This window comes from Silene latifolia, chromosome 6 (genome assembly GCF_048544455.1).
Source record: "Silene latifolia isolate original U9 population chromosome 6, ASM4854445v1, whole genome shotgun sequence".
NCBI lineage: Eukaryota > Viridiplantae > Streptophyta > Magnoliopsida > Caryophyllales > Caryophyllaceae > Silene > Silene latifolia.
In genome coordinates this window covers 102654346-102726434 of record NC_133531.1, presented here as the reverse complement: position 1 = coordinate 102726434, position 72089 = coordinate 102654346, and the positions used below count along the sequence as shown (strand labels likewise).

The window sequence follows — 72089 nt, the reverse complement described above, 5'->3', positions numbered from 1 at the left end:
CATATGAATTCAATTTATCGCAAGATAATTTTTTTCATTCCTACATAAAAACTAATCTGTTAATAGTTTTCTTTAAGTTCTGTTTTTTTAAGAAATACAATGACTCTTCCAAGTATATTTTTCTTAGGATTTAATGGTCTAAGTTTTATAACTTTCTCAAATATTTTTTTTTACGTAAACATAAAATATTATGAGACACTAAATTTAATCATCTATACTAATCATAAATATTTCAATAAATATAATGAAAATTATACTCAATTTGAAGCATTTTTCGCAATAAACGTAATTATTTACATTTTAGGATTTTTATCAAAATAATTTTTTAATAAATTTAGAATCAAATCACCATATTTGTTATATGTAATTTTATAATACATTTATTAAACTCTAATTAATACTTTGCTGAGATTTATATAGTATTTATTATGTTTATATTTAATGTTCAGCTGTAATTATAGGATCTCGTGCGAACCTAAAGTTCGGTGCAAACTAATAAAAACAACTCTTTATTACGTCATTTTAGGCCAAGTTACAGCAACACACTTAATACTACATCACTATTCTTTTTCCCTGATTTCTCTATCTCACTGTCAGTTACCTCGCAACAACATTCATCTACCATGCCCTGCTGCTTCAGTTGAGACATAGGCGCCGGAGCTCCGGCAACCATCACCGATGTCTTTACCTCTTCCAGACGGCCATCACTCCAACCATATTTTTGTGGTTTTTTTATGTTTCATTCTGTTTTTCCTTTTTCAAATGTTAGATCTACTAAGAAATACAAATAAGTTCGAAAAACTAATCATATAATTGCATTCCTTGTGAAATTTTGATGATGGTTGAGTTGTCGACGATGGTCGTTTGATCGTCGACGCGATTTCGGCCAGATTACTACCGGCGATAGCTTGGGGTGCGGATGGAATGAGTTGTTATTGCTGAAGATGTTGGTGGTGCTGATTAGTGGTCGGTGTTGGTCGTCAGGATTGGCGGTGATCTGGAGTTGGTGTGTGGGGATTACCGGTGATGGGTTTCAGTTGCTTTCCGATTATAAACAACAACTTTGCTCGCAAGACGTCGGGATTGACGGTGATCTGGGGGTGGTGTTGGTGACGGCGGCAATGGTGGTGGCAGGTGGTGGTGGGCTTCGTGGATCCTAGTGGAGCGGTAGATACATGTAATACCGGCTCGGGTACATATGGTATAACTACGAGATACATGTGTATCTAGTATTTATACCATGTGTATCTGAGGGTAGTAGTATGTGTATCTGGAAGTACTAACTTGTGTATCCGAAAATATTATACTGTGTATATACTGTATGTGTTTGTGAACCATTGTGGATGAGGAAAGTATATACTGTATGTGGTTGTGAACCATTGTGGATGAGGAACAAAATCATATTCCTGTATATCATATTCTTGTTTCACAATACAACTAAGCAATGCAATGTAAACAAAGTATAGAACATTTTTGCTCAAAAAAAATGAAAAAGGAAGAAGTATGGAGCCTTTTAATTGCTTTTGACATGTACTGTGGGAACTAAAATAGTGAATTATATGCAACATTAGGAAAGTCAACGGGAAAATGACAATTGTTTTGTTAATGAATCGATTACGAAATACGTATTCATGTTCGTGATGAAATTAAGATGTATTGGTAATGTTTTGCTGCTTTGTTGCACGGGTATTTGTATATCGAGTTTGTGTTGAATAAGTGTAAGTTTAGTTTCGACGGTTTCGAGGTTTGTAAGTTTCTAGATACGTAAATTACTAGATACATACCTTTAAGGTGCTAGATAAACTCCTTTAAGTTACTAGATACATTTCTTTATGATGATAGATACGCTTCTTTAACTTACTAGATACATACCTTTAAGGTGATAGATGCGCTCCTTTAAATTACTAGATACATTTCTTTAAGTTGATAGATACACTTCTTTAAATTACTGGATACATTTTTTAATGATGCTAGATACGCTTCTTTAACGTAGTAGATACACACCTTTAAGGTGCTAGATACGTTCTTTTAATTATTAGATACGTTTCTTTAAATTACTAGATACAGTCCTTTAAGTTAATCGATACATTTCTTTAAATTGCTAGATACACTTCTTTAAATTACTAGATACATTTCTTTATGATGCTAGATATGTTTCTTTAACGCACCAGATACACACCTTTAAGGTGCTAGATACGCTCTTTTAAATTAGACGTAATAGATATTAACTGAGTTTAATATCTGAGTACAAAAGAATGAAAAATAGGGAATTGTACATTAACTCGGTCTCCCTGGATTCTGGGGTTCGTTGATATGCACCGGACCCGGTAATCATTAGTTCATTACCCATCTGAATTCTGAAGGAGAAGGCTCAAATTCATCTACAATTTTATTCATCGTTCTTTTATTTTCGAAATACCTGTTGATATATATTACACTGGTTAACTTTGCACAACCCAAAAAATGGCCGCGACATTACAGCAAATGGAGAAGCAAAAAAAAAGAAATTAAGTTGAGCATCTTGCATCAAGCCACTGAACAATATCACTAAAAACTCTGGAAATGGCTTCATCAGGTTCGCCTTCAAGAATAGAATGATAGCCTCCTTCATAGAGTTTTAGTGTTTTATCCTTGCTACAAGCTCGATCATATAGAAACTTGCTCACATTTGGATCATCATCTGATACTAATCTTCCAAATGTGACTAAATGTCAGTACTGTGAACAAAGCCGTGAAACACACATTCTACTCAGGGAACATCAGGTCCAGGACCACCCAGAACTGTTTAGGTATAATACTTACTACTGACTACTTTACTTGATTCATTTTTGTGTTTCGACTCGAGTATTAATCTAGCAACCGAATGAACGGTTTCGCTTTACATGACTCACACTAGTAGTATACTGTATACTGTTGTAGACTCAAATTCTGATATCTCTTCTAAGACAGCAGCAATGCAATCTTGTAAATAATTTTAGGTACCATCTGAATTCAAACCCGACTCCACAGTATTCCTATTTTACCCTCGTCCAACAACTGCCTAACCCCCTCTTACCAACATCCTGAATTTCCCATCTCCCTTTTACCTTCCACATTCACACCACCATGTCGGTCACAATTGGCGTCGCATCCTACACCTTATCTCTCACCTCTTCTTTCCTTTCTCGGATTCTACAACCCATCATCGCATCACCCGAGCTCACCATAGACCTCGCTGCCACAATACCGAAAACAACAACAACAAGAGGTGACAAACAATCCAAGTTACCACAACACCACCGTTGTTGCCAATTTTCACTAAAACCTTGACAAAATAATTTTAAGGTATAACAACAAGAATTGAATTTCTGGGTAGAAGTTAAAAATAAAAAAACAGAATCAATTATAAACAAAGAGGAATCAATTGATAATGCAAGGGCCGAAAAAAGTGAAGATGGAGATCAAGGGTGGTCCTCTGAATTCACTTATTAAAGGTATGCATACAAAAAAAACCACCATTAAATCGATCGATCAAATCCTTAATCGAACGATGACAACAGAAGCTTCATCCTTCACAAAGCTTTATCACCCTCCCTTTCTACCATTAAATCGATCGGACCACCTCAACAAAACCACCACTATCTCGATACGGACGATGATGAAGACTATGCAAGAAGGAAAAGAAGAGATGGATTAGAATGGCACCGGCAATGATGTTCACGGAGCTACGCCGGTGATAGCTACATCGGCGCTCTGGCGGTAATGGAAGTGGTGGTGGTGGTGTGGTTGGAGGGAGTTTGGTGTATAAGGAGAGAGAGATGGAAGTTTAATGCGTGGTGTGTGGCTAGGATTTAAAAGAGAAATGCAATGTAATATGATGGCCTTTAGAGTAGTTCGTACAGTTCGTATAGAACTTTAGTTCGTACCTGACCCCGACCCTATATATATATATATATATATATATAGTCAGGATCCGGTGAGAACCACTAACATAATTGAGAATCGTGATAACCCTTACTAAATCATCATCAAATCTTGTTACAAAAGTTTTGATGGATCATTTACCCTTAGTTTAGTTTATTCTAACACATTTTTAATATAGTTAAACAAAAATTTTTGATTTTATAAACATAATATAAACTTAATGTACAAAAATACAATTAGGTATACTAAAATGGCTATAGATGCACGAAAATCAATACTCGGTGCATGAAAATTGTTACATGCATGAAAATGATTACTAGGTGCATGAAAATATCAAGCTCTAGGTGCACGAAAACGAATTCTAGGTGCGTGAAAATTGTTAGATACATGAAAAATGAGTATTGGGTGCATCAAAATTAATAAAATGTTTCTCGTCACGGTCCGGTCAATAATTTATACTTTTTGGACAAAGAAATATGTTATCTAGACATAAAATTCTATGCTGAATCCAAATATGTCGTTATTTTTAAGAAAAAAATCAACAAGGTGGAGTTCTCACGGTTCTCACTATGTGGGTGGTTCTCATCGCATCCAAAAATATATATATATATATATATATATATATATATATATATATATATATATATATATATATATATATATATATATATATATATATATATATATATAGGTCCTGGGTCAAAGTGCGAACTAAAGTACGGTGCGTAACCGCATTTAACTACCCCAGATACACATGGTATTATTACTAGATACACATGGTATTACTAATAGATACATGAGTATCTAGTAGTTATAAGAGGTGTATCTAGTAGTTATAGGAAATGTATCTAGGGTGGTATTTTGTTTACTCACTGTCGCCACCATCACCACTGCCCCCACAACCACCACCGTAGCTGCCACCACCACAACCACCACCGATGAACACCATACCGCCACCACTCACAACCACAAATGACACATTCATCACTTCACTAATAGGATACATCACCAGACCACCACCACCACCACGAATGACCCCACATGACCGCTAACCCCTACGACCACCACCGACCCCACATCAACTTACTCCGACGAACTTTCCCTGCTCCACAATCTCCCTGCTCGTTCTCCTCCTGTTTCGTCACCTACCCCCATCAAACCTACCACCGCACCACCAGTTCTCGCCGGTGACAACCGATATCACGTCAAAGATTTCACCAGCAAACCGGACCACCATAGCTCGGTCATGCGCCTGAATAACCACCGCAAATCTCATATTTTTTTTTAAAAACGTTGTGATTAAGTCATAGATCTACAAAATACTAAGACGAATTTCAACAAATTAATCACACTAATGACATTGTTGAAAGATTTCGGATCAAATTGAGCTTATAATGACTGGAAATGCCCTTAATTGTAGTGGTGGTGCCAGTGCCGCAAGCATGTCGGCGACGAATGAGACGATGCACAGAGAAAGGAGTGCAAGAGGGAAAACGATTACATGAAGGGAAGAGAGAGAATTGGGAGGATCGTCGGCGAGGGATTAGGCCGGTCGTCTCTGCCGGCGTCAGGTGGCTGGCGTTTGTTGGTAGTATTGAGGTGAGATAGTGGATAAAGAAAGTCGGGTTTTGAGATTCATAGCAACGACAGTTGTCTTAGTTAATTTTGTTTCCTTCAACCGTTGATTTGTTTAATCCATCAGTAGTCAAATTAGTTCGTAAGTTCGTATGGGAGTGTTAGTTCGTACAGGATCCTATATATATATATATATATATATATATATATATATATATATATATATATATATATATATATAGGCCGAATCCGGTGAGGTAGTTAATTAATGAAAGGCGGCCTCACCAAATTCCTTCATTAATCCTTCATTTATGGACTAACTTCCTATTATTCATTGGGCTGAAAATTGAGGGGTCATTCCAAATCTTTTCATTTAGCCCAAAATACTTTCTCTCACTAAAATATTAAATCATACAATAGCCCAATTACACACTCTCTCTAAAATATACAAACAAAATTATTTTCCTGAAATTTTTCAACAAGCAAGCTCTCGTTCGTTCAACGGAAATTCTTCATCAAAGCTCATCAATTTGTTCATCGATTGTTCGTGGATTTCATCAAAACAACATTCAACAACGTTAATTCAAGTAATTTCAGAAGAAAAATCGATTAATTTCCAGGTAATTTCATAATTTTGATCAAAATTGAGTATATTCATACAATTCTGTCAATTCACTCATAAATTCATGATATCAGGTTCGAATTTGATCAAATTGAACGATTTTGTAAATAGAACGTTCGAATTTGACCAATATTTTGAGCGATTTCCTTTTTCTCGCGATTTCGTACTACTTACTAAATTGTTTTTGACGATTTTGCAGCTCTAATTGCTATGGAGATTGTAGATATCACAATGACTGATGATAATAGTGTTATTGAATCAGGTATATCGTTTTTTATGTAATTTTTGTAAAATCTCATGTTTTCTGATTGAATTTGCATTTGTCAAAATTTCTGCTCGATTATTATGGAATATATGGATCGATATTGTATTTTAGTTTTTTTGCAAGGTTTAGTTTATGAATTGAGTTGAATTTGTGAATCTTACGACCTAATTGAGTGACTGTAAGAGTTGGTTGAATTCTTACTGTAAGAGTTAATGAATTGAGTGGATTTTGCTGTTTGCTGAATCTCAGGCCTTATTTTGTGAATCTCAGACCTAGTTTAGTGAATCTTAGAGTTTGTTTTATGAAACTTGGTCATCATAAGTTGTTAGAATCACCTTTGCTTCTCTTTTACTTATTTTGTTAATCTTAGACCTTATTTTGTGAATCTCAGACCTTACTCAGTGAATCTTAGCAAATGATGATAGTGTGATAATTAAATAAAACTTAAAAATCTTCACCAAAAATTTTTTAAATTATTTGAACTAATAATCTGATACTTTATTTAGTGAATCTCGGACTTTATTTGGTGAATCTCAGCCTTTATTTAGTGAATCTTGGGCCTTATTTTGTGAATCTCTGTTGTTAAACGTTACGATGCAATTTTATTTATTTCTTTTTATGTGAAGCAGAGACCGTAGTTTGTGAAACTAGAAGGTTATTTTGTGAAACTTAACTAATATATACAACCTGGGTAAGATTAAAAACTGAACTAATAATCTGACCTAAAAAGTGAACTTGTGAATCTCAGTCCTTGTAGTTGTGAATCCTAGAGCTCTTTTTGTGAACCCTTTAGGAATGACCTATTCTACTCTCTTCCTTGCTCAGATAATATCCTCAGACTTTATTTGTGAATCACAGACCTTATTTAGTGAATCTTAAACCTTGTTTTGTGAATGTGAGATGTGACTTTGTGAACCTTTTATCTTCTTAGGTATTGATTCAAATGTCAACAACAACTCACAGTGTAGTGTGACGCCTTGTGTCGGTTGTGGTGAGGTTCCTTGCTCTAATGTTGGTTCTCGTCAGGATGGTGAGGGTTTCTCTTTGTCTTAACAACCCCTACAATGCCAACTATTTCCACACCTACTACTTTGGTAACTTACACACCAGGTGGCACTGACCAATGGATAAGTAGGATTGAAGAGAAGTTTACACCCGTGCTTGGCAAAACATTTGTGGACTTAGAGTCAGCAATGTTGTTCTATAAAATTTATGTTATTGCTTGTGGGTTTGAAGAAAGGAAGTCTTCAACTAAGAGGTTTAAAGATGGTATTATTCGAACAAAATGCATGGTTTGTCATCGTCAAGGTTTTAATAACAGGAAAAATCGTCCTCCCAAAGCTGATGCAAAAACAACAACTGTTGAAACTGGTGACAAAACAAAAACTGGTGCAATAAGTGCAAATAGAAAAACAAAAGCGCTAAAACCAAAGACGAAAAAGGGTGGAGTTGCAGGTGCAGGTGAAGCTGAGAGTTCCAATAAGAAAAGTGGTACAAGAATAACTAAAATTAAAAGGTGGGGTTGTGAAGCAATGATAAAATTCATGTTCCATGAAAAGATGTACAAGATTGAACAATTTCGTGAGGGTCACAATCACGGTGGTGGCTTTTTGTCAAAAATAGGGAATTTGAGAAACTTGCTCTTAATATAAATCAACTGAACGAATATCATAAGCAATTGATTATCCACAATTCGAGATTGAATGTCGGGGCTAGTTTAACATACAAATTATGCAAGGAACAAGCAGAGGGTTTCGAAAATGTTGGAGCTACCCTTACGCAGTTCAAGAATTTCCAAAGGGAAGTAAAGTGTCTACTTAATGGCAAGGATGGACATATGTTCATCTCTCGTTTAGAAACCCTCCAAGAAACAAAAGGGTTGGTATTTTCATATGAAACAGATCTTGTGGTGCTTTGACAAGAATTTTTTGGACAAATGCGGATTCCATCAGATGTTACGCATTGTTTGGTGATGCTATTTCATTCTATCCAACCTATGGAACGAACAAATATAACATGAAATTTGCATCTTTCACTGGCATTGACAATCACAAAAAGTCAATAACATTTGGATGCGTGCTTTTAGATCATGAAGATGATGACTCATTTATTTGGGCATTTCATAGTTCTGAAAGCAATGGGTGGCAAAGAACCCAATTACATCATCAATGACCAAGATGCCGGAATAATAAATGCGTTCAGTGTGTGTTTGAATATCTTACTTTTGTGAAACTGGTTATTTATTTGGTGAATCTAGGAACATTATTCGTGAATCTTGAAGTTTATTTTGTGAATCATAGAGCGTGTTTTGTGAAAGTTAGATCTTGATTTGTAAAACACAAAGCTAATATTCTTAAACTTGGTCATAAGTTGTTGAAATTGCCTATTTTGTTATTTCTCTTATCTTGTGAATCTGAGACCTTGTTTTGTGAATCTCAGACCTTATCTTGAGAATCTCAGACCTTATCTTTTGAATCTTAGACCTTGTTCAGTGAATCTTTGGGCTTGTTATGTGAAACTTGGTCGTGGTTTAAAATCATCTATTTTACTCTTAATTTTGTGAATCTCAGGCCTTATCTTGTGAATCTCAGACCTTGTTCAGTGAATCTTTGGGCTTATTATGTGAAACTTGGTCGTGGTTTAAAATCATTTATCAGTCTCTTAATTTTGTGAATCTCAGACCTTATCTTGTGAATATCAGACCTTGTTCAGTGAATCTTAGGGCTTGTTATGTGAAACTTGGTCGTGGTTTAAAATCATCTATTTTGCTCTTAATTTTGTGAATCTCAGACGTTATCTTGTGAATCTCAGACCTTGTTCAGTGAATCTCAGGGCTTGTTATGTAAAACTTGGTCGTGGTTTAAAATCATCTATTTTGCTCTTAATTTTGTGAATCTCAGACCTTATCTTGTGAATCTCAGACCTTGTTCAGTGAATCTTTGGGCTTGTTATGTGACACACAAAGCTAATATTCTTAAACTTGATCATAAGTTGTTGAAATTGCCTATATTGTTATTTCTCTTATCTTGTGAATCTGATACCTTGTTTAGTGAATCTTAGAGCTTGATTTGTGACCAAAGATCTCTGACAATAGATAATGTGGATTTTGTGACTTGCAGCCGTGTTCAAAAAAGCAAGACATCGCTTTTGCATGTGGCACATTATGAAGAAAGTAACAGACAAGGTTGGGAGCACAATTTGCAAAGAGGCTGATTTCTTAAGTCATCTGAACAATGTTGTCTGGAGCGAGGACTTGGAGCCTGAGGAATTTGAAGAGAATTGGGCTAAGGTCATTAGCGAGTTTTTGTTAGAAGAAAATAAATGGTTGACTGACAAGTTTGCGGAACGAGATCAGTGGATACCCGCTTATTTCAGGAATGTGCCGATGGGCAACATTTTAAAAACCACAAAAAGATCAGAGAGTTCGAATAGCTTCTTCAAGAGATTTGAAAATAAATATGGGACTCTTGTAGAATTTTGGATGAGATTTGAGAGTGCCATGGACCAACAAAGGCACAATCGAAAGCTTCTTGAAGCACAGAGCCACAACTCAATGCCTGAAACCCTATTCGGGTCAAACTGGGAGGCCCATGCAGTGAAAGTCTATACACATGAAGTGTTCTTTGACTTCCAAGAGGAGGTTAAATTTTCGGTAAATGCGTGTAGTGTTTGTGGATACACCCCACCAGATCTAGTAACTAACTTTGAAGTTTCAATTGTTGAGGACGCGAACAAGCGAAAGAGATATGCAGTTGAGTACAATAGGAGAAAAATGGATGTCCGTTGTGCATGTAAATTGTTTGAAAGGAAATGTATCTTATGCAACCACATCATTTGGATTTGCTCGGGAAAGTTTAAGGAAATTCCTGAGAAATACATTTTGCGTAGGTGGACTAAGAATGCACTCAGAAACCCAGTTTATGATTTGAATGGAAATCTACTGGAAAACAATGATCTTACTGGTAATAGTAAATTTGGAATGTCTCGGGTGTGGTCTGAGATTTACGCAACTGTTGGTATGCTCAAAAGAAAAGAAGAAGAGTCAGATATGAGAGAGTTTGCCAAGCTAATAAAAGAATTCCGAGAGAAGTTGGAGCCAAACCCAAAGCTTTTGACCAAAGAACAAGAATTGGAGGCCCTTCTCAACTGCAAGGCTCCAAAAGAAATCAAGATCTTACCACCTAAAGTCTCTAGAAACAAAGGTAGTGGTAAAAGGATGGTGAGCAGCAAAAATAAGGCAATTATGAAGGCAAAAAAACCGAAAAGGTTGTGTGCTAAGTGTAAACGCATGTCACACCACGATAAAAGAAATTGTCCAAATGAGTTTGCAGAGCATCCTCCTGAGAATCAAGTATGTATAATTCTACTCTTGTCTTTCCATTTTAGTATTGCTTGAAAACGCAACTACTATTGTCTACTAATTCTTTTTTTTTTCTAAAAAAAGTATCTAATAAAGGTTTGATTTTTCACATAGAGAGACACATCGGAAGAAGAGGAAGAAGAGGAAGAGGTCGAGAATGAAGAATGATGTAATGGAGTATTCTTAAGCAAAGAGAATAGAGATGACGATTGAAGAAGACAAGTTTTAAGCTCGTTTTATTTTTGTCAATGTTGTGAATCCTGTGAATCCTGGACCTTATTTTGTGAAACTGGAACGTAGAATTGTGAAACTTGGTTCTGAATCTAGCATCAAGCGTTTTTATCATTTCAGACCTTGTTCAGTGAATCTTAGGGCTTGTTCTATGAAACTTGGTCGTGGTTTAAAATCATCTATTTTGCTCTTAATTTTGTGAATCTCAGACCTTATCTTGTGAATCTCAGACCTTGTTCAGTGAATCTTACGGCTTGTTTTGTGAAACTTGGTTGTGGTTTAAAATCATCTACTTTACAACTATCAAATATCTTTACAAGAGTTGATGAAGGCAACAATCTTTACAGGATCCTCGATCCACTTTTGCTCAACTCAATGTCAATGTCAATGTCAATGTCAAATTAGCTCAAATTGCTCAACTCAATGTCAAATTAGCTACAGAAGTCACATAAATGACCCTGAAAAATTATTACGACTTTACAACTATCAAATATCTTTACAAGAGTTGATGAAGGCAACAATCTTTACACGAGCCTCGACCCACTTTTGCATATTATGACTTCACGGACAATTGTCTTCTTTAATTAAACACCTATACAACCAAAAACAAGTACAATCGACTTATTTACGAAATATTCGCCAAAGTTATGAAGAAATGAACTTCACATCATTTTTAAGACAATGAAGTGTACCTTTTTAGTATTTTTATCCCATCTAAGTAGTTCCAATATGATCGATTTTTGATATTGTGTCAATTTCTGCCAAGAGCGACATATATTAATGAAGTATATAGACAACCAACCTATCTTTATTTGGTGAATATCAAACCTTGTTTTGTGATTCTCAAACCTTGTTGATGAATCTCGAGCTTGTTGATGAATCTCGGACCTTGTTGATTTTAAACCACTTATAATGACCAAGTTTCACAAAAAAAGCTCTGAGATTCACTGAACAATGTCTGAGATTCACAAGATAAGCCTTTATTTTCGTGTACTAATGAACTTACCTCAAAATATTCACTTTTGGTCCATAAACTATCATCGTCCAAGGCACTCAACCACTTCAACAGAAAAGCTCCACAATCATAACTAGACAAAAAAAAACAGTAAATGGTTTAAAATCAACAAGCTCAAAATAATAACTATTGATCTGTTAACAAAAGGAAAAAGATACATGCTTACATACCTTGTTGTTTGTTGAGGGACTTTGAGATTGACAAATTCGTTCGTGTGCATGAACTCCAAAGATTTATATGACTCTCCCAAAATAGCTGAAACATGATGTACCTGAAAAACAAAAGGCAATAACAAGATCAAAATATATTTTGGAGTATACTTTTAAAAGAAAAGGCAATAACAATATTTTGGAAAAAAAATCATACAATCTCTTTGGCATGGTTGTTGTCAAGATCCACATTAACAGCCACGCATGAGTCAAGGATGAAATTTTTTCCCTGCTTTATATCACAGACACAAGCCCACCAATGCAGCGGCATCGTGTTACTATGGAAAGGGATAAAAACCTGAGATAGTAAATGTACAAGACAAACCAAGAGATTAATGCTATAATAAGGAAAATAAGGTCTAGGATTCACAAAATAAGGTCAAGGATTCATAAAACAAGTTCACAAACTAAGGTCAAGGAGTTCACAAAATAAGGTCCAGGATTCACAAAACAAGGTCCAGGATTCACGAATTAAGTTCCAGGATTCACAAATAAGTTCACAAAATAATCTCCAAGATTCACAAAATAAGGTCCAGGATTCACAAAATAAGGTCTAGGATTCACAAAATAAATTCACAAAATAAGGTCCAGGATTCACAAAATAAGTTCCAGGATTCACGAAATAAAGTCCAGGATTCACAAATAAGTTCACAAAATAAGTTCCAAGATTCACAAAATAAGCTCCAAGATTCACAAAACAAGTTCAAAAAATAAGCTCCAAGATTCACAAAATAAGGTCCAGGATTCACAAAATAAGGTCCAGGATTCACGAAATAAGTTCACAAAATAAGGTCCATGATTCACAAAACAAGTTCCAGGATTCACGAAATAAGGTCCAGGATTCACAAATAAGGTCCAGGATTCACAAATATCTGACCTTGTCGATATGGCTACCAGCAAGTGGAGTGTAACTGTCCTTTATGTGTGCACCCCAAATTTCGGGGTTGTTTTCTCGATGAAGACCCTATAAGTCACAAGAAGACAATTTTAGAAACAAAGCAACTTTAAGAACGCAAAATACTTGAATATCAACATATAACGGATTTGAGACTGACAAATATTGTTGTTGGCAAGTAGAGTAAATTTCTTCTACTGAGTGTGCACTTAATTCCAAATATATCAATGACCTACAAAATTAAATTTGTTAGGAAACATACACATCAAGTGACATGAACAAAATGAAAACATGGGGAGGAAAAGGAAAATAATACTCAGGGGTTACTTACCTCATCCATAATAAGGCCTTTCGGTCCAAGGCTATGCAAAGCTTCTCTTGTGACTTCCATCCGCGGAGTGGACACCATAACGTCACTTTATTATTGATAAAATTCAATTAGTAGATATATTTATTACAATAAAAAAATCAAAGCAAAAATATGACATTACTGTTTAGTTTTCTTTGATTTCTTTCGAACAAAATTCAGCAATTCATTGTCAGTGTATCGAGGCCATTCTAGTGCATCATTTTGTACTATTTCTCTGGATAGGTTCTCTTGATTGCAGGCCCTCAACTCCTTACTGGCAGATGGTTTATCGAGGTCAGAAACAATTGGTGTAGAAGGAGGATCATTGTTCCCTACCACAGGAGGAGGAGGAGGAGAAGTCGCAGAAGTAGCTAGAACAGTAACGGTGGAGTGAGTGGGCTCACTGTTCTCAGAACATGAAATAATTTGATCGCACGCCCTCAACTCCTTACTGGCAGATGGTGTAGAAGGAGGATCATGGTTCCCTACCACAGGAGGAGGAGGAGGAGGAGGAGGAGGAGTAGGAGTAGAAGGAGTAGCTAGAACAGTCACAGTGGGGTGAGTGGGCTCATTGATGGAAGGGACATCATCAATAGCACTGGAACTTGTTTGCATATCTCTTTCACTTGTTCTCCTCCTATTGTACTCAACCCACCGTTCTTGATTATGATGATCATCCGCTACCACTGTGGGCTCAGAATGGTCAGGTTGTTCATCATTGACGGGAGGGAAATCATCAGTAGCAGTATTATGAGAGGGAGATAAAAGATGAACAGGTTGTTCATCAGCTTGAATACAAGATGTTGAAGGTTCACCAAGTGGTATGATTTGGCATTCTGGTTTTGATGGTGAACGACGTGACTGTATTGGTTGCAAAGCTTCACCCATCAGGTCCAATGCCTCCAACAATTCAGCTAGATTATCCCCACTATTACCCTCCACACTCTCCTGTACATTACCCTCCTCATTATCGCTTCTTAAGATAACCTAAAACCATCTGCCATACTATCTACAGCTGCAACTAGTTTAGAAACTGTTGCTGAGGAAGCTAGTTTGCTCAGAGCTTGGCTAGCAAGAGATTTGTACTCCATGAAAGCTTGAGCCATGACCTTTGCGGAAACTGCAAGTTTATTAACAAACTCAGTAGTACTACCTGAATTATTAGGTAGAAGAGGATCAACATTTGCGGAAAGCGCAAGTTTATTAATAAACTCAGTAGGAGGATCAGAAGGTTCTTCATATTTAGAATGTTGTTGTTCACTTGTTCGCTTTGAAGACTGCCTAAACTCAATAGTAGGCAAAGGTGAACTCGGTGGCTTTGAAGACTGCCTAAACTCAATAGTAGGCAAAAGTGCATGTGCCTTATGCTGAGTGATGACCAGTGCAGGCTCAATAGAACCCTTGCCGAAAGTTTTATTGTCCGAATTTTTGTCATTCACTTCCTCCTTAATTCTCTGGGATATAGCTTCTTTAGTCCAAGTTGAGAGCGTTGGAAACTGCCGAGTAACAAGGCGTGCTTTGAAGACACATCGGTCTAGATAAATAAAAACCAAGACCATAATAGGTCCACCAAACCAATTTTCTTTCAGCTTTTTGGTCTTCCACTCCTTCTTTTGCCAAGACTCAACTTGGGCAGCCAATTTACGTTTGATAAAATTGCACCAGTTGAATTCGGAGATCAACTCAGTATTTACCAAACTTTTAAGAAGTCTCAAACTTGCCCGATTGCCTACAACACCGCCTAAAAGAGCATTGAAGATATAAATGATGAAAGCGCGTTTGAAATCATCTCCATCATCTCTTTGTGTAGAGAGCTTTTCCATAATGTGTTTGAGCTCAATGGAACTACCTTTGTATTGACTTCTGAACTCCTCCAAAAGAGACACATAAGAAGGGCACTTATCTCCAATTTTTGCTTATTCGACAATGTTTGGACCCATTGGCAATCCCAGGCACAGATGGATATCTTCTTCTAAAATAAGGAGTTTCCCATCACACAACGATCCTGTACAGGGGTCATAATTTGAAACTAGCCAGTATGCCAAGTGACCCGAACAACATCTATTTTAAGATGCAATAGAGAACCAAATCTCATTTCTTGTATAGCTTCAATCTGCTTATCTGATGGTGGATTCTCCTTATTGTTGAGAAAGTGGTAAAGCCCAGCAGGAGACATCCGAGTCCTCAACACAAAAATCTGTCTTTGTAAATTCTTGTCTTTTTTGTACGTAGCTCGGAGAGTGGTTCAAGAGCTTGATGAGGTGCTTGATGGTAGAATCGGTGGTTCAACAGGTCGCTTCATTTTTGCTTGCTTCCTATTATGCACCAAGTAAGGCAAAATAACATCAGAACTAAAATCCAAAATGTAAACATTTTAAGTAAGTTTGACAACAGCGAAGGTGATTTCATGCACTTATTAACAAGTATAACAATATTATCTTCCAGTTTCACAAAACAGGGTTTAAGATTCACACAATTAGGTCCTAGATTCACACAACTAGGTCCTAGATTCACGGAATGCAAATGAGATGTAGCTACTGAAAACTTAACCAACAATACATTTAAAAACTGGCAATATAGAAGGATAATATAATGAAAACAGATAAGGTGATTTCATGCACTTATTAACAAGTATAACAATATTATCTTCCAGTTTCACAAAACATTGTCTGAGATTCACACAATTAGGTCCTAGATTCACACAAGTAGGTCCTAGATTCACACAAATGAGATGTAGCTAACAAAAACTGGCAAAAACCCTAAACCCTAAACCCTCACTAACAAAAACATTTAAAAACTGGCAAAGAAGATGCATCCAAAGAACATGCATCCAAAGAACGATAAATTAATCACAAAACCATACGCAAGAGAATCGAAATATACTAAAAAAATCCTAAACCCTCACTAACAAAAACTGGCAAAAACCGTAAACCCTCAATAACAAAAACCTGCATAATAAAAACAATAATTTGACGAATTAAAGAAGTTGATTGAAAATTATGGTGAAAAATACGAAACAAAAGGAGGATGAATCGAAACTTGAGAAAGTAGATAGAAAATACCTAATTTGCGGATGATAGCGATAGTATAAACGGTAATGCTAATGGCATTTAAAAGCTCAATGATAATGGCGGATAATGGCGAAGACGGATGTGAAATTGGAGCACTGAATATGGAAGTTGAAAAGAGAAGCAGTTAGTGAATATGGAAGTTGAAGAGAGAGCACTGAATATGGAAGTTGAAGTGAAATTTGAAATTGCGAAATTTTGTGAAACTAGACCACGTGGATCTTTACTTAAGAATACATGACTCCTAATTTTGAGAATCTTGGAACTAATTACGTGAAACTGGAGCATGAAATTGTGAAACTAAGTCTTGAATAGTTGATCTTCACTTAAGATGTTTCTTTTACTCAATGTTGTGAATCCTGGAACTTATCTTGTGAAACTGGAACATAAAATTATGAAACCTAGACTTGAATCCAGCACTAAGTATTTTTTGTGATTTTGATCAAAATTTAGTCTTTAGTCGATGTCATCGTTTCCCAATTTAGCCTGAATCCAGCATCGTTTCCCAATGAAGTAAAGCCTTTAGTTGATGACATTAAACATGTAATTGTACATAATACAGAAAAAGATGCGAATCAAATGAGAAGGCGGCTTGCATTAAACATCTTTGTCTCTCAATAAAAGACCGTCATACGAAGTACACCCGTCTCATCTTATGGTCAAATCCAAGTTTCACAATTTCTTGTAGCATTACATTCTCGACTACTAAATACATTCTCGACTACTCAAATACAAGACTACAGACTAATCAATTCATGGTACCATTACAAACAAACAAGGTCATATGGCCGAATTTCACCATTTCGAATACTGAGTACATCAACACAAGATAGATATAGCAGGCCTGCTGAAGCAAGGGATGTCCGCCAGTGAACACATATCCATCGGAGAAAGATCATTTGCTTGCAAAAAGACAGTCATGTCATCAATGAAACACCTATACCATAAAAAACAAGTAACAATTAAGAGATATTCACCAAAGTTATGACCAAATGGACTTTGCATTAATTTTAAGTCAAGCAAGTGTACCGTTTTTGTATTTTTATCCCATTTAAGAAGTTCCAACATTATCTTCTTTCGATAGTCAGGCAATTTCTGCAAAAGTGATTTTCATACAGTATATTATATATTTAATATGTAGCAATGGCAAGGTAGGAGGCAAAACCCGTAAATCTATACCTCAAAATATTCACTGTTGGTCCATAAACTTTCATTGTCCAACGGATCCAACCATTTCAGCACAAACACTCCACAATCAAAACTACAAATAAATAAACATTTATGAGTAAAAGAAACATCCCAAGTGAAGATCAACTATTCAACCATTCATTTCAGCAATATGGGATTGGGTACTTGGTTTTGGTCAGAGAGGGACCATTCAAACTTGTACGATAAAAACACAAATATAGCCTAAAAAACGAAGATACATGGTTACATACCATGTTTTTCATTGAGGGACTTCAAGGTTGACACTTGGGTTCATGTACATCAACCGCAAAGGTTCAAATGAAGATGAACCACCACAAATAACAGATGAAACTTGGTACAACTGGAACATGAAAAAGCCAATAGAACCTAAAAATATGACAGGGTTATATTTTTAAGAAACTAAAGATAAATACTCCAAAATATTTTGGGAAAAAATCATACAATCTCGTGGGCTGTGTGGTTATCAGGATCCGCATGTAAATCGGTGCTCGAGTCGAGGATAAAATTTACTTTTTGCTTTAAATCGCAAATGCAAGCCCACCAATGACGACACTTATCGTTAAGCATAGGGATAAAAACCTGCAATAGACAAACCAATTAACAATAAACATGAAAGAAAATAAATAAAAAAGAACATAAATAGTAGAAGAGGGATCTTTCACCTTTTGGATATTGCTCCCATCAAATGGAATGTAATCAGACTTCGGGTATTGACCCCAAATAGCTGGGTTGCGTTCTTCATGAACGGTTTGCATGTGACAAAAGTAGGACCATTTTAATAAACCAGAGAGGAGCAACATTAAGAAAGCAAATACTTGAATATCAACATCTAAAGGATTTGAAGCTCACATATATTGTGGTTGGCAAGTAGAGGAGATGTGATCTACCGAGTGTGGACTTAACTCCAAACATATCAATCACCTACAAAATCAAATTTAACAAAACATAGGTAAAGGATTCACAAAATAGCTGGGTTGCGTTCTTCATGAACGGTTTGCATGTGACAAAAGTAGGACCATTTTAATAAACCAGAGAGGAGCAACATTAAGAAAGCAAATACTTGAATATCAACATCTAAAGGATTTGAGGCTCACATATATTGTGGTTGGCAAGTAGAGGAGATGTGATCTACCGAGTGTGGACTTAACTCCAAACATATCAATCACCTACAAAATCAAATTTAACAAAACATAGGTAAAGGATTCACAAAATAAGTTCCAGCATTCACCAAATAAGGTCCAGGATTCACAAAATAAGGTCCAAAATTCACAAAACAAGTTCCAGGATTCACAAAATAAGTTCACAAAATAAGTTCCAAGATTCACAAAACAAGTTCCAGGATTCACAAAATAAGTTCTAGGATTCACAAAAAAAAGTAAAATAAAACATGAAAAGAAAAAGGAAAGGAAAATGATACTTATCTGATCCATAACAAAGCCAAGTGGTCCAAGGGTCTCTAAGGCATGTCTTGTGACTTCCGTCCATGGAGTGGACACCATAGCGTCACTTAAATATTGAGGAAATGCAATTAGTCAATATCTCTCATAATATAACTTTTATATTTTAAAATCAAAGCAAAATCGTTACAATTTAGTTTGTGCCGATTTTGATCTGCAAACATAATCCAACAATTGCTGGTCACTGTAAGGAAGTGGTCGAGAGCCACTGCCACAATACGAACATATAACATTATTTAATCAACTAAAGTTGTAGATACCCGTATCCGTCGATATTGGAATTTATAGAGAACCCGACAAACACCCGATGATGATAGGACACATGTATTCTTTAGTTGTCATTGTCATTATTTGGAGCTCGTTTTACGAGGTAGAATGGGCGTCGTCGATGAAGTATTTTATTAATTTAAATGATATTTAAATTAACGTTTTTAGTGAATTCATTCTGTTAATTTAAATGATATTTGAATTAATGTTTTTAGTGGGTTCATTTTGTTATTTTAAATGATATTTAAAATTAATGTGTTTTTTGAGTGAATTCATTTTTATTTAGTTTAAATGATATTTAAATTAAAGCTTTATTTTGAATTTATTTTCTTAAGTTATTTTATTGAAAATAAAATAAATATTTGATTTGAAAAATCATTTTATAAGTATATTTGATTTGAAAAGTCATTTATTTCAATTTGTTAATTGGTTTGAAAAATCAATTTTAAAAGCGAAAAACTCGTTTTGCATCGTGTGTTTTGAGCTCGATTTTAGCTCGGTTTTTAAGCCCGTTTCCTTTGCAAATTGGCACGAATCTCGAGTACACTAACCCACCTATACCAATACCCATCAACCCATGTTCGAACCCCCATACCATGGCCCAAATTCTCGTTCAAAACCAACCACAAGCAGCCCGCACCCAAACCGCAAACAGTCCCCTGTTTTGCAGCTCAATTCGCGAGCCCAAACCCGCTCCAAACACTACCAAGACCCGTACCCATTAACCCGAACCCATACCCTAGTATCCTACCCATATTATCCTAGCTTAATCACCAAGAAAACCCCAAAAACGAACCCTAGAAACCCCCCCAAAAGCTGCTGGACAGCAGCTATGTTCAGCTAGCCCGATTTGCCCTTCCTCCCTTTTAACCTACTTTAACTCCCTATAAATACCACCCCTTCACCATACATTCATTCCTCTAAGTCCTCCATACATCCTACCATCACCCACAAGCTTTAAACCTCAGAAACAAACCCTAAACATCCTCCAAAAACCCTAAACAAAACCGACACACAAACTGAAACTGTTTGTGTGTCTCCTTCGAAAACCCTTTCGTTCCTCCATCAAATCACCATAAAAATTCGAGTTTCTTGTTCCTAATTAACCACATAACATCCATCTACACATTAGACAAAGATTTACGAGCCGAATTGACCTTGAGAGCACACGAGATCCCTCGAAAAACAGAGTGAAATAACACTCTGTTTTCGCGGTTTACTCTTGTCTGTCCAGTTCTGTTTGTGCTCGTTTTTCGTGCCCAATAACCCAAATCGAGCAGGGGTCGCTTTAAGATCCTTGTTCTCCTCTCTTTCTAGTTTCCAAAACATCTTTCGGATCGAATTTTCGTCGTGAAACGAGGGAGATATCACTGTTTTAAAACTGCTGTCCAGAAACTTTCCAAAACGCGTGTTGCTTTGTTACTTCGTCGACGACGGCCTCTCGAGATAAAATCTACCATTGATTACGACCCAAGACGGTGTCAACGATACATGTAGGTTGAGGGTGCATCAAATCCCCTTCTCTTCTCTCTTTTTATTTCGTTTTTTTATGCCTTTTTTTATTGTCTTTTTTTGTTTGTTTTTCGTTTTAATTATCGTTTGTTTTAAATTAACTACGAAACTAGTTAGTCCGAGTATGAGTTAAAGTACCACCATGAACACCCGCGTTGACTTGAGATGGGAAAAGAAACCGCTCCTTCTGTCGGTCGTACACCCCCGTCTCATTTACATATCCTCGTGTTCAAGGTAGGGCATAAATAAAACAAGTTATCTAACTTCGATCTTCGCTTTCGACCCTCTTACTGTTTCGGCCAAATCGATGGACCTTAGGACCCGTTGCATGTTAGTTTAACTTCTGATTGTTAACCTATGACGTAATTAGATGACTTTAAATCAATTTAATAATCTAATTAGACACTTTAGGTGGCTTCGACGTAAGTTATAAAATCAATCGACGGTTTCTGTAAATAATTGAATGCATCTCTCTCTTTCACCTAATTTCTCGCTAGTATAAGAGTGCGTGATTAGCACCTTCTTATTGACACTCGATGAGTTAAATTAATTAGCGAATTTGACCTAATTAGACCCTTTAGGCCGTGTAGAATGCACCCTCATGCGACAATCAATCAACATCGTTTTTAACTCGTTTTCTAACTTGTTTCCCATCCCTTTTCGCAATCATTCGATCTAACCAATGAATCTAACTTAGGAACTAGGTTGACGTTGGTTTGGGGGCCGTGAGTTGGCCGTGTGTCTTGCCTTTCTCGTTTCGTTTTCCGTTCCTTGTTTATCATTTGTTCTTTGTTTGTTTTGTAGCCTGTAATTTATCGTTGGTTTATCGAGTTGTAATCTTTCAAGTTTGTTTTCTTTTATCGAGTCAAATGATTTCTAAAACCTTAGTCTTGTTTGGTTAGACGGTTGTTCCCCAATGTTTGTAGAAGCGTAGTAAACCGCGTGTTGTCTAAAGCAACATGGCCCGGTTTATGCTAATGCATGCTTTGGTGCGTAGCCCTATGTCTAATTCGATGAGATTAAGTGAGAGCACGCAACACGAGGAGTGACCCAAGGCCGTGTGTCATGTAGGCCGTGAGTCACCTCCCCCTTGTGCACGGTTTTCAAGGCCAAACGGCCGTGTGTGTTGTCATGTATTGCGTCGTATGTAGCATTTGTATTTAGATCGAGTTGTATCCTTAATTTGTTGTTGTGTCGGCATGAAATGCCTGGTTTGTAATAGGTAGATCCCAACGGCTCCCCCATTCCCCCTAAGCCTTGTTTGTTTGCTTTACATGTTGTTAGATCAATCAACCCACATGCTAAATTACAACTTTGACAAAGTTATTTTAGTTGCATCTAAAACGACATAGAAATTGTTGTCACATGATAGGGTTAAAACAATGTTTGCATATCATACATCGTAGTAGCTATGACCTTGTTTGAAATCCGACACTTGACTTAGTAGAGGCCGTTATTGACGGGCGGGGTTGGGTGTCCTTATGGGCTTCCCAACACGTACCCTCACCCCTTACTCAAGATCTATGGTTTGTGGATCCGTCTAAATACCATTGGATTACGAGAGTCATTCAAATCGAGTGATATAGGGTACAAGTCTTTATCTTTAATCACTCGTAGTCGATTGGCTTTATGCTTTTCGATGAAAGGTGTAAAGTTGACTTGAACGGTTCCAAGTTCCCAAAAAACTTGGTGGCGACTCTAATATGTCTTAATTCGATTCGAAAGAACCTCGAGTCGATTATGTCAGGTGTGGATCCCGCGGACGCAGTTCCCGAGGGCCTTGTCCACAAAAGTACTAAAGGTTTTGCAAGAAAAATTTGATAATATTAAAAGAAGAAGGTTCTTACAGCGGTACACGACTCCATTCTAGTGCATCTTTTTTCACTCTATCTCTTAATACGTTCTTATCACATGTAATACTGTGATAGCACACCCTCAATGCAAAACGCTTCACCTGAGCTTCTTATAAATGGAAAAAGAGGAATAATAATGTGTTGCAAACTTATAAAAATTTATATTTATCAATATATAAATAGAGTTGAAAAAGTAATCTTACAGTATATATGGTTATTGGACAATCACTTTTGTTTCCTTTGTAATTCTCCAATATGTTCAATAAATAGATGCCATTATCTATTTCATCAGAAGGTAGGTTTGATTTTGGGATAAACACTTGGGCGTCCACAAAATACTTGTCGTCTTGGCAACTTTGGTTTAAGAAGCCGGATGAGCTTTTCTTTCTGTATGAACAAAAGAGAAATCAGTCTTTCTTAGCACATGTATAAACAAAACTTATTTTGTGAGGTACAACACACTATCTAGGAATCATGTAAGGTACTATACTGTCAAAACAGACACTAGCTACGAAATTACACCAGTTGAACCATACATCTTAGTTTGTCAAACTTGGAGTGAAATGGTAAAGGACCATAGGTTCACAAAATAAGATCTAGGATTCACAAAATAAAGGCCTACTTTCACAAAGTCCCCTATTTTGCCCTTTTCCTTTTTTGGTGAACCTCGGACCTTGTTTTGTGAATCTCAGACCTTGTTCAGTGAATCTTAGGGCTTATTTTGTGAAACTTGGTCAACATAAGTGGTTTAAAATCATCTATTTTGCTCTTAATTTTGTGAATCTCAGACCTTATCTTGTGAATCTCAGACCTTGTTCAGTGAATCATAGGGCTTGTTTTTGTGAAACTTGGTCAACATAAGTAGTTAAAGTGATAAGATTCACAAACCTTAAGTGTAGGCTTCACAAAATAAATTCATACATTCACAAAGTCATTTCCTAGTAGAATCACAATAACACACATTTTCCTAAGCAAAATGGAAACAATAGACGTACCACAGGTTGTATAAAACAAGAATAATCAACAGATCTGCCTTTCATAGGATGGATGATTTGCACTTTGCTTCTTTTAGTTCTGAGGTCGATACAAATCAAGAAAGGTGGACATGAGGCGGAGACTATTGGAGCGCAAACCTGAAAAAGGACAAAAAGTAAACTGAATTAAAAAGACAAAAATGCAGTGAATAAAAAAGACAAAAATGAACTTAAGTTTAAATATAAGCAGACCAAAATCAAAGACTTACTAGTTGAACTGCAGAAACATCAACATTGGAGAGACACTGGGAACAAAAAATAAGATCAGTATGAGTAACGATTAGAAGTCAACATCATGTAAAATAGACTTGGAGAATTGGATAAAGTAGAGGGTAATAAGACTAACACTTTCATTTCTATACGACACGAATAAACGAGAAGGGGAAGTCCGGGATTTGAATATCTCAATACTATTTAAGATCTCACAATACACATCTATGACATGAGATGATATCCGATCGCCTTCAGCCACACTCTTCAACTGGCTCCTTGTCAAAGTCTGACATTGACTTTGGAAAAGAATCTCCGTTTCATCATATGATTCGCCAAGTATAAAATATAATACTTGTTTCTCAGCTTGATTCAAATCCCTAAAAATATTAAGATTTCTTTGCAAATAGGGCGATCGGAAAACTTCAGCTGGAACTACAACCCTCCTCTTACCACGACCCGGAACATCTTCTTCAATTGGTAATGGAGAAAAGGGAAATGGGATTGCAGCAGTAGTTGGGGTTTTGCAAGGAACACTGGCAATCGACTTTGCCAAATGACGTGGCGATCGACGAATATAGACATTACTGACAGATCGTTTACTGACAAATGGGTTATCGATTGTTGAAACAAGTGGAGTATCTGGTAGGCAAATAACATCAAGAGTTGTCTTCCGTACCACAGTAGTAGGAGGAGTAGCTGTTATCTCGATAATTGTAGGCTCAGTAACGTCCTTGTCAGGAAGAACATCATCCATAGCAGTGTGAGAGGATGTGTTCCCTACCAAAGGAGTGGGCTCACTGAAAGGAGGGATGACATCCACAAGTAGGGATGACACAACAGCATATGTGTCAGGCTCAGGCTCAGATTGAGACAACAAATGGTCATCAGCTGCTAGGAGCCTAAATGATGGGTATTCTGCATTTGCTGGTGGTGAATGATGTGGCGCTATTGGTTGCAAAGCTTCACCCATCGCATCCAATCCTGCCAACAAATCAGCCTCAGTTCACCCATACAAATTATCCACATTCTCCCCAGCTTTCTCCACATTCTCCCTACCTTTCTCCAAATTCTCCCCACCTTTCTCCACATTCTCATGAATATCGTCAACCACTTTCTCAACGATATTCTCATCCACAATGTCCGACACCTTTTCCTCATTCTTCACATCCTTCACATTTTCAGCATCATCCTCTTGTTAAGTTAACTTAAAACCTTCTGCTATGCCGTCTACAGCTGCAACTAGTTTCTTCACTGTTGTTGTTGAAGGCAGTTTGGAGGGAGCTTGACTAGCAAGTGATTTGTAGTCCGCAAAAACTTGAGCCATTGCCTTTGTGGAAAGCGCAAGTTTATGGACAAACTCACCAGTGTCTTCATTCCCAGGTAGAGGTAATTTTTCAGCTTCAGCTTCAGATGCTTTATCTTGAATTGTTGACTTGGAAGACTGGCCGAGCTCAATCTTTTGAGAAGGAGGACACAACTGTGGAATATGGTGGTTGATGACCATTGGAGGCTCAATAGAACACCTGCCAAAAGTTTTCTTGTCCGAATTTTTGTCATTCACTTCCTCCTTAACTCTCTTGGATATAGCTTCTTTAGTCCAAGTTGAGAGCGTTGGAAACTGCCGAGTAACAAGGCGTGCTCTGAAGACACATCGGTCAAGATAAATGAAAACCAAGACCATAATAGGTCCACCAAACCAATTTTCTTTCAGCTTTTTGGTATGCCACTCCTCCTTTTGCCAAGATTCAACTTGGGCAGCAAATTTGCGTTTGATGAAATTGCACCAGTTGAATTTGGAGATCAACTCAGTGTTTACCAAACTTTTAAGAAGTTTCAAACTTGCCCGATTTCCTACAACACCGCCTAAAAGAGCATTGAAGATATAAATAATGAAAGTGCGTTTGAAATCATCTCCACCGTCTCTTTGTGTAGAGAGCTTTTGCATAATGTGTTTGACTTCAATGGAACTACCTTTGTATTGACTTCTGAACTCCTCCAAAACAGACACATAAGAAGGGCACTTATCTCCAATTTTTGCTTCTTCGATAATGTTTGGACCCATTGGCAATCCCAGGCACAGATGGATATCTTCCTCTAAAACAAGGAGTTTCCCATCACACAACGATCCTGTAAAGGGGTCATAATTTGAAACTAGCTAGTACGCCAAGTGACCCGGAACAACATCTGTTTTAAGATGCAATAGAGAACCAAATCCCATTTCTTGTATAGCTTCAATCTGCTTATCTGATGGTGGATTCTCCTTATTGTTGAGAAAATGGTAAAGCCCAGGAGGAGACATCTGAGTCCTCAATACAGGCAGTCTGTCTTTGTAAATTCTTGTCTTTTTTGTAGGTGGCTTAGAGAGTGGTTCAGTAGCTTCAGTAGGTGCTTCAGTAGAGTGGTTCAGTAGCTTCAGTACGTCCTCAACACGTCGCTTCATCCTGGCTTGGCTTGCTTCCTACAACTCAGTAAAGCATATTATTCACAAAGTAAGGGAAATAAGTTCACAAAATAAAGAAACTTGGTCAGTAAGGTTTAGATTCTCAGACCTTGTTTTGTGAATCTCAGACCTTGTTCAGTGAATCTAAGGGCTTGTTTTGTGAAACTTGGTCATTATAAATGGTTTAAATCATCTATTTTGCTTATACCTTTATTTGGTGAATTCACAGACCTTGTTTTGTGAATCTCAGACCTTATTCATTGAATCTAAGGGCTTGTTTTGTGAAACTTGGTCATTATAAGTGGTTAAAACTATATATTTTGCTCATACCTTTATTTGGTGAATTCACAAACCTTGTTTTATGAATCTCAGACCATATTCAGTGAATGTAAGGGCTTGTTTTGTAAAACTTGGTCATTATATGTGGTTAAAATCATCTATTTTGCTCATACCTTTATTTGGTGAATTCACAGACCTTGTTTTGTTAATCTCAGACCTAATTCAGTGAATCTAAAGGCTTGTTTTGTGAAACTTGGTCATTATAAGTGGTTAAAATCATTTATTTTGCTCATACCTTTATTTGGTGAATTCACAGACCTTGTTTTGTGAATCTCAGACCTTATTCAGTGAATGTAAGGGCTTGTTTTGTGAAACTTGGTCATTATAAGTGGTTAAAATCATCTATTTTGCTCATACCTTTATTTGGTGAATTCACAGACCTTGTTTTGTGAATCTCAGACCTTATTCAGTGAATGTAAGGGCTTGTTTTGTGAAACTTGGTCATTATAAGTGGTTAAAATCATCTATTTTGCTCATACCTTTATTTGGTGAATTCACAGACCTTGTTTTGTGAATCTCAGACCTTATTCAGTGAATCTAAGGGCTTGTTTTGTGAAACTTGGTCATTATAAGTGGTTAAAATCATCTATTTTGCTCATACCTTTATTTGGTGAATTCACAGACTTTATTTTGTGAATCTCAGACCTTATTCAGTGAATCTAAGTGCTTGTTTTGTGAAACTTGGTCATTATAAGTTGTTAAAGAACATTACATTATAACAATAAACTATGGTCAATTAACTGAATTTATGTGATAATAGGTAAGAAAATGGAAAACCGTACGAAGAAGCAGGAAAATTCACTAAACAAAGTCTCAGATTCACTAAATAAGGTCTAAGATTCACAAAATAAGTTCACAAAATAAGTTCCAGGATTCACATAATAAGTTGCAAGATTCACAAAAGAAGTTCCACAATTCACAAAATAAGGTCACAAAATAAGTTGGTAATTATAAGTACATGGAAGAATATGTAAGAAAACAAATAGAAAATTAAATAGAAAATCAGAAGTAAAGAACATTACATTATACATAGAAAAGTGATCCATGCAAATATTTAAAACAAAGTACAACATTACATGATAATTTATGTTATCCAAAATGTTAAACTAAGACGTACATAATTATACAGAAGGTTGACACTACTACGAAATTATACAAAATAACAAAAGGGCAAAGTTAAAACCTTAAAGTGCAAAGCCCTAGTTACACAGATAGTACATTACAAACAAGGGACAACTCTAGGCTATATATACAGCATCAAAGGTAAGTCAAGAAAAGATATATCTCTACGAGTGACTAGTAAGTCGGCAGCAATGCCAATAGCTATATCTCGTTCTTCACTCGGCGTAGCTAAAACATGCAATGACTCATTAACTGCACTGCGTGCAACATCATCAAGAGCATTGAGATGAGTACTCTGAGATGGAATTTTTGCTTAGTGATAATGCAGTAAGAATTTGGCAATCATGTCCTCCGTCATGAAACATTTGCATGTTTGAAAGACTATTCTAGGACCCCTACGAATAGTCCGAACACCATTCATATCATTTATGTCTACAGAAAGCCAATATGCCAAGGTGACCCAGGTGCGTTTTGTGTATCGAAATAGTTGAGCCCAATTTCGACATACGAGCGCCATATGTGCTTTATCTTCGTAATGATTAATTTTAGAGAAGATTTTTTCCATAAGATCTTGATTATTAAAAACAGAATGACATGCTTGATAGTGACGGCCAGGCACCATAACTTCCTTTAACGATGAAAAAGAGAAATCCATAGCTCTTTGTTTTTCAGTGACATAAAGTGCGCGAAATGACACTTGATCTTCATCAAGAAGATTAACAACACAACCATTGCACCAAGGTGTCATACTTGTTTATGAAACAAGTGAAATACAAATATTAGTTAAACAAAAGAAATGTGAAAATACAAAACACAAATTCCTATGTAGTTGGACTAACAAGCTGGGAAAATAAACAAAGGTGAAGGAGGGTCACAAAATTAGATCTAGGAAGCACAAAAGCCGGGAAAATAAAAAGGTTTAGATTCTCAGACCTTGTTTGGTGAATCTCAGACCTTGTTCAGTGAATCTAAAGGCTTATTTTGTGAAACTTGGTCATTATAAGTGGTTAAAATCATCTGTTTTGCTCATTTCTTTATTTGGTGAATTTAGACCACTGTTTTGTGAATCTCGGACCTTATTCAGTGAATCTAAGAGCTTGTTTTGTGAAACTTGGTCATTATAAGTGGTTAAAATCATCTATTTTGCTCTTTTCTTCTTAATTTGTTTCTCTGATTCTTTGTAATCGCAGACCTTATTCAATTAACACTCAAGCAACAACAGCAGAAGACAAAAAGTATCGAGTGTAATTTATGCAAACCTCTGTAATTTATGCAAACCTTTGAATAATCTCAGACCTTATTCAATGAGAACAACAACAGGAGAAAATGCAACACGCAGAGAAACAACAACAACAATGAGAAAATGCAACACGTGACCAAATTTCTTGGTTTGAAGATAATATAACAATAAGCTACTGGTTTCACAAATTTACCTCCTAGATTCACAAAATAAGTTCTAGGTTTCACAAAAGCAGGTAAACGAAATCTTAACAAACAGATGACAAACATTAAGTCCAAGTTTGAAGATAATATAACAATAAGCTACTGGTTTCACAAATTTACCTCCTAGATTCACAAAATAATCTACTGGTTTCACAAGTTTGAAATAGAAAGGAACATACGAAAAAGCGGAGAAATCGACTGCAATAGCATATATAAAGCATATATAAAGCAGTAAACTCTTGGAATCGACACTACTGTTTAAATAAGACAATAATCTTCAATTATCTTTGCATAATTTAAATAAAATGTTAAAATTAAACAAGTATAGATCAAACCTTGATTTAATGGCGGAAATACTCCTTATAATTGCTGAAAACCCGACGAAATTCCCAAATTCACATCTAAAATCGACCAGAAATCGGTTCTAACTTGAAACTAGAACCCCAATTCGATCAATAATTGATAAACGTGAATAGGAATAGAGGAATTGAAGGTTAATTGTAGAAATTGAGAAGAATTTATTGCTGCTACTCTATTTTACCCAAATTTTAGGGTTTGTCTGATGCATTTTTTTGGCTGGAATGGAAGATAAACGAGAACGGGGACGATTTTTGTTTATTAATAATGCCAAGCTTTTTTGATTTTTCTATTTGATCTTAGTCGTTGGTTTCCTTGATCCAATGGCTGAGATTTCCAAACTCACAACTCACCGTAAGAACCAAACTCACGAGATCCCGCCTATATATATATATATATATATATATATATATATATATATATATATATATATATATATATATATATATATATATATATATATATATATATATATATATATATATATATATATATATATATATATAAGATTTGTTTACATGACCAATTATTATATCGTTTTACATTTTATTGCATTAGATTACTGCTTTAGTATATTAGCCCAAACAACATATCAAAACCCCCCATTTGGTTACTTTACTTTTGCACACATTTAATTGACAAAAAGACCTTCCTTGTGGGATCGACCCCTACTTACACTTGCTACTAGTTTGAGTTTATAATGGATAAAAATACTAATTTGGAGACTCGCAACAAGTCTAGCCAAATATCCTTAAAGGCCACATATATAAGCACAATTAGGAAATAATATCTGTCCTATAAAGAAACAGATATGAGGCACCGGTTTTAGGAAATGAATAGGTGCACTTTCCTTATTCCACCTAGATTCTATTATGGTATGTGATATTATATATACAGGGTTATAGAATGATGGAAAAAGACGATGAATTTTTTCCATAAGAAATCACAAGGGAGAAAACATATTGTTCTTCCTATAGACCGTCTGACTCAAACACCCATAAAAGTAAGAGAGCGATAATAAGCCATCTCTTCCGTTCTAGCAGACGTGGGTTTCCGGGTTATGCTTGGGGGTCGAATAGAGGGGCAACAAGTGGAGCTGCCCGATCTCTCCTATAAATTATTTGTGGAATTTACGTTTCAAGAGGTAAATATTCTTTTCGATTTTTATTATGATTCATATTATCTTACGCAAGTGATCATAGGATAGATGTTAGGAAATTGTTTCATGAAATTTCACTTTCGCATCTATACTATCCTTCATGATGGTGATTATTGAGCAAAAGAAAAAAGAATAGAAGCAGCCGTCCTTGTATGGGGAAGCTCTCTTCTCTTCTCTTTTTATTATTTGTTTATTTTGTATTGCCAAATCAATTAATATACAAGATGAGTCAACTTTTACCCATATGAACACAATATGGTAGGAAACTTGTCCGTCGCTTCCTTGTGACGGATACTCTATGTCACAAAAAAGACTAATCCTCTTTATTATAAAAGAACAACCAGAGAGCTAATGTGTCAGCATGTGATTGAAAGTACCATTAATTATTTTGTTTAAAAAAAGTACGCATCCTTTTTATTCAAACTCCACCCCATCCTTTTTATTCAAACTTCAATGCTGATTATTAATCTCATTAAGATCACTAAATTAATTATCAATAATCTTTATACTAACTTTCTAATGATAAAGAAATTAACAAAATCCGGTTTTAATTTTTTTTTAACAAAATCCACAAAGTTAAAAGAATATAACAATAAAAATAATCTTAAAAAAAAGTGAAAATTTACTTAAAAAGATATAAAAGTGATGATTAAAGAGTGGAAATATGATTAAAAAACGAAAAAATACGACATAAAATAATTGTTTTAATGTTACCTTTGAAAAAATTGGGCAAATCTACAATTTTATTGTTAATACGGCGGTAATACACGATTCTATGGACCGATTGCATTAGAGCCAAATTTATGGAATCAAATGGGAAAATAGGTTCGATTGAGTGGGTGGTTGAAGGATGAAAAGAGTAACTATGGACTATAGACCAGATTTGTTGGGGGAGGGAAAATAGGGAGCTTCATTAGTGAAATATTAGGAGGAGGATTAGGGTAAAATCTCAAAAGGGATTATATGCAAACGCAAAAGTCAATGGGTTTGTATCAATCGGGCTTTTATTTTGCTTTGCTCTATTGTTTTCCAAATTCTTACTCCGTATTTGTCTGAAGTCTAAGACAAACCAAATACGGAGTAGTTAAATAAGACAAAAGTGAAATGAATATGAAAAAACATTATATTGGTCTCATGTACTCAAATGTGATGATATTTGATCCGCTTTAAAGCTAAGACGGATAATTCTGTAATAAGGGAGACTAATTTCTTCCTCTTACTTATTCAGACTGAACTAAACAAATAAATTTAAGAAGGAAGTGGAGTTTGAATCCCATACCTCTATGGTATCATACATTATTTAGGAATGACAATGATTCGGATTGGGTCAAGCCTCATACATAATTCATCGGTCTTTTAAAAATCTCACCCACCCATCTATCATCCATATTAATTTGTCATCTGTCACCCATCTATCTATAATACTTGGATAAAATGGGTAGATCGGATGATAAACGGGTGATTACAATTATACATTTTTTAAGCTAATAAAAAAATGATCCCTCCGACAAAGTGATGGTGAAACCCGTTGGATAGATATTTACGAGACCATGTTTATCTATCTAGCCCAAATTGTAATGAGCCCAAGTTGTACCTTTTCTGTCTCAATCTTTTTATTTGCTGTAATTAAAATACTTCTTACAAAGAATTAAAAAAGACAAACAACTAATTAAGACATAGTATAGGTATTTTCTACAATATAAATTATTCATATTTAATTTTGAATAGCTTAACATCAAACAAAAACATACAATATATTATGATTTTATTTCTAAATTGGTTTTTAAATATTTTAAGTACACATTTTGAGTAATTAATGTGATTTACAGGTTGATCTAACTTGAACTTAAGTTAGAAGATGGTTTTAGGTTTGATTAAGCTCGAGCCATGGGTCAAGATTAATCGGGTTTATTACCCTTATAAAATGGGAAGGTCCATATTTTTTCGTTTTGTAATAAGCCTAAACACACGTGACGGGTCAAATATGTATACAAACTTTTAGAAAGGGAGTAAAGATACTTATCTGCGACAATAACATGCGCATATGTGGTAAGATTCACGAGTTCATGTAACGGCCGAATATATAAGTCATATGACAATGATAATATCTTATTGAAGATCTTGCACTTAGAAAGAACTAAACAGAAAAATAAAATAGGTACAATATTTAAAAGAGCCTGGTTTAAAACTAGTTGAAATATACATAAAAAAAAACCTATCAATAATCCACAAACGAATATATTTACCAATAAAAATTCGTTCACTAAAAATACATACCTTGACCGAATCTCAACTACACTGAAAGTCTCAAACGCATCGTGGGTACCAGTTGTGTAGTGGGTACTGGGTCACTTAAATTAACAACAACAAAGTACATTGTTTATAGGCAACTTTATTTGAAATAAAAAAATACTTCCTCCGTTCAACTCCACTCTACCATTTTCTCTTTTCTACACTATTCACAGCTGAACATTTAATTTCGATTTTGTCTTGATACATTAGTGAAAATATATTCATGTGGGATCTTGTTTGATTCGTCTTTACGAATACATTAAAAATATCTAATTTTTATAGTTTTTGCAAATACATAGCTAACGATATTTACAGCGTAAAATACGCGTTGATAAATGTAAAAAAACAAAATGGTAAAGTGAAATTGAACGGAGGAAGTACATATTTACAAGTGAAAACAAAAAGATGTTTTTTAATGGACGTTGGACAGCTAAAATGTGAAAACCTTTCGGCGGGTCCAATGTCACTTTCCTCTAGTAACCAACTACGGAGTATATACTCCGTATATATCAATTGGTCTCCCTTGTGACGGGTTATCATTTGTGGCGGATATTTTATAAGATAAAATGATAATAAAATGGGTTAGTGGAGAAAGGGGACCACATAAATAGTGTTGCAGAGAAAGAAAAAGTGGGTACTTTGTAAGGTACTCCCTCCATTCAACTCCACTTTACATGTTTGCTTTATCACGTTTGCCAACGCGACTTTTACACGGTAAATATCTTTAGCTACGTATTTGTAAAAATTATAAAAGTTAGATATTTTTAAAGTACTCTTAAAGACGAATCAAATAAGATCTCACATGAATATATTTTAACTTATGTATCGAGAGAAAATTGAAGTTGAATGTCCGCTTGTGAATAGTGTGCAAAAGAGAAACCTGCAAAGTGAAGTTGAATGGAGGGAGTAAAATGGTATCCGTCACTCAAGAGTGACGGATATGTGTCGTCACAAACAAGAATTTGTGTGTGTGTATATATATATATATGACTAATTTTATGTTTACAATTAAACAAATAATGTCACCTAATCCAATAGGCATAGGCATAGGCATAGGCATGAGTAATATAAGAAAAAGAAGAGCAAAGATAATGAAGAAACAAAAGACAGATAAAAAAAAAATCTGTCTAAAAAAAAAAGACAGATAAAATGAGTGGAAGAGGGAAAGTGGTTTGCGTGACTGGAGCATCAGGTTACATTGCTTCATGGCTAGTCAAGCTTTTACTCATCCGTGGTTATACTGTTCATGCTGCTCTTCGTTTCGCTCGTAAGGAGTAAATCTCTCTCTCTTTTTATTTTTCCTTTAAATATTACAGAGTACGCATTCTTCTCATTTGAATCCAAACAATATCTTAACTCAAAAGTATTCTAAATATTGGTGTATCTTTTCAAAATAGTCTTATAACAAATAAAGGTGGTTAATAGTCCCGGCAAAATTGATCCAAATAACTTGACTCACACCCTAACAAATGGCTGGAAGTTGACTCGAAACGTAAAATAACCAAACCTGGCCGAATTCTAGCATTTGCAAAATAACCCGATCCAACCCACACCCGACATGGGACATAATTGATCCGTTTACCAATCTATGAAAAAGGGAAAGCAAAGCAAGAGAAGGGAATGAAAAGGACGGAAAATTGAGAAAAAGAGTTTTTTTCTATTTTTTTTCTTTTCCTATTTGTGTTATCTAAACAGCATGGGCGTCTAATACTCTGAGCATTCGTCTAATACTCTGAGCGATAACGGGCGGCGTAACCCGGGCCTCCAGTTTTGGTCACTGAATTTATAAGTTTTACGGATAAAATTCAATACAAACCTCAACATGTAGTACACTTATACATTCATATTTATGGCCTCATTTTTTTCTTTATGGTACACCGAACCTCCATTTACTTTCAGACACCCCTGCTAAAAACTCCTCATCCAAACAGATCCTTTGTGTCTAATAAATACCTCACTCAAACAGATATTTTAGCTTGAGTACATGTCATAATGTATTTCAAGCAGAAAAAATTACTCCCTCCGTCCCGATTAATTGTTGTCCTTTCATTTTGGTACAAAAACTAAGAAAAGAGGAGATGACCAATAACTAAATGACAAGTGGAACAAATTGAATGAGAATGATCAAATTACTCTTTAAGTTCATTCTTAAAATAGAAAGGACAACAAATGATTGAGACACCCCAATATGAAAAAGGACAACAAATGACCGGGACAGAGGGAGTATAAGTTTCGGTATATATATAATATACTACATATAAATCCAACATTAGGCAGCATTTTATCCATGTCATGCCCGTGTCGTCTATTAGACCACCCCAAGCAAGGTCAATTGGGGGGTCAATTGGTGAAAGATCACCTTAATCCACATTTAAGTAAAAGATTAGGATGACGCAAAGGTTGAAAAGGTGAGAAGAGGTCAATTGGTGACCTTCACTTGCTCAAATTGACCCAAGAATTGACCTTACATGTGTCAAATTGTAATTGGTTACAATATTTAAAATTCAATAAAAAAATTTAAACTAATATATTAACATTAAAAGTACAAAGAGTATGCGGTTTTTTTAATGTATGCGGCTTTTTTAATTATGTATGCGGTTTTTTTAATTATGTATACGGTTTTGTTAATGTATGCGGCTTTTTTTAATTGCTCAAATTATGTATGCGGTTTTTTTAATTATGTATGCGATTTTTTTATTGTCAATGAAATCGACTTTTCGATTATTAAATTTTAACTTTGTTATTTAATAATTTTTTTCCGAAGTGTACGTCATTAAATTAATGTTTAATATATTGGAGTACTTTTATTTTTTTAAAATTACAATAAAAACTTGTGTATAATTAGTTAGTAAATAATAATTGAAAAAAAGTAAGAGAGAGGTTTTAGTGGGGTAGAGTGTAGAAAATGATTGAAAATGTTATAAAGTGGAAAATGGTTGGATTAATTGACTCAGGTCGTGACCTTTTGCTTGGGAGGGTGAACATGTGTCAAGTTAATAAGGAGTGATTAAGAGTAAAATTCTAATTGACCCGATTAAGTCGAACTTTTGCTCGGGGATGGTCTTATATCCTTGTTCACTTGTTCGGTTGTATGTAAGAATGCTAATGACCAAGCATTATATAAGAGCATAATAAGAATTATGGAAAAGCTTAAATTTTATTAACAAGAGAATACAACCTATTTATAAATCACTTTCTTAATTTTAAAGGATGTCTACTTTTGGGCAAACAAACAGATGAGAAAACAAAAACAAGACATTTGATGGAATTAGAGGGTGCAAAAGAGAGACTTAACTTATTCAAAGCAGATTTATTGGAGGAGGGCTCCTTTGATGCAGCTATATTTGGGTGTGATGCTGTTTTCCACACTGCTTCTCCTGTTATTTTCAATATCCATGATCCCCAGGTTCGCTTTCTATTCATCCTTACGCTTTATCGGAATTTGTGTACTTTAATAAGTTTCGCATATAATCGTCTTTTTAAAATGACCTCTCACAATCTCTCCCCCACTTGCTCTCCAATCTACTCTCTCATCAGGGCCGTCCCTAAGATTTCGGTGGCCCTGTGCGAAATCTTATACTATTCATTTAGTATAACGAAGTACTCGTATCATTTTTCCCAAATCTATCACATTTCACATATGCGCTTTTCTTCGATTATTTGGCTTTCCTTTCTTATCGTTTTGTCATTCACTAAACTTAAATGGTAACTGCCATTTAAAGCAGTAGAAGCCGTATCATTATAGCTACAACAACTATATAGCTACTGTGTGCTTTATTCATTGATCAATCTTTCAGGCTGATGTTCTTGATCCGGCAATCAAGGGAACGCTTAATGTCTTGTCCTCTTGTTGCAAAGCACCTACTGTTAGAAGAGTAATTTTGACATCTTCAATTGCCGCAGTTAAAAATTCAGAAAGACTAAAAGGTCCAAATGTGGTGGTCGACGAAACCTGGTTCTCTGATCAAGACTTTTGTAAGAAAAGGGCGGTATGTCACCGGTCCGTTTTTCTTAAGACCATTGTTTTTTATCTGAAATAAGACGGGTAACATGTCATCATTTTACAATAAAATGTTATTATTTTTTTATAACATGTTACCATTATTGTTCACATCATTTTCAGGGTAAAAAAATGACACCTCTAGTCATAACATTTTGTGAATTAATTGGTTACATTTTCTTAAAAAATGGCAACATTTTATCCGTCTGACAAATAAGACCAAAAGTGTCCGTCTGAAACAAGAATTTGTGTATCGTCACACATTTAATTTACTTACTCCATCCCAGTCAATAGTTTACATTTTCTTTATTTCTCCCTCACAAAATAAGCATGTAAACTATTCACCGGTATATTATTATTGAGATTTTTGATGAGTCTAAGAGATAATGTGAGAGAAAGAAAAGAGTCTGAATTGAATCTTAAAAGATAAAATAATAATATTTTACTGTTAAAATATATATTAAGTCGGTGGATAAATATAGTTTAAGTGTTAGGTCCAAGCCTTATGAGTAGGGATGGCAGTGGGTCGGGGACCCGACCCAGACTCTGAGGGTCGGACCCTAACGGGTCGGGTATGGGTCTCATTTTTTCAGACCCAATGGGTATGGGTCGGGTATGGGTCTTAAGAAAATATTTGGTCAGGTTAGGGTCTAAGTTATGAGACCCATACCCGAACCCTTAGACCCTTTATTAAAGAAAAAAAATCAAAATTACAACTTTTCTGAATTCATAATGGCGATTTGTAGAAACCCAACTAAAGTCTCTTTCTCTTCCCTCATCCCATAAAGTGATAAAACCCAACCAAACTCTTCTGACAATACCACCACTCCACCACTGTCACAAGAAAACCACCACCACAGCACTGATACGCGACTGACAACCATCTCTCTAATAGTCGGCCGACGACCGACAACCACCATTAACGGCAGATTAATAAACTCATAATGTTAAAGTAGTATGATTTTTTTTTTTTTAATATTATAGACCCAATAGCTGTTAATCTTGTTACTAAAGTGGCTGAAACTCGGACCATGGTAGACCAGACCCTACCCTTACCCATAGGGTCCGGGTATGGGTCCTCAAATTTTAGACCCTTGCGGGTCTGGGTCGGGTACGGATCCAAAGGAAAAATCTCGGGTCGGGTCCGGGTCTAGGCGGACCCTACCCAGACCCTACCTATTGCCATCCCTACTTATGAGTTTATATAGCTTTATCATCTTTTTCTTTTACCTAGAAATGTCAGACATAGACTCACAAGTAGTTAACACGACTTCTATTAATACTAACTAGTAATAGGTGATAGATGAACCATCTCAACCAAAACCTTAAGGTGATGGTTGAGGCCCAACTATTATAAATATTCCTATTACGCTCCCTCACTCAAATGCCCGTTGGGCTTGAAGAGTGGTTAGTTGCCGTGTGCTGGGTTTCCACTTCGAGTTTTTGAGGAGTTTTTGAGGTTGCCAGGATTTGAACCCGTGACCTTCGGTCACACTGGCTCTGATACCATGATAGATGAACCAACTCAACCAAAACCTTAAGGTAATGGTTGAAGGCCCAACTATTATAAATATTCCTATTAATAGGTATCTTTGTTTTTGAAACTTTTGGGCTAACAGAAGTGGTATGCGCTCTCAAAGACATTGGCTGAAGAAGCTGCATGGAAGTTTGCAAAACAGAATAATATTGACTTGGTCTCAATAAATCCAGGAACAGTTCTAGGACCAATGTTGCAACCAATTCTTAATGAAAGTGTAGCTACAATATCCAATTATATCAATGGTAGTCCAACCTTGTCTATTTCTTACTACATTTTGGTTTTTTATCTTCAAATATTGAAACATAGAAAACTTGGAATATAACTGCAGGGGAAAAAAAATGTTCAAATGCAACTTTTTGTTGGGTTGATGTCAAAGATGTGGCGATTGCACATATACTTGCATTAGAGGTTCCAACAGCACAAGGGAGGTACTGCCTAGTCGAGAGCGTTACGCACTTCGCTCATATTATGGAGATATTGCGCGAACTATATCCTTCTCTTGCACTTCCCAATAATAAGTGAGTTATTGTTTATTTTAGTCATATTAATTCATGTTCACCTGCTGCTTAGCTAGTAAAGCCACGTTCAAATGAGTGAACTTAAAAAAAATGGTTGTGAGTCCTCATTCAAACCATTATATTTGAAGTTATGCGGGGTCTTTTTAATTTACGAACAAATTTTGAAAGGGTCGGATTCAACAAATTAACGCACTACACCATGTTCCATAGTGAAATATACCCTCCACCTTCACTCCATAACCCTTAACTTCCACTTATCTATCACTTTCATTGTATCTTAACCAGACATCACTCCCTACATCAGCACATCTCTGACGTAGTTGACACCGTGCAGTGCCAATGCTGACCATCCTAACCTTGCACAAATCCTATTTCCTTCTCTAACGTCGATTTACCATCACAAAAATCATTCGTGCTGTAATATCCGACCCTCAAACACTATTTCCGGGTAGGAATCTTCCGAATAAGTGAATAGTATAGTTATTTCCGAGTTAATTGACAATTACTCCTTTTTATAAACCACTTTTCTAAAATAACTCCCTTATGAAAACTTTTTAATAATTTACTCTCATAAAATGTTCTCAGGTCAAAAATTGCGCCCATTTGGACAATCCGGTGACATATTCCGTCAATATTTAAATTTTCTGTTTAAATACCTAATTTTATGACGAAACTGCCCTTCTTTATGTTTTTATATACTTCATCTTGTTTTTGTTGTTTGTTTGTTCTTGCTGTTTGTTTACTCTGGGCATTGATGTTCGGGATCAATTGAATGTACTCATTTGGAGGATTAGAGTACCAAAACTTATCATCTACAAGGTCGGAGGCATACAATTCCATAACAATTCGCTTAGCATTCTTCGGAATTCGAATCTGTCTCGAATGCTCAATCCTAAACCAGTACCCTTTATTTCCTTCACCTATCACTGGAACACTCAAATCCGCGGGTAGTTCATCACTTATCCCACGCAAACAATCAAATCAGGCCGCATCCGCTTCATTTGCTTGATTTGAACAAATCAGACCACCTGGAAAACGAGGTCAAGGGGGCAGTTTACCCGCATTTTTGGGCGCTTGTATCAGATTTTTCAATGAAAATGATCCCAAAACCTGCTATTTTGATTACTAAAGCGTGTCGGTTGAATAAACCCGGAAAAATCGGGGGGGAGGGTTAGAACGAAAAATAAAAATTGGGTTTTTCAATTGGAGAAGAAATTTGAAAACCCTTTATGTTTTGAAGTAGAAAGTTAAGGAAAATGAGGATTTTAAGAAGGAGAAAGAGTAATAAATGAGTGTCAGAGTAGAAGAAGAAGAAGAAGAAGAAGAAGAAGAAGAAGAAGAAGAAGAAGAAGAAGAAGAAGAAGAAGGATTAATTGATGAAATTGGGTGGAGCACAAATTTTGATCTGGGTTGCTTGGATAGTTGAAGAAGATGAAGAAGAAGGAGGATTGATGAAATGGTTGAATGAGAGGATGACATAATAAAAGGAGTAAATTATCAATTACACCCACGTCAAATGCACTTTTTTACATTTACTCCCACGTCAAATATTTTTTATAAATTACACCAAAGTTAATAGCTCAGTTTATAAATTGCACCCAACCCCATTTTCCGGCGAAAAAAATTATGAAATGACAATTTTGCCCCCGAGTCTATTAGTCTGATTTTGTGTGACTTTTGAGTTATTTCCTCCTCTCAACCTAATTTCCCCTCAAACCTAGACGGGTCCCACCTTTGAGCTTCATCTTTCTCCTCCATTACAACTTCATCTTCCTCCTCCTCCATTACATCAATAACCATGAAACCTTCCCCGATTTCAATCATTTTTTCCTTACCAAATAAATAAAAAATCCAAACACATATACTCCATACACAAATTAAAACCAATAAGCATTGATCCAACCTTAATTAATATCTCCTCCATTTTACTTCTAATTATTTCCCCTTAATAAAAGTACCCCTCTTTCCATTAATTCCCGTCTTTATTGAATCTGCACACCAAAAAACCGTAAAAATCAAAACTATCCTCCACTTTGTAGATTTGTAATCAATAGCAAGAATGGGTAGTGGCTATACTTTATTTTGTAGATTTGTTTTTTGTAGAACATGAGAATAATAATTGAAATCAATGGCAACCGTAAAAATCAAACTCCATTTTGTAGAACATGTGATTTAGAGGTATTTATTTGGCAAATGTATTGGTTTTTAATAATTTTGCTGTATATATGTGTGTTTGGTGGGACTTGTAGATGTTCACTGTGATTTAGTAATCAATGGCACATGAAAAAAGATGGGTACTGGATTTAATCGAAATCACAAGCTTTGATAAAGGTCGTTAATGGTGTTTTTGAGAGGTAAAGTAGAGTAAAGGAGAAGAAGGTGGGTTTACTTAGTATGGAGTATGAAAAAAAAATTATAAGAAAGGTAACCTATTTAATAAAAGAACAAGGGCAAAATCGTCATAAATTTAATGTTTTAAACAAAAAAAATTGAAATTTGACGGAAATGTGGTCGGAATCCGATATTGGGTGCAATTTATAAACTGAGCTATTAACTTGGGTGTAATTTATAAAAAAAATTGACGTGGGAGTAAATGTAAAAAAGTGCATTTGACGTGGGTGTAATTGATAATTTACTCTAATAAAAGACTAGAGAAAGATAAAAGAATACATAAGGAGCAATTTCGTCAGGAAAAAAAAAGAAATTTTTCACCTGAAAGTGCCAATGAGTGCAATTTTTGACCTGAGAATATTTTATGAGAGTAAGTTTTTAAAAAGTTTTCATAAGGGGGTTATTTTAGAAAAGTGGTTTATAAAAGGGAGTAATTTTTCATTTACTCTTAAATATAAATGAAAAGGAGGGGTTGTCGGAGTGCGGTGAAGATGGCGATGGTGAGAGGGTGATGGTGATGTCGTTGTTGGGTCTGACGGTGAGGATGAAGCTTCGTTTTTGCCTTAGTTTAAGGGTGGTGTTGGTAGTAAATTAGTTCCCAAGTGATCTTGCCCCCATCTCTCTCTGTGTGCGCGTGTATAGACCTAAATATTTGAGGATTGAGGTCCCTTTTGAAATAGCACAGGTTCTTTGATGAAATAACACAAAAACAAGTAAAAAACTAACAACATCCTAGTGAAAAAAAAAAAAAAAAAAAATCACACCCCATGCGGCTTTGCCTACCCTTCTCCTTTTTTGTGCTATTTATCAATGGATATGTGCTATTGTATTGAATAGAGTGTGTTATTTTAAGGGGTTCTCAATCCTAAAAAAGGTAGGGTTCTAAATCTTTAGATATTTAGAGGTTCTCACCATAATAAATCGGATGAGTTATTGAAATAAATCTAATGAATAATTGAAATAAACATGATATCCATTAATAATTATGATTAATATATATTTATTCTATATTTTTTTTATCACCTCTTATATACATCAAAATGTAACTGATACGTTATTGAGCTATACTTGGTAACTAATGAAAATAACATTTTATGTACCTATAATAATTTTTATATGTGTACTTATATTATACATTTAATTTACCTCCTATATATACATAAAATGTAGAATGATGACTTATTTTACCGTACTTGATAACTAATTAAAATAAACATGATACGTACCTATAATTGTTATTAAATCTACCTGATGATTATTTTAAAGGTGGTTGAGAAATAATTGAAATAAACATGAATAGTTTGATGCGTACCTATAATTGTTACTCCCTCTGTACCATACAAATAGTAACGTAGTAAAAACTGAGGTTTTTAAGAAAAGAGGGTAAAAGAAGGGGTAAAGAGGGAAGAAAATAGGTGGGGTATGTAATCGTGGGTTTAATTGTGAGTTGGTAGGTGGATATGTAGTGACATTTTATGTAAATATCAAATGAGTATAAGAATAATTTGGTAATGTTGTGGGCCAAATAAGGAATGTTACCATTAATGTGGTACGACCGTATTAGGTAAGTGTTATCAATGGTCTGATACGAAAAGAGTATAAGATATCTGTATATTATAAATCTAATATACTTCTTATATTTTATCCATACGCTACCGAAGTTGAGTTACCCTCGTTCATTGCCCACCACCAATGTCGTGGAACTAACACCACCATAAAACACCACAAATCCACCGCTTTCATGCACACACGCTTAATAATATAATTCTAGATACATAAATCTTGATTTAATCTCGGTATGTGTATCCGGAGTTCTAATTTACGTATAAATCATAATTTATGCACGCAACACCCAACTTGAACTATCATTCCTCACTTCCCACCACCATCCCCGAGAACGGAGAACCCCACCCCTACCCCCTACAACGAATACAACCACAAATCCACTACTTTTACACCCACCACATCAACCCTACATATACAATTATAAACCCTACCACTAATTAATCATGATAGCCACCGAGACCACGCTAGCAACATCCACGACCACCCTCAGGCACCCCTATCCACACTATGAAACCACCACCCCAATACCGCCATTGCACCTCCCACACAACCTTTTTCCACCTCATTTAATCACCATCGACGAACCTGACAACCACACCTTTCGCCATGAGAATAAAAGTAGTAGCAATTGGTATAAGCGGGAATGTAAGTGGGACCATAGGCTTTAGAATAATGAGTTACATTAGCGGGATTGTCACCGATTTGCCAGCTTAGAGACGTTTTAGGAGCCGCTGTATGGGTTCCTCAGCGAGCGAGTTCCATGCCTTCGGCAAGGTGAACAATGAGGGGAGGCGTGAAGAGGAGACAAAGTAAATATAACCAGCAAGGGTCGACTATGTTGGAGACCAACATGGCCGTTGGAGTAGGTGGTCGCCCACAGAGCGGGTGATTGTTGGTTGTCACCTAAGGTTATCAAGATTTTGCCATAAGGTAACAAAAGTCAGTGGTGCTAAAGTGGAAATAAGGGGAGGGAGACCAGGAGATGGGAGGGAGAGAAATTTTGGGTTTGATTTGGAATTAATTTAGGTCTTTTTTTTTTATCTTAGTCCAATGGTCGAGTTTTTAGAGTTCATGCCATAAGCTATACACATTTGGTTCCCTTAGATAAACAAATTGATTTGTGCATCTGGGGTATATGTGTATATACATAGTTTGTAAAGTTCGCACCGTAAATTACTTTGCACGTATATTTTCCATATCAATTATTCTATCTATTAGAATGATCAAAGTATCTTGATGTTGTATTAAACGTTATCCTTTAATTCGCCTATATAATGAATGTAATGGCTAAAATATGTACTCCCTTCTATTCACTATATTCTTCCGTATTTCCTTATTCGGATTATTCGGGTTTTCTTCCCTATTTCCTTTTTTGGGTTGATTTGTGTGGTCCAAATTAAATTGCATGTGGGGTAGTGTGTTTTGTGTGGTCCAAATTCACTTTCTTAATTCTTGTGTAAAAAGGAAAGGGGAAGAATCTATATATATATATATAAAAGAGAGTTTTTTCGAGCGATCTGAGAGCGTCCACATCATCAAAAATCAATTTAGGAAAGTATAGTTTTTGATGTAAAAAATAAAGTGGAAAATCTTTTAATTATTATAATATGTATATTTCCTAAATTATATTCAAGTGATATTTCCAATTTTTATATCAAACTTTTACATTTCATTTGGCAAAAAAATATTGTTAAAAAAATTATGAAAATAATATAATTAGCTTTGTGTTAAAAAATGCTATCATTAGAGTATAAATTTCATATTATTTGCACATGTTAAAGATGGTGTACTTTTTAATACGTAAAATTGTATAATTTTTAGTATGTTTTGTCCCACATTGGAAAATAAGTAGGTGTGGTGAATATACTACATATAAATAGTAGAATTGTCCCACATCGAAAGATTAGTACAAGGTGATGTGATTCTATGATTATAAATAGGATGCATATTTGGAACTTATGTATCCACCACAATTTTTTGAGTCTCATAAATATTGTTTTAAAGAGCTCTTAAGATTTTTTATGTTCTATCGTTATCTACGATATGATATAAAAATAAAGTGGAAATCGTTGGGAATTACTCGGGAAAGAGTTAAGAATATGAACAAGAAAATAAAAAAATAACTAAAGGTTGAACAAGAAAATCAAAAAATAAAAGGTTTTACTAATGGTAGTCTCCTGACACAATACAAAACTAAAGATTTTACTAATGGTTGTCTTCTGGAATACGTAATAGAGCTTTAATGAGTCGTTATATGTACGATGTAGAGATCCATATCTAATGATCGAGACTAAGTGGTTTTTACCTTCAAAGAAAAATAATATGTATATAATAGTGGTTTTTTAAGAAGAGACGTGTATTTCTTGGTATGTTATATCTTCACATTGAAAAATAATGTAGGCATTATGAACATACTACGTCTAAATAATTAAATTATGTATCTCACATTGAAATAATAGTATACGGTAGGGTGATTCTATAAATATAAATAGGAGGTATCCTTGAAACTTAGGTATTAATCCAAAAAATTTTGGATATAAAAGATATAGACTTTTTATTATGTTATATGTCTCACATTGAAAAATAATGTAGGTGTTGTGAATATATTATGTATAAATAATAGAAATGTCCCATATATATACATTTTCTATATTATATTAAAGTGATGTTTATTATTTTGATATAAAAACTTTATATTTCATTTGAAAAAAAATATCGTATGAAAATTATATAATTAGATTGTGACAAAAAAATGCTATCATTAGAGTGTATATTGTATTGTATTGTATTTTCTCATTATTAAATTGGGTTGATCTCAAAGTAGGTACAAAAAAAATTGTGTACTTAGTAGTTAGTATGTTATTTGTCCTACATTGAAAAGTAACGTAAGTGTGGTGAATATACTATGTATAAATATTAAAATTGTCCCACATCGGAAGATTACCGTAAGGCATGGTGATCTTATGATTATAAATAGAAGTCATAACCCAAAATCTTTTGATTCCCTTAAGTATTGTCAGAGATAACTCTTAAAAGAGTTTATACAATAATGATATTTGGAAAATAATGATTTCTAACCTAAGTTAATGTTTCTACAATAATGATTTCTAACCTAAGTTAATGTTTGGAAAATATTTTAGTTATTATAATATATACTATGTATTTGTTATTTTATATTCAAGTGATGTTTCTAATTTTCATATAAAAACTTTTAAATTTCATTTGACAAAATAATGTAGGTAAAAAAATTATGAAAATAATATTATTAGATTCATGGTAAGAAATGCTATCATTAGAGTATATATAGATTTCATATAATTTGCACATATTAAAGATGGTGTATTTCATAGTATGTTATATCTCCCACATTGAAAAATAATATAGGTGTGATAAATATACTACATATAAAAAATAGAATTTTCCCACATCAAAATATAGCATAAGGTGGGTGATTCTATGAGCATCCTTGGAACTTAGGCATCAACCCAAAATCTTTTGAGTCGCTTAAGTATTGTCTTGGAGAGCTCTTAAAATTTTATATCATTATATTTTTTACCTATAGAATTTATATGTCCCATATTGAAAAATAATGTAGGTGTGGTAAATCCGTAAATATACAATGTTTAAATAATATAATTAGAATTGTGTTAAAAAATATTCTATCATTAGAGTATAGGTTCTTATCATTTGCACATATTTTAATTATGATAAAAAAATAGAAAACAAACGTCAATGGTAGCATGTGTAATCTATCAAAGTTCAAGGTTACCATGAGAAATTTCCGATATTATAATGATATAGTTAATTAAATTTGCATTTAAAAGAGAGATATCCGTACCAATAAAACAATAAAGGGGGTATTATTTTTTAATTATTATTTTATTGTCACGCCATCAAACTTAACGTCCATTTAACAGCTTTTACATTAGAGGGTACCATGGGCAAAAAAATGGAACCTCAAGGGTACCATGGGCAGATTTTTAAAAGTAGGGGTAACATGGAAAATCTAACAAAACTAAGGGGTACTACGGGAAATTTCCGTATCTCAATTATTTTAATTTTTTTTTTTATTGAAGAAAAACAACGTACAAATATTAATGGAGAGTACTTGATCATATTATTAAATTTAAATATAAATATTAGATATAATGAGTAGCAATTGTCTGTATTCGGTATTCGGGACCTGATTGGATGTCGAACTAAGTGCAAAAAAGATGGTGTATTTCTGAGTATGTTATTTGTCCCACATTGAAAAACAATGTAGGTTTGATGAATATATACTACATATAAATAGTAGAATTGTCCCACATCAGAAAAATAATCCAAGTTTGGTGAATATATTACTTATAAATAGTAGAATTGTTCCACATGTAAAGATTAGTATAAGGTGGGGTAATTATATCATTATAAATAAGAGTTAACCCACGTCTATATTAATCTTTTTTTTTTTTTTGAAAAGAGATATTTTAATAATATGTAAACAAATCATTAGACATAGAATGTAAACATTAAACCCTTATAACGTTTTTTTTTTGCATTATAAATAAGTTAATTACCCCGTTGCAACGCACGGGCATTCAAACTAGTATAGTGAATAGGAGGGAGTATTTGTTACTTGCTCTATTATTTTATGAAAAGCACTTTAAAAAGTAATGAGCTAAATGAGGAAGTATTTTTTTTAAGTTTAAATAATTAACACACTATTCAATTACTTTATCTTTCTATGTAGGTGCGCTGATGACAGCCCTTTACAGTCGACATACCAAGTTTCGAAGGGAAAATCAAAAAAATTGGGCGTAGAATACACTCCTATTAAAGTATCTATCCAAGACACTGTTGAAAACCTCAAACAAAAAGGTTTAGTTAGGTTCTAGGTCGTGGTACTTCTAAAGGAATACATGAAGGACGGTTATAGGTACTCAAAATTGTATTGCGCTATTAAAAAAAAGACAGTATTATGTTATGCTATGAAAGCAATGGTCTTCTAATAATAACTGATAAAGTACTTGTCAACTTTGTTGCTATCATTTTCCTAAGTTAAAAACCAAAATATGCCATAAAATTAACAATTACTCTCTTTTATAAATCACTTTTTTAAAAATAACTCCCTTATGAAAACTTTTTAATAATTTACTCCCATAAAATGTTCTCAGGTCAAAAATTGTACCCAAATTGACAATCCGGTAAAATATCTTTTTTTATGACCGTTTTGCCCCTGTGTAAATTCATATCAAACTCCCCCATTTGTAAAACGGGTGTTAGACTTCTCGTACAATTCTTCAACACCACCATCTCCATCTTTAATTGCGAACTCAAAATCGGACATTCGTCTTGCCTCAACCACGTTGCTACCGTGGTACCCACACGGCCACACCCGCTGTAACACCCTCATTTAATTAGGAGTCTGATCTTTAGCTAGACATTCCCAACTAAATAGGACTGTTACCATCTCGATTTTCCAAGGTAGTGAATAACAAAGTACAACAATACCAAAGTACTTTAATTAAAACTTAGCGATTACATATTATTACAACTTATTCAATTTAGACATAAAATAAAACTTGGTACAACTCGCAGCTGAATAAATAAAGTGATTACTAATCTAAGTGATCTAGACAACAACTATGGTCCAAGTCAAGCTCACGTCCCAATGTTCCCAAGTCAGCTAATCTTTGGTACCTGTCAAATCTGCTCCCCATTATGGTTCATCACAGGTGTTCACGAATACACAGTCAACTACGAGGTTGAGTAGGAATAACTAACAACAGTAGATGACATTAACAATATGAATGATATGACTTAATAGAACCAATCAGCCGAGCTCATCATTCACAACAATATTCATCCCGCCAATCCCTGGTCGAGGTAGCCTCAACCCGAAGGTGAGAAAACACACTACATTACTATAAAGTAATGTCTGCCTCAACACACAGTTGATAAATATCCACCAGATGGCCTGCAGACCAACCTGCGGCCTGCCTCGAGAATTCACGATAAATATCTTCTGCCAGAATAAACCCGATAACGACTATACATGAATATAAGTAATGTCTACCAGAATAAATCTGATAACTAATGTAAATGTCATGCTTATATGAATGCAACGATAAATAATAATAATCAGCTGGAAATAATCCACAATAATCAACCACGACAATATAACAAGTATACTCCCAGCCACAATACTCATGTGAGATACAACAATAACAGCCAGTTGAGTAGTTATCCTACCTGGCAAGCGAATACTCCAATTACGCACTCCAATTATGCAATCCAGTCAACAATTAAAGTTCCTAAATAAAACCGTCACCTAACACAAATAATAATAATAATTACTACTTATATACTTTACTCAAATAACTCCATTAATTATTAATTAATTAATTAATTAATTACGTTAATTATAATCTCGTATAATATAATTATAAAATCCCGTTTCAATAAGTCAAAACCCGATCACCCATTAAACCCGAGTCACCCAACTCATCCAACCAAAACCCGTCACACAAAAACACCACCAACACCCCTATCCACACGGTTTTACAACCGTGTCCACATCCCCCCATAAACCTACTAGAACCGACACCACATGCCACAACCAACTCCACCCAATCCCGACACCACCAGCCTGCAACCCAACATCCACCACCACGCCCTAACCACCGGCTACACCACCACCAGCAACCTGCAAACCCACGCCCTAAACAGCCCCTTCACAACCCGACACAACGAAACAACACCACCTACTCGACACACCCACAAAACCCAACCACAAACACCAGCTAACACCACCTAGCCTGCCACCTATAACCACCACCCAACTCTCCAATCCACCCTCGACAAGAGCCACCCAAAACGCCCTAAGTCAGGCCAGAGCAACCACCACAAACTCCCCCGAAAACAGCCCCATGACGGGTAGATCCCCTGTTTTTCGAGACTCGACCACCGTGATTAAAACACCACACCACGACCAACACCAGCACCCAAACCTCCACCGACCACCACCATGGACACCCGTGGTCCAAGGCGGTTCCAACGATACCATCCACCCTCGGTCACGGTCACAAACGCGGCTACGATATTCGTCTTAAGACGGTCACACACAAACAAACACCCTCCCCTGTTTTACCGCCACCACCGTCACCAACCGCCATCTGCCACCACCCCGACGCCTCCACCGTGGTCGACTACTCACCCACATCACAACCCCACCATGCCCAGGTCAAGACTCGTCCAGTTGGTGGGTCAATTTAGGGTTCGAGTCCCTTTGCTTCAAACCCGCATAACTTAAAACCGCCACCATAAACCGCCCAAAAACCCACCCATAACAGCCAATGACGGTCAATGAAGGGTCATGTCAGAGTCACGGTGGTTCAAGGTCGTCCTAGGTCAAGTTTACGAGTCCTATGATGGTCTAGTTTACGAGTTATAAGAAAACAAAGGTGTACACATAAGACGGTCTTAGAATATTACCTTGAGTCGATTGTTAATTTGAGTTTCTTGTCACGTTTCCCGAGATTCCCAATTCTCTCCTCAAATTCCAGATTTATTATGATAATTTAGATGTATTATTTTCCCTTTTATAAGACAATTTAAGCTAATACCTTTTCAATTTAGGAAATCCGTTTTTAAGGCAAGTATTACTATTATAATTAAATCCCGATGAAATTCCCGAATACTCCACCAACTCGAGCCATGTAACCGGCCCAACACCTTTACGGCACCCGACCCAATGCCCTTATCACATAATCCAATTCCCATCTTCACTTATCTACTTATTATTTAATTACCGTATCAATTGCAATTATTATTACAAATGCTAATAAATTAATTATTGAATTACATAACTTATTCATATAAATTACGGGGTATTACAGTCTTCCCCCATTAAAATGAACTTCGTCCCGAAGTTCACCCAGAAATGCTACTAAGAGCCTCAACAACAATCAACATAACTGCGTACCATGAATACCATTTCCACTTATTACCACTGAAACACGATTAGCCATTGTACTATCATCAACCAATATTAAACTTATCAAAATGCATCACAAAATAAAGTCAAAACACGGAAATGTATTCTCAAAATAAACTAAAAACATGAGGTGTCACACCCGCACCATCATGTCAGCCTCTAATTCAGAGAAACAACACCATTTCCCACCCCCCTTATCTGCCTTCGAGCTCAGAATCGAAATCGACACCACTTCATTCAGGCACCATTGTACCATTCGTCAACCACCATCATTGTTCTCACCATCAAATCCGCCACCATTCTCCAACCATCGACCACTGCATTACCCATCAACTCAGCGCACCAACCCAATTCGAGACCACCATCACCAATCAATCACCTCACCATCAAGCTCATCCAATCTTGAAGCCACCAGTTACGTCCACCGCTCACGCTGTTCTGGAGCTACCCAAATCGAAATTCGAGCAAGAATCGAACCAAAATCAAGATTGTGCCTTTTACTTCCGCCTTTCGCTTCTAAATTTTTGCGATTAATGATTCAATAATCTACTATATACTAGCTACCAATATATGTATGATTCCGAAAAGGAATATTATTAATTAATTAATTAATAATAAAGGAAGTGGGAAGGAAGAATTTTTGAAACAAAGGAGAAAGATAAACGAGGGTATTAAATGCACCAGAAAAGCAGGGTGGTAATGATAATAGTAATGGTGATGGTGCTGAGTAATGGTACGAGTTTGATAGTGAGAGTTTTAGTAAGAGAATGAGGCCTACCGCCAAAATTGTGCCACTCACTCTTTCTCTCTTCTACCGACTAAAAAAGAAAATGGATGTCATTAAATCCTCATTATTCATTATTGTGTCGGTTGTAGGAGTGGCTAGGCTAAAGTGCGCGGTGGTGGTAGTTTTGTTGTGTTAGTTCGTCGGTGTTGGTATAAAGAATTAAAGTGAAGAGAGTAAGAGAGAGAAAATAAGAGGTAGTTAGGGGTATGATCTCTTTCTCTACTCAAATTTAGTAGTTTTAATTATTCAATTTAATGAGAATGAGAATATAAAAATGAGATAGGTATGATTTCATTATAATTGGACCAACTCATTGAATATTAGTCAAACAATTAAGCGGACAACTGGTGAAGAAATCCAAGTATAGCAAAGAGCTCATGGTTCAACTACCATCTTAGCTCTAGGAACTGCCAACACACTCAAAATAAATGCTACAAAAACATTTTCCTAAAAGACCCATAGGCCATAACAGCTTATGTAGTCTTAATTCCAAATTTGTTTGTATTTTATATCACGAATTTTTATTTGAGACGAAATTAACCGTCTTCAATATTTATTTTTTTTGGTTTAAATAGGTACTTAAATTAAAAGACTTACAAACAGAGTTCATACATCAATTAAGGGTCAGTAGGAGGCATGACTCCAAAGAACAAATCGTTATTAAATCGAGTTGGATGTCGAACTAGGTGCAAAAAAGCTAAGATGATGTACTTCTTAGTATGTTATAGTCACACATTGAAAAATAATGTAGATGTGATGAACATACTACGTATAAATAGTAGAAAAGGTGGGGTCATCCTATTATTGTAATACTCCATATTTTAGTGGGAGTACTCGGTCGAGTACTTGGTTGGTACTCGGCCGAGTGTGTGTTACTCGGCCGAATGCACTTGACCGAGTAAACCGGTTCAGCGAGTTAGACGGTTTAATTTATGTTTTGGCCAAGGTTATTTTTTATAACAGTTGAGTCGTTTCTAATTTCATTTTAGCATTAATAAAACCATTTCTAAACCTAGAGAGAGGGAGAGGAAGAAGAATTGTCGAGCCTTTCATTTGATTGAAGATTTCTCACCGATTTCAACCAAATTCGATTTCCCTGTTTGTAAGTCGATTTCATTCCATTCTTCATACTGTTTTAAAGTCTTCATCTTCGAAAAGTTTGAAAAGAGAGTCCTGTTTATTTGATGTCTAGTTTATACATATAAAATTTCCTAGTCAAATTTTTTATGGTTTGTCCTAGGTGATTTATTTATGAACATGTCGCTGAAAAGTCTACGAATCTGATTTGGTTGAGGAAAATGATTTTAAACCCTAATTTATATGTGGATTAAGTTATGGGGCTTTTTCATACATCATCTTTGTAGAGTCTAGATGACAATAGGATTTGGAATTTGTAACACCCCCATACTCCAAGTGTCTTACCAGGACCACTCAGGTATGAAGACATTACCATCTCGGTTACCCGAGGCAATGATAATCAAACAACAATAGTGAAACAACGTTTATTATAAATAGTTTAACGAATAGTTACAATCCATGAAACCAACTAAAAGTACGATACATTATTCTCAAATGATGTCTAACTGAAATGTAAATAAACTAAGGCTACAGCGGAAGACTCCTATCATCATGTCGTGGCATCCCAGCTATCCCAGTACTCATCTCAATACCTGCTCAATATCTGCTCACCATCCCCGAATGGATCACCGCAGGTTTACAAAATAACACCGGGGTCAGTACTAATCACACAATCAATATAGATAACAATAATAAGATAAACAGACAATTTGAACTGTCACACACACACACACACACACCACCAACTCCCATCATCTCGATCTTGACCGTCCCTTTGGACCACCCTGCCAGTGGGGGACCGCAGCCGTTCCCACCTAAGCCCCGCTCATCATACGAGCGATAACCCTGTCCCATTAATGTGCACATCCCCTTCCGTGGCGGGTTCCACGAAGGGCGAAACTAGGGCGTGAAGTCACTCCCGCAAGTGACCCCACTCAGCCGAGAACGCATCTCGAGAACCATCAACAGCAATCACAACCACAAACACAACACAATCATCATATCAAACAACTAACTACAGCACATCACCAATATCCCATTATGGGACTAATACTGAGTAGGAAATCCTACCTGGAAAGCACAACAAGCAGACGGTATCTACAGCTGTATCAAAACGCCTCTTCTACGAATCCTCCTCCTAACACATAACACATAAAGACTACACATCACATACTACTCATAAAACCCCCAATCCCTAAATTAGGGTTTAACCAATCTTAACAAAACATTATAAAAATTATATCAAAAGCTTACCCTCGACGCAAGGAACTCAATGATACGAACTACGACACGAACTGACCGTCTGAACTCCGGGAATTGCTAAGAATGCGATTAGGAAGATGAACTGGCTGCTTTCTCTCTTAAACAGGGTTTTAGGTTTTGTAAAAGTGATTTAAAACAATGACGATTATGTTTAAATACCTTAATCGCATAATTAACAAAACCCGAGAAAACTCCCGTAAAACCGGACACTCGATCGAGTACCCAAGGTACTCGATCGAGTACCCCCTTTCTCGATCGAGTACCCCGACTACTCGATCGAGTACCCAACAGTCGAGAAACTATTTTATTTCGCAACTTGCCCTTACTCGACAGAGTAAGGGCTACTCGATAGAGTACCCCAAGACTTATAAATACGGAGTATTACAGTCTTCCCTCCTTAAAAGGAACTTCGTCCCCGAAGTTCAAACCACTACTAAACAAAGGTACTCCCATAAGCTTCCCGACTCGGCAACCGGACATAAAACATGATACTAACCCAACTTATCCCGACAAACATACCGACACAACATATAAAAGGTGTATAAAACTCTTAAAAACTCTCGCGATCATCTCCTACCCCCCTAAAAGAAACAAGGTTACGTCCCCGTAACCATACATACCTGATCAAAGAGGAAAGGGTAACGCTCTTTCATAGCTTCCTCTGGCTCCCATGTAGCTTCCTCGGTCTCGTGGTTAGACCAAAGGATCTTAAGCAAAACTGTCTCACCACTCCTGGTCTTTCTAACCTTTCGGTCTAGAACCTGCTTAGGCACCTCAAGGTATGATAAAGACTCATCTAGCTCTAAGCTCTCTGCCTCCAACACATGTGACGGGTCACTCACATACTTCCGCAGCTGCGATACATGAAACACATTATGCACTCTCTCTAACGCAGCTGGTAAAGCCAGACGATAAGCAACTTCCCCAACTCGCTCTAAGATCTCATAAGGCCCTATAAACTTCTGACTTAGCTTGCCTTTCTTCCCAAATCTCATAACTCCACGCATCGGAGACACTTTCAGAAGAACCTTGTCTCCAACTTGAAACTCTATGTCCCGACGATGTAGATCTGCATAACTCTTTTGTCGATCCGGGTCTGCTCTCATCCGTTCGATCATCTTAATCTGTTCCACCATCTCATGCACCATCTCTGGTCCTAAAACCTTTGCCTCAAAGACTATCGTCCCAACAGTTGGACTCCTACATCTCATCCCATACAAAGCCTCAAACGGTGCCATACCAATACTGTGTGATAGCTGTTGTTGTAAGAAAACTCTATCAAGTCCAACCTCTGCTCCCAGCTACCACCAAAATCCATCACACAAGCTCGCAACATATCCTCAAGAGTCTTGATTGTTCTCTCGATCTCCCGTCCGCCTGTCGCAGGATGAAAATGTACTCATCTTCAAAGTGTTCCCAACGATTCCTGCAACTCCTTCCAAAACCTTGATATAAACCTCGCATCTCTGTCGGACACTATGTCCTTAGGGACTCCATGTAACTTAAGCACGTTCTTTCGATAGGCCATAGCTAATTGTGCCTTAGTCCATGTATCTTTCATTGGAACAAAGTGAGGCGACTTGGTCGACGATCCACTATCACCCAAATCATGTTGTTACCTTGTTGACTCTTAGGCAAACCCACAATGAAATCCATGGAAATGGATTCCCACTTCCACTCAGGCACCTCTAAAGACTGAATCTTACCTTGTGGTCTTCTCTGTTCCCCTTTAACTCTTTGGCATGTCAAACAACGGGACACAAACTCAATTTGTCTCTTTCTTCATCGAGGCCACCAAAACGTTTTCTTCAAATCCTTGTATAGCTTGTCTCCACCTGGATGAACTGAATATGGTGTGCAATGCGCTTCTGTCATGATCGTCTTTTTCAGCTCCTCATCATTAGGAACACACCACCTACCATCAAACCTCAAACTACCATCTGTATGAATAGAAAACCGGACACTTTGTCCCTTTCTCTTCTCCACTCTCTCCACTCAACTATCTTAGGATCCAAAGCCCGCTTATCCCGAATGTCATCATAAAACTCCGGATGTCTTGTCATATCACCCATGGCATCTCCTTTCTCGCATCATATGTATCCCAAAGCTCGCTACCTCATCCCTCAGCCTCATCAAAGATAGAGCTGTACACAAGGAATGTACACTCTTTCTACTCAAAGCATCAGCAACAACATTGGCCTTCCCTTCATGGTAGATAATCTCCATGTCGTAATCACCAATCAGCTCCATCCACCTCCTCTGTCTCATGTTCAACTCCTTCTGCGTGAAGATGTACTTAAGACTCGTGATCAGAAAATACCTTAAAGATTGCTCCATAAAGGTAATGTCTCCAAATCTTGAGAGCAAACACCACTGCACCCAACTCCAGATCATGAGTAGGGTAGTTCTCCTCATAAGGCTTCAACTGCCTAGAAGCATAGGCAATCACTTTACCATTCTGCATGAACACACATCCCAGCCCATTCTTCGAGGCATCTGTATAAACCTCAAAATTCTCGCTCCCTTCAGGCAATGCGAGGACATGAGCTGTGGTCAAACGCTCCTTTAATGTTTGGAACGCCGTCTCACAACTCTCATCCCAACGGAACCTGTTCTCTTTCCTCATCAACGTTGTCATCGGTCTAGCTATCTTGGAGAAATCTTTCACGAACCGTCTGTAGTATCCAGCGAAACCCAAGAAACTTCTAACCTCAGCAACATTCTTCGGTGCTTCCCACTTTGTCACTGCCTCAATCTTCGCCGGATCCACAGCTACCCCATCTTTAGAGATTACATGCCCCAGAAAAGCAACTTTCTCTAACCAGAACTCACACTTGGACAGCTTAGCATACAACTCATGATCTCTCAAAGTCGCGCAACACGATCCTCGGATGCTCCTCATGCTCCTCCTTAGTCTTAGAGTAGACTAAGATGTCATCGATAAACACCACCACAAACGGTCCAAGAACTGTTCAAGATTCTATTCATCAAATCCATAAACACCGCCGGCACATTAGACAACCCAAACGGCATCACCACATACTCATAATGGCCATACCTTGACGTGAAAGTTGTCTTCGGTATGTCCACCTCTCTAATCTTCACCTGATGGTACCCCGACCTCAAATCAATCTTAGAAAAGATCGTAGCACCACTCAACCGATCAAACAGGTCATCTATCCTTGGCAAAGGATACTTGTTCTTTATCGTCACACGGTTCGGCTCCCGTAATCTATGCATGACCTCAAGCTCCCATCTTTCTTCTTCACGAACAGAACTGGTGCTCCCCAAGGCGATACACTTGGTCTAATGTACCCCTTCTCTATCAAATCATCCAACTGCTTCCTAAGTTCCTCCATCTCCTTAGGACCCATACGGTACGGTGCCTTAGAGATTGGCCCCGTCCCTGGCTTCAACTCTACGGTGAAATCTATCTCCCTCCTCGGTGGCAACCCGGAATCTCTTCTCGGAAAACATCTGCAAACTCCCCCACCACTGGTATCTTATCAACTGTCGGACTCTCTATCCGGTCATCTCTCACATGGCACAAGATCAAAGGACATCCCTTCCTCAGATAAGACTTCAAGGTAACAGCTGCAATCAACTTAACTTTGGGTTTGACTAGAAACCCACGATAAGACACACTAACACCCTTTGGACCTCTTAAGGACACTTTCTTTTGATGACAGTCTATCTTAGCTTTATACTTTCCTAACCAATCCATCCCAACTATCATCTCAAAACCATTAAAAGGAAACTCTAGCAAGTCTACAGGGAAATCAACTTGCCCAACTATCAAAGATACATCTCTAAACAACCTCCCACACGATACAGACTCACCCGAAGGTATGAAAACTTGCTCACTAACAGACTCATATACTCTCAAACCCAACTGTTTTACATGACTCGAAGACACAAACGACTGAGAAGCCCCCGAATCAAACAAAACAAACGTAGGAATACCATTAACAAGGAATGTACCGGTGATAACGTGCGCATCTTCCTCAGCTGCCTTCTTCTCCATCATGAACAACTTGCCACTGGTCTTCTGCCCACCTCCCGGACAAGATCTTGGGCGATGCGGTCGGCTTAGCACCGACCCTTGATTGTTGTTGTTGTTCGTCGGTGTCTTCTGATAAGAATTACCGCCGTTGCGGTTGCCTCCACTGGTAACTCGACTTCCCGGTTTGGCCATGATCCAGCCCGGTCTGTTGCTCGCGAAGCTCGCGCAGTCTCGAAAGATCCGGTGCACTCGTGCACTCATGTCTCTTGTGGCCTACGCCACCACAACCAAAGCAGTCACTCCCCGCCTATTGCTCACACTCCCACGGCCACGCCCAAAGGAAGCCCCAAAGATCGAACCACGACCCTTAAGAAAACCCCTTAGGCGATTGTGGTTGCCTTTCTTGTAATTAGATTGGCCACCACCCTCGCTCTCAGACTTCCTCTTCTCACCGCCAGACCTCTCCTGAGCCATCTCCACCAGCCTCTCCGCTCTTCCAGCCCTCTCATAAGCTTCATTAACATCGATAAGGATTCCCACGGGTAACTTATCCATAATCGTGGTAGTCAACCCTCTCTCAAACCTCAATGCCAGGTTCTCCTCACTCAAACCCATATCCTCAAAGATACCTGGACTTCTCATTGAACCGTCTGTAGTACTCGGCCACGGACATCTCGCCGGTCATCTTAAACTTATCAAACTCTTCCCTCAACTTGCTCCTCACATGCTCCCATTTACGAATTCCTTCCTCACAGCCCTACGAAACTCCTCCCAAGGTATAGCAGGTAAGCCTTGGTTGGTGTATATCTCCTTAGCACTCACCTTCACTGAATCCCACCACTTGCCTGCTGCCTCCCTCAGATAGAACGCAGCCTGTTCCACCCTCATCTCATCAGGACAATGAACCAAGTCTAAGATGTTCTCCATCTCTCTCAGCCAACTATCAAGCAGATTAGGCTCCCCAACTCCCTTGTATTCTTTCGGGTTAAACCTCGCAATATAGAGGCTGATTTTAGAATGATCAACCTCCTTCTCCTTACTCTTATCCTTGTCCTCATTCACTCTCTTCGGGTCTCGAAGAGCGTCCCCTGGTGCTCTAACATCTTAACGATGTCATCCACGGTCATAAGCTCAGCTCTCGCGTACAAAGCAGTTCTCTTGGGCGGCATCTTGAAGCTATATAAGAAAGGGGTAAACGTAAACACACGTACTAAACCTCAAAACACGAACACACGATGCCCAGAACCCACTCGATCGAGTTCCCAAACACACTCGATCGAGTAACGGGCTACTCGATCGAGTGCCCCACGTACTCGATCGAGTACCCAAACCTGCACTCCAAACGGACCTTCGATCTCTTACCTACTCGATCGAGTATCTAGGCTACTCGATCGAGTGGCCCCCTACTCGATCGAGTACCCCTAGTTACTCGATCGAGTGCCCCAAAACTCGATTCTGGACTCAAAATCGCCAAAAACCCACCCGATCGAGTCAGTCCCACTCGATCGAGTAACACTAATACGTAAGAGCTACCCGCATATTACGTCATATGCTAACATGCTAACTTTATAAATCACGTTATATCATAACAATCATGCTATTAATTGCCACGTTGTAAAACGTTCAACATGCTATCATTTCATCAACAGTTTATATATATATATATCATCACTTTTCTTTCACCTCTCAACTTCCAATTCGAACATCCATCAATCAACACATCCATCACATTTGTAAACAAGTTAACCAAACACACATACGACAAACACTTCCCCCATGTGACCGGTTCAAAGTTGTAGGGCGACCCCCGCGACTTTAGGACGTCTCCCAAGCCTTTGCACTAGCTCCTACAACTTTTACCCCGGGTTCATTTTAATTGACTCCCTATGTTCATTAAGTTCATTGGTTACGGGTTTCGGGATCGTCGCTCGATACCATTTTGTAACACCCCCATACTCCAAGTGCCTTACCAGGACCACTCGGGTATGAAGACATTACCATCTCGGTTACCCGAGGCAATGATAATCAAACAACAATAGTGAAACAACGTTTATTATAAATAGTTTAACGAATAGTTACAATCCATGAAACCAACTAAAAGTACGATACATTATTCTCAAATGATGTCTAATCGAAATGTAAATAAACTAAGGCTACAAAGGAAGACTCCTATCATCATGTCGTGGCATCCCGGCCTATCCCAGTACTCATCTCAATACCGCTCAATATCGCTCACCATCCCCGAATGGATCACCGCAGTTTACAAAACAACACCGGTCAGAGTCTAATCACACAATCAATATAGATAACAATAATAAGATAAACAGACAACTGAATCGTCACACACACACACACACACACCACCAACTCCCATCATCTCGATCGATCGTCCACCTTTGGACCACCGCCGTGGGGGACCGCACTGCCGTTCCACCTAAGCCCCGCTCATCATACGAGCGATAACCCCGTCCCATTAATGTGCACATCCCCTTCCGTGGCGGGTTCCACGAAGGGCGAAACTAGGGCGTGAAGTCACTCCCGCAAGTGACCCCACTCAGCCGAGAACGCATCTCGAGAACCATCAACAGCAATCACAACCACAAACACAACACAATCATCATATCAAACAACTAACTACAGCACATCACCAATATCCCATTATGGGACTAATACTGAGTAGGAAATCCTACCTGGAAAGCACAACAAGCAGACGGTATCTACAGCTGTATCAAAACGCCTCTTCTACGAATCCTCCTCCTAACACATAACACATAAAGACTACACATCACATACTACTCATAAAACCCCCAATCCCTAAATTAGGGTTTAACCAATCTTAACAAAACATTATAAAAATTATATCAAAAGCTTACCCTCGACGCAAGGAACTCAACGATACGAACTACGACACGAACTGACCGTCTGAACTCCGGGAATTGCTAAGAATGCGATTAGGAAGATGAATCGGTCGCTTTCTCTCTTAAACAGGGTTTTAGGTTTTGTAAAAGTGATTTAAAACAATGACGATTATGTTTAAATACCTTAATCGCATAATTAACAAAACCCGAGAAAACTCCCCGTAAAACCGGACACTCGATCGAGTACCCAAGGTACTCGATCGAGTACCCCCTTACTCGATCGAGTACCCCAGCTACTCGATCGAGTACCCAACAGGTCAGAAACTATTTTATTTCGCAACTTGCCCTTACTCGACAGAGTAAGGGCTACTCGATAGAGTACCCCAAGACTTATAAATACGGAGTATTACAGAATTACTGAAAAATAATGTTTTAAACTCGTTTTATGAATCAATACTTTTTATGCGACGGTTTCTGTCAGGTTTTGGAAAGCAGTCTGAAAACCCTTGATAAGTTTGGAATTTGAGAAAATACGTTGGATATAGTTTGTATCTAAGACTCACGGGGTTACAATCCAATTGGCCTTGCATCAATTCGATTTTTCTGGAATTAGTTATGCATTTTATACCGAGTCTGCCATGAGCTGGAAAATCAGGAAAAGTCGTGTTTGTTCTTTAAGTTGATATTCCTATTAAGTTATGATGAGTCTAGGTTATGTGCATAATTAATTGATTGAGTAGGTGGTAATTATACATAATTATGTTATGTAGGTGATGGATATGTGAAGGATCATAATTGATTGCTTGTGTGTGCTTGGATTGCGAAAAGGTAGGGTTTCTCCTACTCAGTACTGTTAATTGATTGAGATTGCATATGTTTTATAATTGTTGTTATCTGCTGATCATCGGAGGTTGGGTGTTGTGGTGACGGTATTGGTATGGTTGTGCTGTGACGGTTGTGGTGTTGTGACAACTGTGATGTTGTGTGTGTGATTGTGGTGGAGTCACTTGCGGGAGTGGCTTCACAACCTAGTTCGCCCTCCGTGGAACCCGTCACGAGAGGGGATGTGCACATTAAGGGACAGGGATTGTTAGTCGCTCGTTGGTGAGCTGGACTAGGTGGGGATGGGCTGCGGTCACCCACTGGCGGCGAGGATTACCTGTTGCGATGGGTAATCTGGCAGGGCTACACACTTCGGTGTGTGGTCGGTTACTGTGTGAGATCGGGAGATCGGTGATGGAGGATGATCAGCCGGTTACATTGTTTGTTTGTTTTATCTTGATTGAACGGTACTAACTCCGTGTTGTTGTTTTGTAAAACCTGCGGTGATCCATTCGGCGATGGTGAGCAGATTGTGACAGGTAATGCAGATGTTTAGCTATGGGACAGTCATGGGGAGTCATCACCTTGAGTCTAGCTTCCGCTGTTACAAGTTTAGCTGTCTTTGATTTCAGTTGTATTGAGTTTCTTACACTTTTATTTTGAGTTGGTCTGAGATTATGTAATCGTTAAAACTCTTATACTTTAATAAAGTTGTTTTGGATTGTTGTTTTTGATATACTAACCTCGGGCAACCGAGATGGTAACAGCCTTTCATGCTAGGGTAGTACTTGGTAAGGTACCTTGGTATGAGGGAGTGTTACAAAGTGGTATCAGAGCCGACGATTCCGGCACCTAAAACAAATGTACCCAATGAACCTAGAGAGTCTAAATAAAATGAACCCGGGGAGAGTTGTTTGGAGATACCGCAAAGACTTGGGAGTGTGGGGTAATATCCGTATAAAACCCTTAAAATTTAGGACTATAACGTAAATTTAACATGCGATTTATGGTCATAAACGAAAAACAATAGAGAAACGATAAAGAACATGAATCAACCTCGGGTCCTTTGAAATGCGGCCTAAGAACAGAAATCAAAGTAGATTTCCTCCTAATCGTTGCACCCAAGACCGTCTGAGACTATGCCCCTTGTGCTAGAAATACTCTCTAATTGACTTGCAATATTGAGAGAGTTGTTGTGAGGTTTTTCGATGTGAGATCTAGAATTTCAGAGAAAATTGCCCTGAAACCCTAATTTTTCTTTGCCAATGAGATGATTAGGGTAAAAGGAGAGGGAGCCTCTCCTTTTGTTTGGTTCGGCCAAACCGTGTACATGGAGGAGGGAGTGGGCTTTCCACTTCCTCCTTATTTTTGGCTCGTGGTCCGACTCAAAATGCTAAAATGTATATGACGGGTTTTTATTATAAATCGTAATCGGTTATCGGTTATTAAAATATCAACTAGTAACATGACTCAGTAGATATATTAATACTTGTCCGACAATGACAATATTGTATAATTAATTAATTCAATATACATTAATTAAATATCATCGTTTATATTCAATTTACGAATTAACCGCTTAATTCGTCTTAGCCATTATTATTTAATCCGTATTAAATAATTATCTCACATCGCGTTTGACTTATTATTAGTCCATAACTCCGACTAACTGATTAGTCATATTAGGCATCAACATGACTGTATTTTCATACCGTCACATCTCTCAAACGTATCCTATAGGTGTGACTTTTAGGGACCAGTTGATCACCGCCATCAGTATGACAATAACGTCAAACTTATCTAGCAAGCCAACCGTTATTGATAAACGTGGACCAACTGATAATAATACAAAAGTATACCCTTTGATCCTTTTAGAGATTTAAATGTTATTGCACTAACTGTAGAGGACACCAGCCCCAACAGGGAGACGTCCCGAAGTCGCATTAAGGCCCTTATGATCTCAAGCCGGTCACATGGGGGGAAACTGTTGTATGTTTGAGTCATGTGTGTTTGATGCTTATAATTGGAATCTTGTGAAGTTGTTGGATGAATGGTGAAAGTGTTGGAACGTGGTAGTATATGAGAGGTGGATTGTGAATTCGTATATGTTAGATCTTGAGCATGAAGAATGTGATCATGTTACCTGTTTAATACTCTCTTGAGCATGAAGTATGGTAGTGGTACATGTGCATATGAACATGATGATGTTAATGTTTGGTTGTTGGTAGTAGCATATGGTTTCGGTCACGCGTCTATACACATGAATGTCGTATTTAATTTTCATGTGGGTATGATAAAAGTGCATCTATGTACTGGTTTCTTGAAGTATTGGGTCGTTATTGTTTGTTTTATGCATGTTTAAGTTGTGTTGTTAAGAAAAATTGATTTCTATAAAGACCGATTATGGAAAGGCTGTCTTAAAACTGTTATAAGTAGAGTTATAGAAATTATATTGCTGTAATTCCAATTGTACGTGATAGCTTGTCTTCTTAAGATTCTAACGATAGGTCACACGCCCAGATTGACCAAGTAACGAGTGAGATATGACTGTTTTACGAAAACTGGACGGTGCTGAGAACCGTGCCGATACTCGACCGAGTAGACCTTACTCGGCCGAGTATCTTTCATACTCGACCGAGTTTTCCATATTCGGCCGAGTAATATCTTTGTGATAAGTCTGTTTAGCTTCTGGAGTCGTGACTCGGCCGAGTAGTCTCATTACTCGACCGAGTATCCTATACTCGACCAAGTACGCCATGTACTCGACCGAGTACCTCTTTGGGCGGTCATTTTGAGTCGATGGCTATGTTCTTACATTTGTTTTGAGTCATAGGGTTGGTACACATGTATATTTTGGGTCTTAAAGCATTCTTTTATATATGTGACGGTCTTGATACGTAAGTTACCAAAGGGTATGATAGGGACAATGCCGGCTTATGAGGGATAAGTGTTGGATATAAAGGACATGAGGTATATGTGGTTGTGAGGGATAGTGGAGCAAGAAAAGAGTAGATTGATGAGCTAAATGAGGCTAGGAACATGTTTTGTGAAATATGATGAATGTGATAGTCGTGTGTTGAGTAATATAAATGTAAGAGTATATGGACAGGGTAATGTAAGTTTAAAGAAACGTGAGAATTAAAGATTGAGATGAGGGATACGAATAGTGGCATATTGGGATGTGTAAGGATTTATGGAGGGAAACGGTTAGGATTTTGTTGGTTAGGGATATATGTGATGAAAGGTCGTTATAGAGGGATGGAAACGAATGAGATCGAGTTATGCCGCGATGGGTAGATAGTGGTCAAGTTTGGGAATTTGGAATATCTAGAGGTGAGCCTAGTGTGTAATTCTTTGGACAATTAACGGTATGAGATGAATTTTGGTTTCTAGAGATACGAAAGGGAGATACGACTAATTGAATAGTAACCGTTAGTGTGTGGACTTGTTGGTGACAAAGGTGAGTGAGAAGCAAGATGAGAGATGATAAATGATAAGAAGAATGATAAGATATTGATATGAATTAATGGAATTAGAGTTGTGGAGCTATGGGAAAATAGACAAATTACTAAAGATTTAGGTAGAAAGAGAAAGGAGATGAATTATTAATTGGTATTATTGAGTAAAAAAAAGGGGGAAAGAGGGATGGAAGTAAGTTGAGAGAACGTTGACCGGAGTTAAGGAGCATGAAGGTAGGAAATTATGGAAATGTACGATAGCCTCACTAGAGGGTGTGAGTTAATGGTTATATAGGAGAGCAGGACGATATGTTAGCCGTGAGTTTCGAGGTATTAAGGGAATAAGAAGCTTGTAGAGTGTTTACACGATATGAGATTTTGGTGGAGAGTTAGGTGACGACGCAGTAAAAGGTAGAATTTGAAATAATGATGAGGTATATTTTGTTGATGGATTTGATGTCCGTTATTTGGGATGATAACCAAAGAGAAGAAACGAATTGTTATATTAAGAAGTGTTAGTAAAAGAGTAGTTGCATGGGAGATGGTGGTGTCATAATGTTGTCTAGTGGTTAAGGATGAGGTTAAATAGAGAAGTTAGTCGTTCTAAAAAGATTGTTTTTGTGGAGGCTTGATTGGTATGTGTGGATTTGACGGAGTATAAAATGTGGATATATGAGGTATTCGCCGGTAATTGGGTACTAATGATATGGCTACGTTCGCCGGGTGGTGATAATTGAGTGTATGAGAGGATATGTTATGAAGAGCACCTGAGTTAAGTCCGGATGAGAGGTATTCATTATCAAGTGGTAACTTACGTAATCAGGATTGGCTAGTTACATTCGATTATGGGTCCTTGATATGTGTAAATGTTAGTGTGAGGTTCTGACCTCATGACTCATGATATGGATAATATTCATAAGGTTGGTATCTGTGATTCCGTGTAATATGTTGTATGGCGATTTGGTAGAACAGTTTAAGAAAGTCCTGTGGTCAAGAAAATTGTGCTCAGTCAGTATCCTGTGATTGTAAAAATTGTGATGGCTATCGATATGGTTGTTGTGTCTCGAGTGGTGATCTGAGCACGGTAATTCGTGTGATGATACGAGTATTTTCGTGGTGTTATAGATTGTTGTTTGTTTACTGGTATTTCCTGTCAGTGTCAGTCGGGGCATCTAAACCGTTGTTTTGTTTCTCGATGTTTCTTACCAGTGTCGGTATGGGTATGGTTATGTTGGTTTTTATAGAGTACGATATGAAAGAGAGTTGGGTATGGTTCTGTTGTTGTCATGGTATACTAATAAGCTGTTAATGGGACACAGTAGTGAGAGGTTGTGGAGTACTTCTAATCTCGTTTTAGATGAGACGTTGGCGGACATAGTTGTGGCAAGATAATTGCGGAGCATGTGTGGTATTGGACTGGAACTACGTGTGGTTTAACACCTTTTCTTGGGACAATGAGTACGGAGTTTTGGGACTTAGCATCATGTCAAGTTAAGGGTGCGTTTTGTGGTAATAAAGGAAATGAACTTGAGAAGCTAATGTAGGTATGTGTAACACTTGAGGATTGTGAGATATGATTGTGGAGGTGAGTGTATATGTATATAGGAGTATGTTGTTTTGCGGTAATGTGGAAGAGATGGAGTAATGGCGATACTAAGGATTTTATGTTATATGTTATGGGAGTACAGGAAAATTGGAGGTACGAGAACTGTGAGAGAAAGAGAGCCCTGGATATAGGAATGGTTGTAGGTCTTGAGGTTATAGTGGGTGATCGTTGACATGCGATGGTAATGAGGTTTATAGGAGGTATAGCAAAGGACCTAGTATTAGTGAGTTACGAGGACGTAACATGTATCTTAAGAGAAGTAGGATGCGACAAAGAGAGTTTGATGGTTGTACATGTTATAGTATAATTGGAAGTTTGAGTGTTGGTGTAGAGTAAAGGATTGATTTGTGTTGGGGTTGATTTTATTACATGTAATGGCAGTGCTTGTAGTAGTATGATGTTTACGAGTGTGAGTAAACTTCGAGGACGAAGTTTGTTTTTAGGGAGATGTAATGTGATACTATGTCTTTCTATGTGGTTATTTGGATTTCCATTAGTAATTACTACTTCAATCAATGCGGTAACATGTTTATTATATTGAATGATAACTTCTGTGTGTGGTCGAACTATAGTTGTATATGCTATTTATATGTTTTATTTCGAATTGTATAGCTGTTGTTTATATGTTTTATTATGAATTGTATTTGTATGGAAGGACCGTGATATCGCTGGCTAGTGTGGTTTTATATGAGTTAGGTTAGGGGGACGTAACCTTCTTTTATGGGGGATAAAATGTGACAGCCAGAGTTTACTCAAGTATATATGAATTAGCATATATTTTACTAGTTATGCATATGAGTTATATTGTGAGTATGAGTTATATTGTGTTAATTATATGTGATGTTAGGTGTCGTTGGTTGTAGTTGGTGCGAACTTCGGGGACGAAGTTATTTTTAAGGAGGTAACACTGTAATACTTCGTATTTTAGTGGGAGTACTCGGTCGAGTACTTGGTTGGTACTCGGCCGAGTGTGTGTTACTCGGCCGAATGCACTTGACCGAGTAAACCGGTTCAGCGAGTTAGACGGTTTAATTTATGTTTTGGCCAAGGTTTTTTTTTTTTTTATAACAGTTGAGTCATTTCTAATTTCATTTTAGCATTTATAAAACCATTTCTAAACCTAGAGAGAGGGAGAGGAAGAAGAATTGTCGAGCCTTTCATTTGATTGAAGATTTCTCACCGATTTCAACCTAATTCGATTTCCCTGTTTGTAAGTCGATTTCATTCCATTCTTTATACTGTTTTAAATTCTTCATCTTCGAAAAGTTTGAAAATAGAGTCCTGTTTATTTGATGTCTAGTTTATGCATATAAAATCTCGTAGTCAAATTTTTTATGGTTTGTCCTAGGTGATTTATTTATGAACATGTCGCTGAAAAGTCCGCGAATCTGATTTGATTGTGGAAAATGATTTTAAACCCTAATTTATATGTGGATTAAGTTATGGGGCTTTTTCATACATCATCTTTGTAGAGTCTAGATGACAATAGGATTTGGAATTACTGAAAAATAATGTTTTAAACTCGTTTTATGAATCAATACTTTTTATGCGACGGTTTCTCTCAGTTTTTGGAAATCAGTCTGAAAACACTTGATAAGTTTGTAATTTGAGAAAATACGTTGAAATAATTTGTAGCTAAGACTCATGGAGTTCCAATTCAATTGGCCTTGCATCAATTCGATTTTTCTAGAATTAGTTATGCATTTTATACCGTGTCTGCCATGAGCTGGAAAATCAGGAAAAGTCGTGTTTGTTCTTTAAGTTGATATTCCTATTAAGTTATGATGAGTCTAGGTTATGTGCATGATTAATTGATTGAGTAGGTGGTAATTATACATAATTATGTTATGTAGGTGATGGATATGTGAAGGATCATAATTGATTGCTTGTGTGTGCTTGGATTGCGAAAAGGTAGGGTTTCTCCTACTCAGTACTGTTAATTGATTGAGATTGCATATGTTTTATAATTGTTGTTATCTGCTGATCATCGGAGGTTGGGTGTTGTGGTGGCGGTATTGGTGTGGTTGTGCTGTGACGGTTGTGGTGTTGTGACAGCTGTGATGCTGTGTGTGTGATTGTGGTGGAGTCACTTGCGGGAGTGGCTTCACACCCTAGTTCGCCCTTCGTGGAACCCGTCACGGAAGGGGATGTGCACATTAAGGGACAAGGATTGTTAGTCGCTCGTTGATAAGCTGGAATAGGTGGGGATGGGCTGCGGTCACCCACTGGCGGCGAGGATTACCTATTGCGATGGGTAATCTGGCAGGGCTACACACTTCGGTGTGTGGTCGGTTACTGTGTGAGATTAGGAGACCGGGGATGGAGGATGATCAGCCGGTTACATTGCTTGTTTGTTTGTTTTATCTTGATTGAACGGTACTGACTCCGTGTTGTTGTTTTGTAAAACCTGCGGTGATCCATCCGGGGATGGTGAGCAGATTGTGACAGGTAATGCAGATGTTTAGCTATGGGACAGTCATGGGGAGTCATCACCTTGAGTCTAGCTTCCGCTGTTACAAGTTTAGCTGTCTTTGATTTCAGTTGTATTGAGTTCCTTACACTTTTATTTTGAGTTGGTCTGAGAGATTATGTAATCGTTAAAACTCTTATACTTTAATAAAGTTGTTTTGGATTGTTGCTTTTTATATACTAACCTCGGGCAACCGAGATGGTAACGACCTTTCATGTTAGGGTAGTCCTTGGTAAGTTACCTTGGTATGAGGGGGTATTACAATTATAAACAATAGAATTGTCCTACATTGAAAGATTAACATAAGGTGTGCTGATCCTATTATTATAAATAGTAGAATTGTACCACATCGAAAGATTAACATAATGTAGGGTGATCCTATGATTATAAATATGAGTCATCCTTGCCTCCTTCGAGCTTAAATAGCAACCCAAAATATTTTGAGTCTCTTAAGTATTGTTTTAGATATCTCTTATAAGAGTTTGTATTATTACCTCCACAATAGCAAAATTTATTTTTATTATACTTTTGATTTTGGTGGTTTCACAATTATATAATTATATATAGTTATATCATCTCTTTCTCTACTCAAATTTAGTAGTTTATCAATAAGTTATTTTTTTTTTAATTTTTAAGCTGAATTTTTAAATAACGAACATACATCAGTAGTATACTCATTATATAAGAAACTTTAAAAATAATGTTACATAATGTTAATTTTTCATGTTAATTTTTCAATTTTTAACATTTTTTTCATCTAGAGTGTCCAACCCTTAAAAACTACTTAATATTTATCAGAAAAAAATGTTAATTTTATACGCAAGAAAAACTTTGGACTTAGATAAGATTAGTTTGCTTGGAATAAGATAAAACTGCACAAATGTTACCTATATATGTGCGAAAAACTTTAGACTTTACATAAGATTAACCTGTTAGTATTTGCTCATTATAAATTGGATTGGATGTTGAACGTACGAATATTAACATATAGTATTTGCTCATATTATTAAATATAATTATTATTAGATATAATGAGTAGCAATTGTCCATATTTCGGGATTCAGGTTGAATGTCGAGCTAGGTGTGAAAAAGTGGTGTATTTCTTAGTATATTATTTGTCCTACATTGAAAAATAATGATGACGTTGTGAATATACTATGTATAAATAGTAGAATTGTCCCACATTAAAAGATTAGCATAAGATAGAGTGATCTTATGATTATAAATAGAAGTCATCCTTGAAACTTAGGAATCAACCCAAAATCTTTTGAGTTACTTAACTATTGTGAAAGAGATAGCTCTTAAGAATTTCTATTATTAACGGTTAAATTTAAAATTTAACAAACTATAATTTTGTTGTCACTAAATTGTATGTTTGTTTATAGTGGCCAAAAACATATATGGGTTTATCTTTTCTGACTTTACGGTGGAATGATAGCAATAAGATGATCATAAGAGTATACATTACGTGTGTTTTGTGAAAGAAAGAACATAAAAATGAACTCTGAATATCAGTAATTAGAAAATTAATTATTATTATTATTATTATTATTATTATTATTATTATTATTATTATTGTTATTATTATTATTATTATTATTATTATTATTATTATTATTATTATTATTATTATTATTATTATTATTATTATTATTATTATTATTATTATTATTATTATTATTATTATTATTATTATTATTATTATTATTATTATTATTATTATTATATTATTATGAAAAGGATGCGCGCAACTTTCATTAAAAGAGAAATAAAAGTTTATATGAAATTGGTGGGGAGCCGAGAGACAATCTAGGCTCCCACACCCTTATTATTATTATTATTATTATTATTATTATTATTATTATTATTATTATTATTATTATTATTATTATTATTATTATTATTATTATTATTATTATTATTATTATTATTATTATTATTATTATTATTATTATTATTATTATTATTATTATTATTATTATTATTATTATTATTATTATTATTATTATTATTATTATTATTGTTATTGTTATTGTTATTGTTATTGTTATTGTTATTATTATTATTATTATTATTATTATTATTATTATTATTATTATTATTATTATTATTATTATTATTATTATTATTATTATGTTGTAACATGGTTTTATAAATTGAACAAAAAAATTAAATGACCAATTTAAAAGCATGACACGTGTAAGAAATTGTTCATATTTGAAGGTTAGGTATATGGTTCAAACAAAATATATACTCCCTCCGTCCCAGTCAATAGTTTACATTTGCTTTATTCCTCCTCACAAAATACAACAATTGTAGACTATTCATTAATTTCACACATGTCTTTATATTAATCATAACGACTATCAAATGTTAGGATTCATTAATCTCATAAGTTTACATATTCATACACTACAAGAAAAACTAAAACAGGCGACCGAAATTTGGCGACTGTCCTATTTAAAAAGGGAATCAAACTTGGTGACCGAGATTTTAAATTTGGCGACTGATTTATGGGTAGTCGCCAATTTGGCGACTGAAATTCAGTCGCCAAAATGAATTTCAG

General features: G+C 36.5%; 1 protein-coding gene across 3 annotated transcripts; it reads left to right on the top strand.

The window, feature by feature from the left end:
* The first annotated feature begins 34229 nt into the window (after nt 1-34229).
* LOC141587047 (phenylacetaldehyde reductase-like) lies at nt 34230-48217 on the top strand. Of its 3 annotated transcripts, none has more exons than XM_074408465.1 (6): nt 34230-34456; nt 36399-36595; nt 36987-37178; nt 38809-38971; nt 39058-39247; nt 47934-48217. In XM_074408465.1, the coding sequence occupies exons 1-6, from the start codon at nt 34339-34341 to the stop codon at nt 48076-48078; spliced, it is 1005 nt and encodes a 334-aa protein (XP_074264566.1). In that variant the 5' UTR covers nt 34230-34338; the 3' UTR covers nt 48079-48217. The 3 variants fall into 3 exon arrangements, with proteins under 3 accessions (XP_074264566.1, XP_074264567.1, XP_074264568.1); XM_074408466.1 differs by having other exon boundaries at nt 34231-34456; nt 36426-36595; XM_074408467.1 differs by having other exon boundaries at nt 34330-34463; nt 36426-36595.
* Nucleotides 48218-72089: the final 23872 nt, after the last annotated feature.

Coding starts and splice junctions, on each gene's coding strand:
- LOC141587047 (XM_074408465.1), top strand. CDS start 34,339: ATGAGTGGAAGAGGGAAAGTGGTTTGCGTGACTGGAGCATCAGGTTAC. Junction 34,457..36,398: donor TGCTGCTCTTCGTTTCGCTC/GTAAGGAGTAAA, acceptor TTAATTTTAAAG/GATGTCTACTTTTGGGCAAA. Junction 38,972..39,057: donor AATATCCAATTATATCAATG/GTAGTCCAACCT, acceptor ATATAACTGCAG/GGGAAAAAAAATGTTCAAAT.